The sequence below is a fragment of the Glycine soja genome, chromosome 11 (genome assembly GCF_004193775.1).
Source record: "Glycine soja cultivar W05 chromosome 11, ASM419377v2, whole genome shotgun sequence".
Lineage (NCBI taxonomy): Eukaryota > Viridiplantae > Streptophyta > Magnoliopsida > Fabales > Fabaceae > Glycine > Glycine soja.
The window spans coordinates 20,559,965-20,632,053 of record NC_041012.1 but is presented as its reverse complement, the minus strand read 5'-3'; the positions used below and the strand labels follow the sequence as shown (position 1 = coordinate 20,632,053).

General features: G+C 32.7%; 1 protein-coding gene and 1 pseudogene across 1 annotated transcript; both read left to right on the top strand.

Moving 5' to 3' along the window:
* The first annotated feature begins 25,921 nt into the window (after positions 1-25,921).
* On the top strand, positions 25,922-29,045 carry LOC114375518. Its single transcript, XM_028333313.1, has 4 exons — positions 25,922-26,091; positions 26,697-26,828; positions 28,387-28,560; positions 28,787-29,045. The coding sequence occupies exons 1-4, from the start codon at positions 26,014-26,016 to the stop codon at positions 28,880-28,882; spliced, it is 480 nt and encodes a 159-aa protein (XP_028189114.1). The 5' UTR covers positions 25,922-26,013; the 3' UTR covers positions 28,883-29,045.
* Positions 29,046-37,218: 8,173 nt separating this feature from the next.
* Positions 37,219-46,030, top strand: LOC114373040 (annotated as a pseudogene).
* The last annotated feature ends 26,059 nt before the right edge of the window (positions 46,031-72,089 follow it).

Below are 72,089 nucleotides of genomic sequence, written 5' to 3'. Positions count from 1 at the left end.
AATAAAGAGGAATCATCTATGAACATAATAAAATACATTTATTCATTCCATGAATCCATAAGGAAGAGAACACAAATATATGTATGTATTAGTTCTAAGACATCCTTAGTTCTTTCAGCACTTTAATTCCTTTTTGTTTGTTTATTTTCTCTTTATATACTCAATATAAAGAATCTGGAATTTCCTACCAATATAAAGAATCCAAATTTCCTATAACCTAAGCATCCAAATTCTCTATTAAGAGATATGACTTAAGCGCTTATGTTATAAAGTAACGAAATTCTCATTTAATTTTAAGTTTTGCACTCGCCAAAATTGTTTGCAATAAGAACACTCAAATATCCATAAAAGAACTCATAACTTGCAACATTTGAATCACACGAGAGACTAACTTTATTATTTCTAATTGAACAAAAATAAATGAATTTGTCCAAATTAGAAATAAAATTTGGTTTAATAAATAGCTCAATATATGTCTCAACCAAATTCAAATGAAATTGAGTCTTTTAAAACAACGTAAAAGTTTTCATATCTTCAACTGCAACTTTATGTCATTGCCCACATTGAAGAATTTTTCATTATTACTTGGAGGATGACTCCATAGGTAGCATCATATAGATATGCTTTTGTGAGTAGTAGAAACAAAATCTACCCACTAATGTCCTTTGATACAAAACTAAATTAACTTTAAAACAAACAAAAAAATTAGAAGTTTACCATTCTTCACATACTAAATAGTGTAATTGGGACTCTTTTTTTTATAAGTCTCATCCTACAAAAGCGACAAGAAAATTTCTTATCTTGTTTTCTTGTATCTTTTCTAAAAATAAAAAATAAAAAATTATGCAATATCATCAACTTTGAACTGACTCCCTTTTGAAATTCTAAATTTTATACATGCAAGTTTGGGATTCAAGTAATATAAGTAATTTAAACCATAGTAGTAACAACAACAACAATTAAAGAAGAGAACAATAAACATACAATACACAAATAATCTTTATGGTAAATTTCAAGACCCAAACAAGATACCTAGTGCACCATTAATCCTCAATCTTTGGATTAAAAAAGACTAACAACAAGTGTTACTCTCAACGCATTGATCAAACATTGGTGATACATCTTGTCAAACAAAGGTTGTTTTTTGACACTCCATTGCTCACATGGAAAACTTATATGATGATTACTCGAGTCAAATAATGACTGTCTTTGAACATTTCATTATTCACATGTAAAATCACACTATTTATAATCACCACATGTTTACCATCACAAGCATGTAATCATTCTGCTAAATTGTGTCTTCTTTTGGATCGAGCATAATTCACATGAATATGTTATCAAATCAACTTACGCAACAGAGGTTACTTTGGTAATATGTTGTTTCAATCAATTTAAGCAAAAATACAAGACAATTTAATATAATAAATGAGAGGTCTTAAAATCACACAACTTTCACATATAATTTAGTTATATAAAAATATATATAACAAAACGTGTAAATATTTTGCAGAACAAACCCATCACAAGATACCGAACACAACATTAATTCCTAGTTTTTGGACAGAGAAATTAATTTATAATTGGTACTCTCAACGTAATGATCAAATATTGATAGTAAATTCTGTCAAATAATAGTCTTTCTTTGAACCGATTATTATTCACATGAAAACACTTTATAATTGTCACACATTTATCATCACAGGTGCAAAATATTATTTGGCCAAATTGTGTTTTCCTTTGGACCGAAAACAATTCACATAAATAATTTCATACTGATATCTATATAATTTTAATCAAATCAATTTTCACAATAGGGATTACTTTGCCAATATATCGTGTCAATCAATTTAATTAAAAAATCACTAGATATGCAAATAAATGGAAATGATCTTTTAGTGCTAAATTAACTTCAAAACAAATAAGAGCAAGAGATTTACCTTTCTTTACACCATGTAGTGTACCTTGGACACTCTTTCTTCATGTATTCCAGACTTTTTATAGAAGTAGCAATAAATTCTTCATCTTTCTTTTGTTTCTTTTGCTGAGAGCACCCTTAGTTTTTTTGTCTGAGAGGTCAAGTTTAAATGAACACTTCCATATTTGTCTTTCTGCATCCTCTCTTCCTCTTGCACATAATGAGATATAAGCTCATTAATGGACTATCTATAGTGTTATGTTATAGCTCACTTTGAATTGCACAAAGTGTGCAGGAAGTGAGGTCAAAACTAAATGCACGAGCAGGTCTTCACCTCTAGCTTAAGTGCTTTTAGTTTTGATGCCAAGTTAAACATTTTAATTATGTACTCCCTTATATAATTTTTCCCCTTTTTTCAACAAAAATAAAATAAAATAAAGAAGAACTGCATGCGCAAAAAACTTCCTTATATATATTATGATATATATTATGAACAGTAATCATGAAGAGAAGTCGTTCACAAAACCAAATAACAATGCCAAAAAACAAAATACACTCAAATTTAAATCAAATATCCAATATGGTAATATCTAAATTTACCAATAACTGATATGTGTTGTTCCAAAAAAAAATGGGTTCATATAACCAAAACAATCCAAGTATAATTAGAATCAAATAACTTTAAATCCCAATAATCTAACAGTAATGGAGACTCTGATACCACTTGTTGGAATTTTAGGGGATTCTTATAAAATATCAATATAACCACCAGGAATACATTACGTTAGATTATCAAGAATAGTTTTAGAAATACCTGAATCCATAATGATTGATCAAACAAACGCAGGGGAATCTGAATCAGTAATTAACCGGTAGCTTCATGGTTCTTCCTCAACCAGAACCTCTTTATTGCTCAATAGGACCTTCGCAACTATTCAGATGGGGAGAAGAAAAACTATGTGTGACAACTCGGTATATTGGAGATCATAGCTTTTTTATAGCGTGTTAACCTAATAAGGTTTCCAATATTCCCTAATAGGCCTACACTGACATATGTTCATTTAAGTCTATATCATTTAATTTAGTTGTTTAACGGACTCCCTTAATTTGATCACATAAAATAAAATCCACTAATAAATAATTAATATAATTATCTTATAATATTAGTACACATTAATTATTGAAATAGAAAAATCCAATGAAAAAAAAATTTACTCAACCCATGCACACAATTTCTCATACCCCCTTTAACTCTATTAATACATTTTTGGTTTGTTTAAAAAAATGAAATCTCCCAACACTAAGGTCTTTTGATGCTTGACACGATATGTTTATGAAGACAACATATGACAAAAAGTAAATGACAAAACTCACCAAATTAATTCCAATTAATATTTAATTTGTAGTACATATCTTTAATCTTTAATTAGTTACATCCCAAAGACTATGAAGATGATTAGCTTCAACTTGCACCAAATAGAGAGAGCTCCTTTAGAATTGATTATTCTTCAATAACTTGCATCAATATTCCAACCTCTTTCATAGCGTGAATTACGATATATATGAGGAATCAGGAATGGCCCTAGTCCTATACCTTAACATAGAAGCCAGTGTCAGCTTAAATAAGTATATTGGTTACAATTTCTTGTAAGTTATTAATTAATTGTGCTAAGTACTGTGGGACTTATAATTTCATTTGGCTAAATACATGTGTACCACTAGCTAGTGACAACTTCTTTTGCCTACTTGCATCAAGTAAAATCCAATTGTGTGAGCCACGTGAACCAACAGCAATCATGCATGACAAATATATATGACTATAATTATTGTTCTATTGTTTTCATTTTCTTTTTGTAACTAGCAATTCCATGAACCCATCACTAGCTAGTTTCTTTTGTCATTACTAATTAGCTTTTTTCGGTTGCGGCCTTGATATGCAAGTGTACACTTTCATTTACTTTTCCCTTTTTGGCTTTTGAGCAAAAACATGGAATGGTATCCTCACATTCATGCTTCCATTACAGTTTTGATTTTGAGTTTTAATTTCAAAGTGCAGCCCAAAAAGGAAAACAAGAAACGTAATAAGAAGAACGAAGCTTTCCATGATTGGCCAAACTCATAAAAGAAAGATATACTACATGTACATAGAGTTTTAAGGACATGAGATGAAGCTTTTGAACCTATGATATGATGCAATTATACCGTGCCTAGCTATGTAACGGTATATGTTTCCGTATATGTCAATTTGTTTGATGAATTTATGGTGTCCTAAAATGTAAAGAAAATAATATACTTGTACACTTCCTCCAATATGTATACCTAGAGCTTTTTTATTAGATAAAGCAAAAGCATATATTAATTAGAAGGTAGAGTATAAACGCTTTTTCATTTATAGAAAAAGAAAATATGTAAGTAAAATGCATATTAAGCTTTTTCATGAACTAAAATAAAGTTAAATTTTGATCTTGGAGAAGTTACAAGAAAACGATTTTAATATAAGTTAGATGCATGAGGTGACTTATGTAAGAAATTATTTTGATCTTGGAGAGGGTTGTGTTAGGCTTTCGACAGCCAACGTAAAACTTTATCGAATCTCTATGACATGGATCAATTACGTAATAATGTGAATGCTAGGTCGTTGCCCGGAAGCAACGCGCTGTATGGCTCGAGTACAGTGTCAAAAGAGCAAGGGCCGCTGCATCGCCGCCCGGATGTAGTGAAAAGTAAGCAAGGGTTCCCACATTTTCGTGAACGGGTGTGGGTAAAGAAACTAGTTCATGACAGGAGGATTCGCTTTGGTACATGGAATATAGGCACACTTACTAGAAAATCTATGGAAATAGTGGATGTTATGGTGAGGAGAAAGATCAATTTTATGTGCCTACAAGAAACTAAGTGGACAGGTGAAAAAGCGAAAGAATTAGACAACTCGGGATTTAAGCTGTGGTATACGGGAAAAATCAGATCAAGAAATGGGGTAGGGATTATTGTGGACAAGGAGTGGAAGAAGGATGTCGTAGATGTAAGAAGAGTAGGAGATCGTATCATAGCCTTAAAATTGGTAGTGGGACAGGACACCTTTAATGTTATTAGTGTGTACGCACCTCAAGTTGGGTTAGCAGAACACTTTAAGGTAAAATTTTGGGAGGATCTAGAAGGGGTACTTCAGGATATACCCCAAGGAGAGAAAGTTTTCCTAGGAGGGGATCTCAATGGACATGTAGGTAGCGTGGATAGAGGTTTTGAGGGGGTGCATGGGGGTTTTGGCCTAGGGGAGATGAATGGGGAGGGTAAATCCATCTTGGAGTTTTCGGAGGCTTTGGATCTTTCTATAGCCAATACATGGTTTAAGAAAAGAGAGGAACATCTTATCACTTACAAAAGTGGAGGGACATGTTCTCAGATAGATTTCTTCCTTATCAGGAAGTCTGATAGGAAGTATTGCTTGAACTGTAAAGTTATCCCGGGAGAGAGCTTGACTACCCAACATAGAGTTTTGGTTATGGATGTAAGAATTAGAGATAGGGCAAAGAGAAGAAGTCCTATGGTAGCACCAAGGATCAAATGGTGGCAGTTGAAGGGTGAGAAACAAGGAATCTTCCAACAAAAGATATGGGAGGGATGGTGTGGACAATCACAAGGAAGTGAAAATGATATGTGGAACAAGACATCCCAAGAGATTATTAAAGTGGCTAAAGAGACGTTGGGTGAATCTAGAGGTTTTGGACCTAGGGGTAAAGAATCGTGGTGGTGGAATGAAAGTGTTCAGAGCAAAGTTAGAGTAAAAAAGGAGTGTTTCAAGGCTAGGTGTAGAAATTCTGAAACTTGGGATAAGTATAAGATAGCTAGAAATGAAACCAAAAAGGCGGTGAGTGAGGCAAGAGCCCAAGCTTTTGACGGACTATACCAAGCTCTAGGAACCAGGGACGGAGAAAGATCTATATATAGGCTTGCTAAGGGTAGAGAGAGGAAGACTAGAGATTTGGATCACGTAAAGTGTGTTAAGGATGAAGAAGGCAAAGTCTTAGTGCATGAAAAAGATATCAAGGAAAGGTGGAAGGTGTATTTCCACAACTTATTTAATGATGGATATGGATATGACTCTAGTAGTCTAGACACAAGAGAAGAGGACCGGAACTATAAGTATTATCGTCAGATTCAGAAACAGGAACTAAAGAAAGCGTTGAAAAGAATGAGTAACGGTAAGGCGGTGGGGCCAGACAACATACCTATTGAAGTGTGCAAAACTCTTGGAGATAGAGGTCTTGAGTGGCTCACCAAACTCTTTAATGAAATTATGAGGTCAAAACGCATGCCGGAGGAATGGAGGAGAAGCACATTAGTGCCAATCTATAAGAACAAGGGGGATATACAAAATTGTGCAAATTATAGGGGAATCAAGCTCATGAGTCATACCATGAAATTATGGGAAAGAGTGATCGAACGGAGATTAAGAAAGGAGAGTCAAGTTACTGAGAATCAATTTGGTTTCATGCCGGGAAGGTCGACCATGGAAGCGATTTATTTATTACGGCGGGTGATGGAGCAATATCGCATGGACCAACAAGACTTGCACTTGATTTTTATTGACTTGGAGAAAGCATATGATAGAGTGCCTAGAGAGATTTTGTGGAAAGCTCTAGAGAATAAAGGGGTTAGGGTTGCATATATTCGAGCTATCCAAGATATGTATGATAGGGTATCGACTAGTGTTAGGACACAGGGTGGAGAGTCAGACGATTTTCCCATCACAATTGGTTTGCATCAAGGGTCAACCCTTAGCCCCTACCTTTTTACCTTAATTCTGGATGTCCTCACGGAACAAATCCAAGAGATAGCGCCGAGATGCATGCTTTTTGCAGATGACATAGTCCTCCTTGGAGAGTCGAGGGAGGAGTTGAATGAGAGGTTGGAAACTTGGAGACGAGCTCTAGAAACACATGGTTTTCGCCTAAGCAGAAGCAAATCGGAGTATATGGAATGTAAGTTCAACAAAAGTAGGAGGGTATCTAACTCAGAGGTGAAAATAGGAGACCATATTATCCCTCAAGTCACACAGTTTAAATATCTTGGGTCTGTAATACAGGATGATGGAGAAATTGAAGGGGATGTGAATCATCGCATTCAAGCAGGATGGATGAAATGGAGAAAAGCATCGGGGGTGTTATGTGATGCAAAGGTACCGATCAAGCTAAAGGGAAAGTTTTATCGGACTACGGTAAGACCGGCGATTTTGTACGGAACAGAATGTTGGGCGGTCAAGAGCCAACATGAGACTAAAGTAGGTGTAGCGGAGATGAGGATGTTGCGGTGGATGTGTGGTAAGACTCGACAAGATAAAATTAGAAACGGAGCTATTAGAAAGAGGGTTGGAGTAGCGCCTATTGTAGAGAAGATGGTGGAAAATAGACTTAGGTGGTTTGGGCATGTAGAGAGAAGACCGGTAGACTCTGTAGTGAGGAGAGTAGACCAGATGGAGAGAAGGCAAACAATTCGAGGCAGAGGAAGACCCAAAAAGACTATAAGAGAGGTTATCAAGAAGGATCTCGAACTTAATGATTTGGATAGAAGTATGGTACTTGATAGAACATTATGGCGAAAGTTGATCCATGTAGCCGACTCTACCTAGTGGAATAAGGCGTTGTTGTTGTTGTATATATATAGGATTCAAACTCAAGATTATGAAAAAAGTGAAATAATCTTTTATCCGTTAATTCACTCGATTCGGTAGTATAAATTAAACTTATAAAACAGACACTACACGGTGATAAAAGAAAATCATTAGAAATAGCTGAGTATGAATTACTGATAATATAATTGTCCTATATTTGGCCTGCTGTCAAAACAATCCAATTACAGAAAAGATATATGTAAGAAATTGTGAAAATTAAAGTTAATCAATTTTCTGGCTCGTCTGTGACTCACAGATGCCTAAAATTGAATCAGACTTGCTGGAGCAACAAAAGGGCAAAGGACAACATATAACAGGAAGCAGCAGTAAAGTGGGAATATATATAATTCTCTAATTTATTAGAAGAAAATATCTTAATTAATTTAAAATTCAATTAAGAGATATGTAAAATTTAATCATAAATTATTTTTATCAAAGATCGAATTTAAATAATATCCAAACAATTTAATTTTAATTTTAATATATTAATTATTTATATTTAATCACTTCATTATTAAAAATATATAATTTAATCTTAATTTTAATATATTAATTACTTATATTTAATAGAAAAGGTATCTGACTGTTTGGTCACGATCATTAACAGGAAAGACTCGTGTGAATTGAATGAATGATGGTTATTATTGTTGGTACATTTTTTTCTTTTTTCGCGTCAAAGGTAACTGCTTAGAGTTATCCTAGTTGAATGCAGACATATCGGGAGCCAAACCCCAATGGTAATTTGACGCACGAACCACCAATCTCATCATTCCAATAAATAATAATTCTCCTAAAGTTGAAGATATTATTTGGAATGCCTGTTGTACATTCTGTCATTCTCTGAAATAAAGTTGGTGGTGAATGCGTTGTTTAATTGGTTTAACTGATTCATTCGGCCAGCGTATGAAATTAGAAAAGAGAAGAGATTAAAAGAAATGATTTTTTTTAATAAAGTTACATGAGACTTTTGATTTTACATCTAATTAATTTTTTCCTCACCTGTTCAATTCATTTTATAATAAAGTGATACCTCAAGTTGTTATTTCGTATTTAAACTATGGATCAAAACCGATTAACAAATTTAAATGTCAAACTACTTGTATCACCGACTACTTAGAAATAGTTACTTTGATTTCATGCAATCCACCCAAAAATGAAAATAAATGGGGAAAAAAATCCGTGACAATTAATTAAGATTATTTTATAAACTTACAATGCCTTGCTTACTAAAAATAAGTAAAAGTTGGAAAAGAGAGAAATGAAAAATCCTAAATATACATAAAACATAATAATGAGATGACATAGAAAAATGAAATAAAGAGTAAAGGACTCTAGACACATAATGCTATATATCTTTAATGTATCATATGACTCAAATTTAATTTGCACTAGTAAATCTCTCACTCTCACTCATCTTTGGTGCTCTTGTTCTCGCTCTCTCACTTACCTCTCGCACTATCCTTCTCACTCTCATTGTCACACACTCTCTGCAGTGGTGCAACCACACCGTTCTCGTTCTCGCTATCATTCCCTTCTCACACTTGTGGTCACGTTCTTGCAATCACTCTCGAGTTGTCGTTCTCGTTCTCTCACTCTCGTGCTCTCACTCACTCATGAAAAGTTAGTCTTCTATAAATGCTTGTTTTTGTGTTTGGTTTTAATGGTGATGGTAAGCGAGAAGCTAGGGCTCGTTCTTGGTTTTGATGGTGATGGCAATGCATGTTTCTGTGTTTATGTGTGTATTGCTTCTTGGTAATGTGCGTATTACTAACATGAAAATGTTTCTTTCTATGTATGTTGCTCAAAACATGTGTTATCTTCTGGATATATAAATACTGATATTGGTACTTTGTACGTATTACTAACATGAAAACGTTTGTTAATGAGACTTTGTACTGATGTAAGAATTCTGCCACAATCTTAGGCCCCTAAAATAGGAATATCATTGTTGGTTTTCAAAATAGGAATATCATTCCACCACAACCTTATTTTGGCTTTATTCATAATTAAAGTACATTATTACTCTACTATTATCAATTTGTAAATTTTTGTTTTTAAGTCTTTGTGATATTTTGTGATAAATATTGGAACATGTTGAACACATTTATGATATATTTTATTTATAAATGTTTGTAATTGCTCTTGGTGCATGATATACTTTCTTTATAACTTTTGGTGCATGACTTATTTTATGTGTTTTTTTTTACAACTTTGAATGATAAGTTGTGATATGAATTAATTACAGGTTGATAACTAAAAAACAAATAGGATACTAGAAAAACCAAAAAACAACATTGGTTTTTAGAAAAATCAATGTTGTTGTTTACTAATCAGTTTTTAAAGAACCGATGTTAACGTTGATACTTTAATGTTGTTAGTTTCAACATCGGTTAAAAATTGATGTTAAAAGTCCTTAATAACCAATGTAAAAAGTCTATTTTCTAGTAGTGTTGAATCTTTTAAATAAAAACTCATTTGATTATTGTGAGGAAACAAAAATAATTAACAGGAAAAACTTGTATCAAACATGATCAATTAAACTTCTCACTCAATAAAGATTAATTTTCAAAAATCAGTCATATTTAATGAAGTTATTTTTCAATTGAAAGGAAAAGAAAGAAAAAAGAGTTGTCTACAACACAACAATATTGTTTTCTTTTGTTCCCAAATTTCTAGATATATAAAAGGATAACTCTTATTCTCAACTGCTTAATTGGCACTAATAAAAGCAATCAACCTTGATTTAGATGCTAATTAGCTCTTATTTTTTATGAAACTTTTTTTTACCTTAAAAGTATTAATAACAAATATTTTTTTCTTCTGGTGGGCCTAATGTAAGCTTTAGTTGTTTTATGATTGGACTAACCCATAGAACTATCAAAATGGCCCTAGGCCCTAGGGCTAGCTCACTTGGCCCTCTATACTAACCCTAATTGGCCTTAGCCCCCAAATGAGGGACCATATAAGGCCCTAACCCATACAATTCCACTTAATATGGGGCCAAGGCTAGCCCACGAGCCATGCTATTTTAAAAATTGATTTTTTCCAATTGTCTAAAAAATATATTTTTAAATCAGTTGGATAAGGTTGATTTTGGCCGACCTTCTCTAGGGTTAATTTTAATCAACCTCGACCAAGGCTATTTTTGGACGACTTCTATAGAAATTATTTTGACCTACCTCCACTAGGGTTAATTTTGGTTGACTTCAACTATGACATTTTCGATCAACCTTACCTAAGGCACTTTTCGACTGACCTCAACATAATTGTTTTGGCCAACTTAAGCTAGGGTTATGTTCGACGAATCTCTACCTAGGATATTTTTTTTCCCCGACCAAGGCCAGGGGTGTTTTATGTCCACTGAGGCCAAGGCTGTTTTCGATCGATCTCAGTCAAGGCGATTTATAGCCAACCTCGAGACCTCGACTAGGGTTTTTTTGGTTGTCCTCAGTTAGGGTTGATTTCGGTCGACCTCAGCAAAGCTCTTTTTGGGTGACCTCAGTTAGGGTTAATTTCGATTGACTTTGGCTAAACTTATTTAGGTTGACTTGGGAAGGGCTAATTTTCAATTGACCTCAGTTAGGGTATATTTTAGACCAACCTCGACTAGAGTTGCTTTTTGGCCAACCTTGACCAGAATTATTTTTTGTTGTCCTTGACTAGAGTTATTTTTTACTCACCTCAACCAAGGCTATTTTTGCATGGCATCGATTAGGGTTGTTTTCAATTGACCTCGGGTAAGGCTACTTTCGGTTGATCTAGACCACAAATATTTTTGGTTGAGCTCAATCGAGGTTGTTTTTGGCCAACCATGACCAAACTATTTTCACTCAACCTCAACTAGGGTTAGTTTTTGGCTGACCTCAACTAGGATTAATTTTAGTTAGCCTCTAGTAGGGTTAATTTTTGGTCGGCCTTGGGTAGGATTTATTTTTGGTCAACATCGGCCAGGGTTATTTTCGGTTGTCCTTGGCCAAGGTTGTTTGTGCCCTACTTTAGTTAGGGTTAATTTCAACCAACCTCGACAAAGGTTGTGTTCGGTCGACCTCGGCTAGGGTTGTGTTCGGCCGATCTTAGTCAGGACTGTATTCAATCAACCTCCATTGAAGCTATTTTCGACCAACATTGTCTACTATTAATTTTGGCCAACCTTAGTTAGGGTTATCTTTTGCTGACCTCAACTATGGTTATTTTTGGCCGATCTTATTCGATATTTATTTCACTGACTTTGACTTGAGTATTAAAAAAATATGTCATAATATTAAACTTAAGGGCCATGGGCCGACCCTAACTGTCACAACCTACCCTTGGGCAGGAGGGCGAGGCAAAAAGCCAAAGGTGGGTCTTCTCATGAAGAAAACGCATGGGAGTCACCATCAACATTTATTCAAGGAAAACGTTAGAAAAACCAAAAGGGGTCTGCGAATTTTGAACATAAGGGTTCGGGAAATGTTTATGCATGCGGCAGGTATTAGCAACCCACGCGCCTGTCACAAGGGACGATAGCCTTTAATCGAGTGTGCAAAATATGATTTTAAAATTGTGTATTTTCCCTATTTATATTTTTTTATTATTTTGGAGTCGACAAGGGTGTTGCCCTTGCTCCTACGTATCCTCAAGTGCGATGAGAAATTCAGACCTACGTAGTTCTTTAAGTTTGAAACTTTGTGTGTTACATTGATTTTATGTTTTTTGAAAGATTGATTTTAATTGCGAACAAAAGTTATTTAAGGTGTTGGACCTTGAAACCATGTTTTAAACTTTGAAAAACGAAGAGAACCGTTATGGCGTTGGACCTTGAAACGTTCTTTTAAATTTGAAAAGAGAAGAGAGTTATTAAGGCGTTGGACCTTGAAACGATCTCAAGTGAATTTAATGAAGTGGAATTCAGTTATATGTTGATTTCATCTTGGTTTTATTCATTAACTTTCAATCTCTTTAAAAGGGTGATTTACGTCATTAATGATTGGTTGAAACTTACTTTATAAGAAGAAAAGTGATTATTGATGGTAGAAGAATGAAATAAAGATGCGCAAAGCAACAAAGAACACCCCTAAGGGTGCATAGACCATATCCAAATCCTTAAAACAAATACTAACTGGATGACGAACGAAGAATGATGTAGAAGTCGATTACGATCACAATTCGGCAGTGCCTCGGCCTCGTTTTTCTCTTCTTTCTTCTTATTCTCTCTGATTTCTCTCAAAATACTCTTGGAGCTCGCCCAAGCGAGCTAATGCTTCCCTCTGAAGTAACCTTGGTCGCCTAGGCAAGCTGGTTACTTCACCCCTAAGCTATATGGGGACCCAGGCGAGCCAGAGGCTAGCCAGGGCCTAGAAAAATGCTTGAAATGACCTTTTTGCCCCTCCCTTGGGTATTTTCTACATCCTTAATCAAAACATCGAATGATCTTTTGTTTTGCGTGATAACTGGTGTTGAACAACTCAATTCAGCTAACGAGAATCAAAATATTCATGAATGATAGTTCTCAGACGAAATTAGGGTATGACACTAACCATGCAGGCTTTTAGGGCTTTTTAATGAGGGTCTTTTTGGCCCCGCGGGCCTTTTGGCACTTAGCCCACGTGGGCCAGGGTCAGGCTAGGCCAGTCGGGCCATTTTGATGGCTCTACCAACCTGATTAATTTGTATATTGTATAGAAAATATAACTGTTACAACGTTCACAAGAACAAACTAAATTAAAACATGTTTAAGTTGTGGAATTGGAATTAACAACCTCATAATAGTTCTCCAAATTTGAATTTCAAATGGAGTTCATTATCTATTCTTATTTATCTTTGGTCAGCTACCAATTATACCAGTAGTTAATTACTTAATGTTATTTTTGGTACATTAAGTTTCATTTTAATTTTGTTATGCTACATTAGGTTTTAAAAAAATCATTTTAATTTTTTATATTTTTCAAATGTATCATTTTTGTACTTTTTTTCAATTTTTCATCTAAAACATTTAACTCTGTTAGTACATTAAATTTTAAAATAATGAATTATATTAAATTAAAAATAATTAATTTAAAATAATGACGACTAAATTGTCACTATTTTTTAAAAAAAATAAAACAACCTAATCTCTAACTCTTCTCCATCCCCAAACAACAGCAACCACCATCTCCTTCAATCTAAACAACCAAAACCTACGCCTTGATCCTTCCCCACAAAACCAAATCATTAATTATCGCACCCTCTGTCTCCCTTAATAGTCGAAGAAGACTTCCCCACAAAACCAATGAATCTTAGAATCCAATCACTCCCCTTTTGGTGATGGTGCATGGGTTTGATCACATGACCATAAGGAGGGTGTTGATTGTGGTGTGTGTCGGCAACAAGGTTGGATGGAGGTCACATGGAGCATATATGGTGGGGCTTGCTCGTGGATCTGGTGGCGACCTATGGTGCGATGACGTTAGTGGTCGCGGATATGATCTATGAGAAGATTTTATGCACAGTGCTGTTCAAGGATCACTCTTGTAGGTGATGGGTGACGACGACGCGCGACAATGGTGTTAGCATGACGCATGTGGAGGAGAGAGAGATAAGAGCCAATCAATTGGGTTTGTTGTGCTAAGGAGAGAGAGGCGCAATGTAACAAATGCAACATCAAGAGGCAATGAAAGAGGAATAAGTGGGGCCCAAACAAGGGGACACGTGGCAGAATTAGGAGGAGAGAGGCGTAGCACGAGGCTCAAAATAACCAACTCCAAGCTAGCCAAGTATGTGTGGTCCCGGAAGTAGAATATATAGCAAAACCTGGGAGTGAGTGAGGCATGGAATTTGCGTGATGTCATTTCCCTTCTCCTTTGGGAATCTGTCCTTCCTTTTTCTATTATCCATTTCTGTCATTGTTGTCTATGTAATTGCAGGATTCCATTGGGATCCTTGCTTTTCAATAATAAAATTCTATGTTCCTCCCTTTACTTACATTTTTGGTACGACTGTTACATTGGTGCTTTCATTCTACAATGGTCGATAATACACGTTTGAAAAAGCTTTCTATAAACATGTCTAGGGTTTTGGAAATGTTGGAGGCTGATCGAAAAGACAACAAAGCTCGATTTGAGTCCTTGGAAGTTACGGTAGAGTCATTATTGAAACAGAATTTTGGTTTCGGTAAGAACCACAATCTGCCACATCCACCATTCCAGGTGAGTAATGTGAAGCTCAATTTTCATTGTTTCAATGGATTTGGAGTGCTCCAGTGGATCTTCAAGGCAGAGCAGTTCTTTGACTATTACAATACTCCACACCCTCAACGTCTTAAGATTGCTACAATTCACATGGAGAAAGAGTTAGTTCCCTAGTTTCAAATGACTAATAGAGCTTCACTTTTTCAATCTTGGATTGAATTTACTCGTGCCTTAGAACTGGAATTTGGTCCATCCCCTTATGAATGTACTAGATCTCAGTTGTTTAAGCTGTCACAATTAGGGTTTGTGCATGATTATTATACACAATTCACTGCTCTTGCAAATCGAGTACAGGGTGTTACTAGTGAGGCTCTGATTGATTGTTTTGTTGGAGGACTCAAACCTGATATTCAACGTGATGTAATAGCCCAATCTTCTGCCACCTTACTTCATTGTGTCTCATTGGCCAAGTTATTTAAAGAGAAATATTTACCTAAACACAAGCCATTCCAAAATTCATACCCAAACCGTGCCCAAAACACAAGCCTAAACACAAACTTAAACACAAACCTACCCTCTTCCTAGTCCATCAAATCCACAAGCCTACCTCCCATACTTCCTACTCCTATAAATTACAATTCAAATGCCCAAAAATTAGGAAATATAAAAAGAATGTCACCAGCTGAGATGCAGATTCGTAGAGAGAAAGGACTATGTTACACTTGTAATGAGAAGTTCACTTCTTCCCATAGGTGTCCTAACAGGGAATACTTACTGTTACAAATGGATGATGATGACAATGATGAGTTGCACCTAGATCCTTCTCTTGTGAATGAAGAAGCATTGGGAAACTTGAGCTTGGACCAACATTTACCTTACAATGCATTGAAAGGTTCCTGAGGTATAAGAATTATGAAGTTTAGTGGTACAATTAATGGCATGGCAGTGCAGATATTACTTGATAGTGGTAGCTCAAATAATTTTTTACAGCCTCGAATTGCTAAGTGTTTGAAACTTCCAATTGAACCTGCTCCAAATTTCCAAGTCTTAGTTGGAAATAGGCATTCATTGGTTGTTGAAGGTTTGGTGAAGCAGCCAGAAGTCATGGTTTAGGGTTATCCCTTCCAATTGCCAGTGTATCTCCTTCCCATCTCTGGTGCTAATTTGGTCCTTGGAGCCACATGGCTTGCCACATTGGGTCCCCACATTTTGGATTATAGCAAACTTACCTTGAAATTTTACAAGGACAACTAGTTTGTAACATTACATGGCGATTAACCACAATTACCTAGCCCTGCTCAATTTCATCATCTAAGGAGAATGCACAATACTCATGCTATATCTGAAGTCTTTACATTGCAGTACAAACATGAGGATGTGCCTCAGGATAAATGGCTCGATTCACCTGAGAACATGGAGCCAGAATTGGTAATGTTACTGCACAATTACAGAAGTATCTTTAAGGTCCCTACTGAACTACCTCTTTCAAGAACTCATAATCATGCCATTCCACTTATCAAAGATGCTAAGCCAATGAAAGTGAGGCCTTATAGATATCCTCATAGTAAAAAACAACAGATTGAAACTATGGTCCAAGAAATGCTTGCTACAGGCATTACCACTCCTAGCACGAGTCCATTTTCTTCACCTATTATTTTGGTCTAGAAAAAGGATGAAACATGGAGGTTTTGTATAGATTATAGAGCCCTAAATGTCGTCACTATTAAGGACAGCTTTCCAATTCCCACTGTGGATGAACTCATTGATGAGTTATATGGCTCTAACTATTTTTCCAAACTTGACCTGAGATCAGGTTGTCATCAAATACTTGTTGTTGAGGAGGACAAACACAAAACTGCTTTTAGAACTCACCAGGGGCACTATGAATGTCTGGTCATGCCATTTGGGCTTATTAATGCCCCATCCGCTTTCCAAAGCCTTATGAATGATGTTTTCAAAGATTATCTTAGAAAATTTGTTTTTGGTTTTCTTTGAAGACATATTGGTATATAACACTACTTGGAAAGAGCATTTATCACACTTGTAGCTAGTTCTTCAATTGCTGCAACAAAATCAGTTGTACGCCAAATTATCCAAATGTTCATTTGGATTATAGTAGGTGGATTACCTGGGACATACAGTTTCAAGTCAAGGATTGGCAATGGATAAAGATAAGGTATAAGCAGTGTTACAATGGCCAACTCCTATTACTATCAAACAATTGAGAGGGTTCCTTGGACTCGTTGTATATTACAGGAAATTTATTAAATCTTATGTAGTGATAGCTGCACCCTTGACAAAGCTACTTAAGAAAGATAACTTTATATGGGGAGTTGAAGCAGAGGAAGCTTTCACCAAGCTTAAAAAGGCCATCACACAGGCTCCAGTTTTGGCTTGACCAGATTTTTCATAGCCATTCACCTTAGAAACAAATGCTTCTAGAATTGGTGTAGGTGTTGTTTTGAGTCAAATGCACCATCCTATTGCTTATTTTTTAAAAAAATTGACTGCGAGAATGCAAAAACAATCAGCATATGCAAGGGAATTATTTGCTATTACGACAGCCATAGCTAAATTCAGACACTACCTACTTGGTCACAAATTTATCATTAGGACTGATCAAAAGAGCCTCAAATCACTAACTGATCAAGTTGTGCACACTCCTGAGCAACAAAACTAGATACATAAGTTGATGGGTTATGATTTCACAATTGAGTATAAGTCAGGAAAAGAGAATGTAGCTACTGACTCTCTTTCCAGATCAATTATGATGGCTATATCTCAACCAAAATGGCAATTGATTCCAGAATTGAAGGAAGCTTTGGCACAAGACACACAACTCAACATAATTATGCAACTTTGTTTGCAGAATAGTCCTCCTAATCCCAATTATTCAGTGTTTGATCAATTTTTGTATTGGAAGGGTCACTTGATTTTACCAAAAGAGCATGACTTAGTGCAGAAGATTCAGTATGAGTTCCATAGTACATTGTTGAGTGGACACTCAGGCTTCACTAGAACCTTCCATAGGATTGCATCCCAATGCTACTGGTGTGGTATGTAGAAAGACATTAAGGAATTTGTCCAAAAATGTATCATCTACCAACAAGCCAAGCATGATACAACATTACCTTCTGGGTTGTTAGAGCCCTTACCCATCCCTGACAAAATCTGGGACAATGTGGCCATGGACTTCATCACTGGCCTTCCTCCTTCCAATGGACATACTGTCATTATGGTTGTCATTGATAGACTTTCTAAATATGCTCATCTATATAGTTTGAAATCTGACTTTAATAGCAAACAAGTTGTTGACTTGTTCATGAAAACTATTGTGAAGTTGCATGGGTTTCCCAAGACAATTGTTTCCGACTGGGATAAGGTGTTTACTAGTCAGTTTTGGCAACAATTGTTTAAGTTGAGTGGTACAACCTTGAAATTAAGCACTGCTTACCATCTTCAAACAGATGGACAGTCTAAGGCTTTGAACAAATGTGTTGAAATATATCTAAGGTGTTTTACCTTTGAAAATCCTAAGGAATGGTATAAGTTGTTGCCTTGGGCAGAATTTTGGTACGATTCCTCTTTTCATCACAGCACTGGCATAACTCCTTTCAAGGTAGTTTATGGTAAAGAGCCACCTCCATTAATCAAATATTTAATCAGTTTATGGTAGAGAGATGCTATCCTCCATAAGTTGAAGATGAACTTGCAGAGAGCACATCAACACATGAAGAAATATGAAAATGAAAGAAAAAATCCTTTTCAGTTAGCAATTGGTGATATGGTGTTGGTGAAACTACAGCCTTATAGGCAACATTCAGTGTCTCTCAGAAAGAATCAAAAACTCAGTCTTAGGTACTTTGGACAATTTCTTGTGATTGAGAAAATTGGTGAGGTAGCTTATAAGCTCCTTTTACGTCCATTTGCTCGAATTCATCCAGTCTTTCATTGCTCCCAATTGAAGTTGTGTAAAGGGGATCATCCACAGCCTTATGTACCACTACCTATCACAAATTCTGAATTTGGACCATTTTTACAACCAAAACCTGTCCTAAAGACAAGAGTTCTTCTCAGAAATCAACAACAAGTGCAACGATATCTCATTAAGTGGGATGGGTTAGATGAGGATCAAGCTACATGGGAGGATATTGCAGCCATTCAACGAGTTTTTCCTGAATTCAACCTTGAGGACAAGGTTTCTCTTAAAGGAGAAGGTAATGTAACAAATACAACAGCAAGAGACAATGAAGGAGGAATAAGTGGGGCTCAAACAAGGGGACACGTGGCAGAATTTGGAGAAGAGAGGTGTAGCACAAGGCTCAAAATAACCAACTCCAAGCTAGCCAAGTATGTGTGGTCCCGGAAGTAGAGTATATAGCAAAACGTAGGAGTGAGTGAGGCATGAAATTTGCGTGATGCCATTTCTCTTCTCCTTTGGGAATTTGTTCTTCCTTTTTTCTATCATCCATTTCAGTCATTATTGTCTCTGTAATTGTAGGATTTTGTTGAGATCCTTGCTTTTCAATATTAAAATTCTTTGTTTCTCCCTTTACTTGCATTTTTGGTACGAGTGTTACATGCAACTTGACATATAAGAGATTTTTTTACCCAAATCTAAGAAAATGAAATCCAAATCTATTAGAGAATGAAGACGGTTGAAGGCAGAAGTTGAGGATTAGGGTGATTTATTTTTAAAAAAATAAAAATAGTAACTATTTTTAACAGTTATTATTTTAAAATTAAAAACATTATGGGAGTTAAACGTTTTAGATGAAAAACTAAAAAAATTGTCAAAATAATACATTTAAAAAATATAAAAGATTAAAATATTTTTTTTTAAATATCACCATATTAAAATAAAATTTAATAGAACAAGAGACATATTAAGCCTATTATATATCTTTAAGATTATTGTTATATCCCATCTTTAGTGTATTAATTAGTTTCATACGTGTACAAATACAAGCTTTGTAATATCGTTCTGCATCGATCAACAGTAACATGCGCAATTCCCCTTTACATAAGTTATTAGGATCTAAATATTATAACATATTTCTTTCAAAATAAATATTATAACATATTTAAGATAATGTTTACAAGGTTGACAACCATATATCTTCATCGTGCATGCTACGAGCCAAATTGGCAACAACTTTTCAAGTACATACAATAATGTAGGATCATAACACCTCAGGTCACCAGATCGACTCAATCATATCCGTGGTAGTTAACCTCAGAGAAGTATATATTCCAATTATTTGGAGCATATTTTGGTCATAATATTCGCTTTGGTTGGATCTTATTGAGTGGGTCATGGTTCATTCTATATTAATCCTATAAGCTTCAATTCTGTAATAGCAGCAGTGCGCAGCACGTATACCCCCATGGAAGTATTCTTGGGTGGTAGTAGTGGTACTACTTCACGAAAAAATTCATCGAAACTTAGGGTGTTTGAATTTCCTTCCAAAATGTATGATCGAGAGTAAAATAAGTTTTTAAGTCGGTCATTGTTTGGATGCCTCTCAAAAATATGTTTGAGATCAAATTTTGCCTGAAAAAAATTCAGTTTGGGAGAATAAGATTTAAGATATTTTCTTAAAACTCAGTTTGCAAATTTAAATTTAATCCAAACTTTCATTCGAATTTGGAAAACAAAATGAGATAAACTTTAATGTTGTATTCCTACATTCTCTAATTATAAGATTATGTGATGAAAGTCTCACATGACGAATGAGTTATGAGGAAAAAATGAGACAAGTTGAAGTTCCACATCGAATGAAGATGATGTCGAGATAGACTATATATATAAGTAGAAAGTATCCTTACCTTATAAACTGATCTTGTAGGGTTGAGCTAAACTCATGAAAAAATCCATTTTAACCTTATATCGTCGGACATATTGAAGTCCCACATCAAAATAAAGATAGTGCAAATTATTTTCAAAATTTTTTTTATTCTTTTTTAATTTTTAGATTTATTAATGATTTTTTCCTTACATATTCTTATTTAATTATTTTCTCTTTAAATATTAATTAGAAATAATTGAATAAATAAAAAATAATAATTTTAAAATGGTAATATAAATAATTAATATATTTAATATAATTAATTAAATCAATTATTTTTCTTTCTTAAGTCTAAAAGGCCTACTATGCTGCCTTTCTTGGCTTGCTGCCTTAGCTAGCTCCCTTTCGTACCGCGCCGGTTCCCCAAGGTCTGATGAATTAATTGAAAGAATTTTAAAATTAGAAAATCAGACGTAAGAATACTAACTTTCCAAAAAAAAATAAGAATATATACTAACAAGGCCTTTCATTTTCAGAGTTAAAGGCAGGATTTCGCATTCACGTGCTGCAAGTTTCGAGGCATCCAAAGCCACAGGATCTTGTTCTAACAAATATAAGTTTGATCCGATTAAAAGGCGTTTAAAATTTTTAAACATAGTTTTGAAATTAATTGTGATATTATTATTCCTATCATTATTAAATGGGATACTTATATTGTTATAAAATAAATTTGTGTTGCTTCAGCATGCTTTATGGTATTATATATTTAGCTAATTTATTTTCTGAATTTTATTTAGCTAATCTTTTTTTAAAAAAAATATTTTCTATTAAATGGCATGATAGAAAACTCTTGAGAATAAAAACAATAGCTGTATCTGCTAAATGATATTATGATATGATATTATGATAGCAGCTCGTACGTTATGTTTCTTTACTTTCAGGGGCGTTAGGTAACTGAGAATCTTATTTTGGAAAATTATGAATTATATATGTAATTAATAAAAAAATTCAGAAAATTATGATTTTTGGAATCAATTTTACTTCATTTTCTTGTAAAATCATTCTAAGGGGAGGGGGACGGGAATCCAAGTTTCTCAAGTGAAAAAAAAGAATTAATTAAAAAAATGATTACATTATTTTTTTTACAATTATAAATTAAAATCCATAAGAACTATTGTTTATCCAAAAGCTTTGGTCTTCATTATTGTTGCATTATGTTACTCCTCCTTGGTCCTGTGTTACCTTTGGTCTACTTTGAAGTAATGTTTATGGTATATTTTAATTTGTATATTTTTACACTTTTATATGTTTCTTATTATCCAAAGTTTTTATATTTAATATTATCTTTGTTAAACATTACATGATATAAAAATTATTTGTGTTTATTTTTCTATTATCATACCAATTTTGACGACAACAATTAATTATTGATTTCTATGATGTGATTTTATGAATACAACACAAAATAAAAAAAAATTATCAAAATTATTGAGGAGATTATTCAATCATCGAATGCGTTAATTTTTTAATAAATGATATATTTATAAAAAATTCTTATATACCTGAGAAACTTATAATATAACTAACATGAGAATCTTTATTTCTTAATAAATATATTAAAACTAATCAAACTTATTTTATATATTTTCAATAATAGAGTTTCCCAGGAATTATAATACTTCTCAAGCGTGTAAAAACTTTCTGGGTATACCAAACGCTCCTTAGAAACATAAATTCTCGCAACATAAAAATGTTGCAAAAATTATCATTACATGTCTAAATAACACATGCATGAAAGGGATAGAAATGTCAGAAAGAGAGAGAGATGAATTGGAATAAAGTCCATATCTCCTCAATTTTAGTCCAAATTAAAGGTAACGTGGAAAGCTCTTAGTTACCAAAGCTAGAGCTGTCCTTTGCATGACACAAAGCGATGTTTTCTTAAGATTTGATGATATCAACTGATCGACGTTATTTTACATCAAGGGTGTAACTAAGCCAAAATCTCTCAATCCATCGATTGACTTCATTTCAGTCGATCATAAAGTTAATAAGTTTAGTTTGATTTTCATTAGAATGTCAAATCTGATTCATCAAAATCAGGTAAGCAGATAATGAAATTAAATACCCTTCATTATTTGGGAGCGAAAGGGGTATTTTAGTGTACAAGTTGTAACTATGATCAATAATAAAAAATAAATAACAAAACATGAAATCAATTATAGCTCCGTCTTTAATTAGTAAAAAACAACAACACTCAATTAACAACCAAAAGTAATGTGGCCCAGAAGCTAAAACAAGTTTTATGCTCCAAACCAAACGCTAACAAGCTAAAACAAGTTACATATGTCTCACCTGTATAACTTATTCATCACTTTATTAATTAATTCATTGAAAGTAATTAATGTGACTTTATTTGTGTGATTATTTGCACGTGAAATTCAAACAACTACCCTTAATGATGATTTCATCTTTCTGATAAATATCTTAATTTGTCTTATTTAAGTATTCTCTCCCGAAGATCAAATAAATCGTTTGAAAATATCATACTAACACAGTCATATCTATATTGACTATGGTAATCAGCTATCATTGCTGCTTTTAATATTTGTATATCTACTACATATCTAGCTATTATTTTTATTAATATTCAAGCCATTTCGGCAATTATCACAATAGTTTACACGTCTCTTTCATATCTTTTTACGCCACGGTTTGTTTCGACAACTTTTTGCTTTGATAGCAAATAATGGAAAATTGATTTCTGGTGAGCTAAGCAATGCCATGTGTCTAAAGTATTTTATATATTATTTGCGTTGCACGAAAAATATTTGTGAGTCTCTCTCTAAAAGTAGTGGTACTTAACACTATTTTTTATCCACACACAAAAAATGTATAGTTGATATATTCCACAGTTAGAAATCTTCACTGCATAAGCAACCTAGTGAAAGATTTCCAAAATTATATATAATTCACTCAAAAACTAGTATCGACCAAACTGTGAGATTTTAATTAGTCGACAATTTTTGTTTTCTTCAGAAATCACAAAACGCCATCTCAAAATCTATATAATTATTGCCTTTATATCATTTTAAGTAGTGCTTGGTTAAGATAATTTGTGAAAAATAATCACCTATTTTTCAAAATTTTCCATAAACCCTAATAAAATAATGAACAATTATTTTCTTTCAAATAAATCAAACCATATATACACATACACTCAATTTATTCACAACCGGTAAATAAAAACGACAGCAAGACAAGCTCAAATCGTTCTTGCCTTTTGTTTTTGGAGGAAGGTGGAGAATAATAATTTACAAATTGCATGATTTATTATTTTTTTCTTTTTTCTGCAGTACTTTATAATAAGACCAAAATTTCTTTTAACGTGTGTGGGTACTAGAGATGATGCATAGGGAAAGAAGAGAGAGAATAGGTTTATTATCCCGTGAGAAAAGCTTGGAGGCATCCAAAGAAGACACCTAAAGCTATAACATGTTTTTGACACTTTTTGCTATGTAGCGTTAAGCAATTCTAAGATTCCTTCCTTTCAACATATATAAACCCTTACCCCACTATGCTGCAAAATGCCACCACCACCACCACCTCTTTTTATTTCATCAGCTTAACACGTTCCCATGCAGAAGAATGTTTCATTTCACTGTTTTCTCTCCCTTGCCCTATATGATCCCACACGCCTCTTCTTTCGTGAATGTGTATAATGAAATCGGTGGCTTATTTTACACAGGACAAACGTACACACCAGCTTGCACATGTTGTCCCTTTTCTCTGCTATCCACTTTGACTGCCTCTAGAATGTGCATGGCAAATCAAACTCCATTACTCCTAAATGATTAACTTCCTGCTGCTTTAATTATACTAGCAGTTCACTTCATTTCACTCATATCAATTGAGTTAAAGTATTTCAAGAAGTAACTGGTAACTGTACAGATAAATATAGGAGTAACTTTAATTTTCATATGTTCTATATGGTTTAAGAAATTGACCAAATAGGACCGAATACAATGGCAAGAAAGCTGATTCTTTAAGTTTACTAATGTTTTTCTTCTTTTTGTTTTTTTTTTCTGAAAAAAATGGTAGAAGGAGAAAAGTACTTCAAATACTATTAGATAAGACATCAATAACATATTAGAGCTGTCATTAAAGACTCATCTAAAAGATTATTATATATGTTCAAATCATAAATAGTTTCACCCGATTAAAACTACTTATCAACTAGTTCCTAACTAGGTGCCAAGGGATTTCTTTGAGGAGGATTACCTAGCAAGTAAGAAAAGTGACATTAAAGTGATTCCAACCTGCACCCGTCAACAGTTACCTATTTATTTTGGATAGATTGACAACTCTAGGTAGTGTAAAAAAGCAGAGACTTTAACTTGTGGATTTTGCTTCTTTCAGGAAGATATTGATCACTTTTTTCTATCCTCTCCAATAAGACAAACTAAATTTAGAATATACTCAATATATGGCTTGGTTATTTTGGAGTTTTGCCTAATTAGTGAAAGTTATGTGTTTTCCCCTCCTTACACGTTATGGTTTAATCTATTTTAATTATGTGTAACAATGTTGTGTTTCGAAAAGTTTCTTTCGACTTTAATCGTATGTTGGACTTGATAAAAGTCAGATTGTAAACATGATTAAAACCAGGATGGATATAGTATAATGTTTATTACAATTTTTCTATGTGTACTAATTTGTAGTCTCTCTTTTTATTCCTTTGAATTAGCCTAACTTTTGTATGTGTTAGAGTACTTCATATACTATGTTAAGAAAATTGTTTCATAAAAGAAATCTTTACCTATATATCGTAAGTGTGTACAAGTCCAAATTAAAAGAAAAATAAAATACAAATGGAAAAAATGTATGATTAAATTTTAATTTTCTTTTTTTTATATATTGATATAAAAATCATATTTAACAATTCTACAATATAAAATTAAAACTCTAGTGGGTTTTTTGCCCGCTTGTAAAGTTAACATTCATGGTTAATGATTTAATGCAATAGTTTGGGCCATATTCTGAATCAAGGCATGGCAAAAGGTAGGTGGACTGGTAAAAAATATCTTCGTTATTTTCCTACTTTTTCTGGTCAATTTTGTTCAGATATTAGATTCTTTGTTAATTAACTTTCCATTTCTATTTTTTTTTTTAAAAATCCCAATACTTTATTATTTGTACTGTCCCCGTAAAACATAAGGTGTCAAACTAGGTCTTAATAATTAGCTTTAGAGAAGAACAAAATTGGTTCAGTGACAATGTGAATATCTCACGAGGAAAAAAACAAAGACCCTTGATCGAAGTTAAAACAATGTTTCATACATTTTGTAATTCCAAAACTGCATCACATGTGATCCACAAGATTCTGTGTCCTCGCCCTCTTTATAAACCATCAAATAATGTTTAGATTTCTTTGCACAAAGTTCTCCTTGTGAGAGAGAGAGTGTGATAAATTTAAGAGAGAGAGAGAATATGGTTTCCAGAGTTCACAAGAGAATAGCCATGTACAGGAACCTACAACTGCTTCGTTCAATCAGATACTCACATTCGGTGATTACTCTGAAGCATCTCTTTCTTCCCTGTTTGAATGCCATTTTCTACTCATTCAGTTTCTTGAATAACTTTATTACATGCAGAATCCACTTTATAAAGGGGGATTACCCCATTTGATTTCTTCACAGTTATCACTTTCATTAATTATCTTTCTCTTATCCAATTCATATATTTCATCTCATTGATCAAAAACTTCTTGGGGGACTTCTCCACTCAATATTAACATTCATGTACTCACTTTCATCATTTATTTTTTACTTGTGGGTATGTGTATCATAGTTTTAAATTGCAGATGCGGTCGCAGTTGCGGTAAATTAGAAAACCTTTACATTACGGAAAAAATGTGAGTGGTGCAGTCGCAATTATGAATGTGATACGATTGCGAAGTGTCAAAATACCTGGTGGATCGCTATTTAAAACCATGATGTGTATATTCAATAACAGTTGGATATATAAATTCTACTATCTCTCATCTCTTGCATTTATATATATATATATATATATATATATATATATATATTTGCCTCTAAATGCATATTTTGTTCAACAATTGAAGATCACTTTGAGATATGATGGAATGTATTCTGTGTTTAATTGTGCAGCGCCTTAAAGCCTCAGTGTTACTCGAGCTGTCAGATTACATACAAGGTTTAAAGCAAAAACTGGAAGAATTGAACCAGCTGTTAACGGTGGCAACGGCACGAAAAATCGCTGACTATGATCCAATGCCTAAGGTATGAGAACTTGATCATATATATATTTAATATTTAATACTCTGTCGTACATAGTGATTTTATCCGATGCCTAATTAAATAAAATCACTATGTACGACAGAGTATTCTTAAAATATGTCATGACTTGAATTTAAGACTAATGGCTAAACTGAAATAATAGAATAATCTAGTGACTATTGATCCGTTGTTGTATAAAGCATTAATTATATTGAAAATATTGAAATTATTTTCATTTTTTTAAATAATTAAAAAAATTATGTAAAAAAGATATATAAATATTTAATGCCCCATTAGGCTATTTAGTTAATTCATATTAGGAACAATTCTGTGACAATTTTAGTAATTAGGGGTAAAAATATTTCTAATTTTCCAATCGGGATATACTTTAAAAAATTAATAGGATAAGTCCTAACAGGTATTATGACTTTTAACTCAAAAATTATAATATTAGTTACGACTTGTTATTTTTTTTTAATTTTTTTAACTGAAGTCGTAAAATTATTTATGATTTCAGTTCAAATATTATTTTTTTACGTAAATATTTTTATTTATTTTTTAAACCAAAATTATAAAATTATTTGATTTTTTTTTTGTTTTACAACTTTTGTAAAACTTTTTTTTAAAGGTTTACGACTTCATTTGCTTTTTTATTTTAAAAAACCTCCTTTTTTTCTATTCGTACCACTATTTTTGTTTTGTTAACATTTTTTCTGTTTGTAAATCTATTTTTTCTTTTAATTTATAATTATTTATGATTTTATTTTTATTTTAAATAAAATAATTTAAAAAATATTAGTATTAATTATTTTTTTTAATTTTTATTGATATATTATTTAAACTTTAGATAAAAAACATTTAAAGTAAACTATATTAAAAATATATATAATATGTTTTAAATAATAACACATTAAAATAAAATAATAACATATCAAATAAATTCATAAAAAATATACTACTAAGTAAGTCAACTTAATATTATTTATTATATATTTTTAAATTTTTTTATTTAAAATAAAAAATAAAACCATAAATAATTGTAAATTAAAGAAGAAATAGATTTACAAACAGAAAAATAAAAAGGTTAACAAAACAAATATAGGGGTACAAATAGAAAAAAAAGTAATTTTTTACAACTTATCATAAAAAAATAAAAATATTTATGATTTGTTTTATAAATTTCTTTTTACGACTTTAAAGTCGTAAAATAAAAAAAAAGTCATAAATAATTTTATGACTTCGATTTACAAAAAATAAAAATATTTATGATTTTGAAGTTGTATAAAAAATAATTTGAATTGAAGTCGTAAATAATTTTACGACTTCAATTAAAAAAATTAAAAAAAAATAACAAGTCGTAACATGTGTTACGACTTTTGAATTAGAAGTCATAACACCTATTATGATTTATCTTGTTTTGGGTAATTTTTTAAAATATACCCCCGATTGAAAAATTGGAAATTTTTTACCCTTAATTGGTAAAAAAAACCCAATTCTACTGCTTTAACCCTATCTGCAGATGTTGGCTATAATTAATTTGTGGTTGTTAATGAATTTGTAGCTTGAAGTTGAAACACAAGAAGAGGCTTTTGTGATCAAGGTGCTGAGTGAAAGCAGTTGCCAGGGGTTGCTGGTGTTTATATTGGAAGCCTTTGAAGAGATGGGTCTTGATGTGCTCCAAGCTAGGGTTTCTTGTGCGGACAGCTTCAGTTTAGAAGCCATCGGAAATAATAAAGTAATAATGTGACACCCACATACATAGTTATCTAAATCCTAAAAGCAATACTTAATATTGTACTGTGAGTGCAATGTTTGTAGGCACAATCAATAAAAAAATTAATCAGTATCAATTTTGCTTTAAACTTTATTTTTAATATCTTTTCGAGTTTTTGATTAGTTGTATTTCCAGGCATTGTGATCCACTGATGGAATTGATTATTAATTTGTTATGGATGTTCCAGGAGAACAATGAAGATACTCACACTTTGGATGCACAACTAGTTGAACAAGTAGTGTCTCAAGCTATTCAAAACTGGTGGGAAGTTTCGCAAATATAATTAATGATCAAGCACCTATTGTCATAATTAGAAATTCATACTATGCTTGAGTTAATTTCTTGTAACAATGTTTACTAGTACTCCTTTAAATAGGTCGAGAAGTTGGCCTTTATGATGAATATTTTGAATACTATAAGATAATGCCACCTCAACTTTCTCGACATAAACACCCGATATATATGTAGAAGCTTCTTTTCTCTCTACTTAAATTTTTAGTGATTGAATATATATATATATATATATATATATATATATATATATATATATATATATATATATATATATATATATATATATATATTCCTAAACTATCTCCTGACCAGTGTAAAAAAAATGTTAAAATTTTCTATTCTAATAATTAATGTGGGTTATTATTATAAGATAATTATATTAGTTATTTATTATTAGTGAATTTTATTTTATGTTATCAAATTAAGTGACAACTAAATCAAATGATATGGACTTAAATGAGTAAATGTCACTGTTGATCCATTAGGGGATAATGAGAACCTTATTAGGTTAACACGTTATAAAAAGGTTATGGTTCTCAATATACTGAGCCGTTACACATGATTTCTCTTCTCTCCATCTGAAAGTTATGAAGGTTTTATTGAGAAATAAAAATGTTCTGATTGAGGAAGAGTCATGAAGCCACCGGTTACACTATTAGGTGGCTATCTGTTGTCTCTACAACATTCCGTAATAAATTCTAAGAAGATTACATAGATCAAAAATCACCCATTGATTCAAATTCCGCTACGCTTGTTTGATCAATAATTATGGATCCAAATATTCCTAAAACTCTTTTTGATAATATAACGTAATATGTTTCTGGTAGTTATATAGGTATTTTATAAAGATCTCCTAAGATTCCAACAAGTGGTATCAGAGCCACTATTCCTGTTAGATTATTGGGATTTAAAGTTATTTGATTCTTATTATACCTTAATTGTTTTGTTTATATGAACCTTTTTATTAACAACATATATTAATTGTCGATAAATTCAAATATTACCATATTGGATATTTGGTTTGGATTCGAGGTATTTTTTTCCAGCATCGTGTTAGGGTTTATACAATGCTTATGTTTTTTTTCTTTAAGATTTTTGAAAGAAATCTCATTGCGGTGGATAGAAACACAATTGTACCTTTACACTTTTATCTTTTTCCTTTCCGGTATACAATTGTATCGCAATTACTTGAATTGTTGGCTACATTGCAATTATGTAAATTATTTTTTTATTATTGTAAAGTGTGGGAATTACTGTAACATGAAAGTATACGTAAATATGTTGTACACTTCTTTTGGATTTTCACATTTTTTTTGGCATTATTGGTTAATTGATCTACATGATTAGTGATGCTAGAATAAATTTGTAATAGCGTTATATATGGATGTGATATTTACTTATTGTATTTTAAGTATAAATCAATGATAGCGTTATATATAATTTAAGGATACAATATTTACTTATCATAATTAATTTTTTGTCTGCTATCATGATTGGGTGTTGAAAAGAATGAGTAACGGTGGGTGATGGAGCAATATCGCATGGACCAACAAGACTTGCACTTGATTTTTATTGACTTGGAGAAAGCGTATGATAGAGTGCCTAGAGAGATTTTGTGGAAAGCTCTAGAGAAGAAAGGGGTTAGGGTTGCATATATTCGAGCTATCCAAGATATGTATGATAGGGTATCGACTAGTGTTAGGACACAGGGTGGAGAGTCAGACGATTTTCCCATCACAATTGGTTTGCATCAAGGGTCAACCCTTAGCCCCTACCTTTTTACCTTAATTCTGGATGTCCTCACAGAACAAATCCAAGAGATAGCGCCGAGATGCATGCTTTTTGCAGATGACATAGTCCTCCTTGGAGAGTCGAGGGAGGAGTTGAATGAGAGGTTGGAAACTTGGAGACGAGCTCTGAACACATGGCTTTCGCCTAAGCAGAAGCAAATCCGAGTATATGGAATGTAAGTTCAACAAAAGTAGGAGGGTATCTAACTCAGAGGTGAAAATAGGAGACCATATTATCCCTCAAGTCACACGGTTTAAATATCTTGGGTCTGTAATACAGGATGATGGAGAAATTGAAGGGGATGTGAATCATCGCATTCAAGCAGGATGGATGAAATGGAGAAAAGCATCGGGGGTGTTATGTGATGCAAAGGTACCGATCAAGCTAAAGGGAAAGTTTTATCGGACTGCGGTAAGACCGACGATTTTGTACGGAACAGAATGTTGGGCGGTCAAGAGCCAACATGAGACTAAAGTAGGTGTAGCGGAGATGAGGATGTTGCGGTGGATGTGTGGTAAGACTCGACAGGATAAAATTAGAAACGCAGCTATTAGAGAGAGGGTTGGAGTAGCGCCTATTGTAGAGAAGATGGTGGAAAATAGACTTAGGTGGTTTGGGCATGTAGAGAGAAGACCGGTAGACTCTGTAGTGAGGAGAGTAGACCAGATGGAGAGAAGGCAAACAATTCGAGGCAGAGGAAGACCCAAAAAGACTATAAGAGAGGTTATCAAGAAGGATCTCGAACTTAATGATTTGGATAGAAGTATGGTACTTGATAGAACATTATGGCGGAAGTTGATCCATGTAGCCGACCCCACCTAGTGGGATAAGGCGTTGTTGTTGTTGTATCATGATTGGGCGTAAATCTAGTAGTAACATATCCTTCCCATTTATTTGCATGTCTAGTAATTTTTTTTAATTAAATTGATTGACACAATATATTGTCAAAGTGATCCCTATTGTGAAAATTGATTTGACTAAAAGTACATATATTTTGTATGAAATTATTTATGTGAATTGTGTTCGGCCCAAAGGAAGATGTAATTTGGACCAATAATATTGTACATGTGATGATAAATGTGTGACAAGTATAAGGTGTTTTCATGTTAATAATAGTCAGTCCAAAGAAAGGCTATTATTTGACAGAATTTATTGTCAATATTTGATCATTATTTTGGGAGTACCAATTACAAATTAATTTCTCTGTCCAAAGACTAGGAATTAATATTGTGTTAGGTATCTTGTGATGGGTCTGTTATGCAAAATATTTGCATGTTCTGTTATGTATTTTTATATAACTTAATTACATGTGAAAGTTGTGTAATTTTAAGACTTCTCATTTATTATATTAAATTGTCTTGTATTTTTTGGTTAAATTGATTGAAATAACATGTTGTCAAAGTAACTTCTGTTGTGTAAGTTGATTTGATTGAATTTACATAGATGTTACATGGAATTATTCATGTGAATTGTGCTCGGCCCAAAGGAAGACACAATTTGACAGAATAATTACATGTTTGTGATGGTAAACATGTGGCGAATAAATAATATGATTTTCCATGTGAATAACAAAATGTTTAAAAACAATCATTATTTGACCGGAGTAATCATCATATAAGTTTTTCATGTGAGCAATGAAGTGCCCAAAGATAACCTTTGTTTGATAGGACTTATCACCAATGTTTGATCAATGCATTGAGAGTATCACTTGTAGTTCATCTTTTTCAATCCAAAGATTGAGGATTAATGGTGCATTAGGTATCTTGTTTGGTCTTGAAATTTACCATAAAGATTATTTTTGCATTGTATGTTTATTTTCTCTTCTTTAATTGTTGTTGTTGCTACTACTACGATTTAAAATACTCATATTACCTGAATCCCAAAGTTGTATGTATAAAATTTAGGGTTTTAAAGGAGTCAACTAAGAGTTGAGGATATTGCATAAAAAAAAAATTATGGAGAAGAAACAAGAGAACAAGATAAGGGATTTCCTTATTGCTTTTGTAGGATAAGACATATATAAAAAAAAGGAAGTCACATTTACATTATTTAGTGTGTGAAGAATGATAAACTTCTCATTTTTTTTTGTTTTAAAGTTAATTTAATTTTCTACAGAAAGACATTAGTGGGTAAATTTTGGTTCTACTACTTACACAAACATGTATATACGATGCTACCTACGAAGTCATCTGTCAAGTGATAATGAAAGATTCATCTATGTGGGCGGTGACATAAAGTTGCAGTTGAAGGTATAAGAACTTTTATGTTACTTTAAAAGACTCAATTTCATTCTTATTTTGGTTGAGACATATATTGAGTTGTTTATTAAACCAAATTTTATTTCTAATTTGGACAAATTCAATTATTCTTGTTTCAATTAGAAATAATAAAATTAGTCTCTCTTGTGATTCAAATGTTGCAAGTTATGAGTTCTTTTATGGATGTTTGAGTATTACTATTGTAAATAATTTTGGGTGTACAAAACTTAAAATTAAATGAGAATTTCATCTCCTTATAATATAAGCTCTTAAGTTATATCTCTTAATAGAGAATTTGAATGCTTGTGTTATAGGAAATTTTGGATCATTTATATTGGTTGGACCTTATAGTCTACATTGAGTATATAAAGGGAAATTAAACAAACAAAAAGGAATTCAAGTGCTAAAAGAACTAAGGATGTCTTAGAACTAATACATACATATATTTGTATTCTATTCCTTATGGATTCATGGAATGAAAAAATGTATTTTATTATGTTCATAGATGATTTCTCTTTATTTAAATTATGAGAAGTTTTGGCCTCGAGACATTTAGTCTTTCAAAGCTGAAGTTAAACTCCAACTAAGAAAAAAAAAGAAAATTAAGGTTGTCAAATATGACTGTAGGGAATACAATGATAGATATGACATAAGGTACGACGCTTGGAGTCTCCCATGTATTTTTCTTCAATGATTGTGACATTGTTTTACAACATGTAATGTTAAACAAACCTAACATGAACAAAGTTACAGAATGATGAAACTAGACTTGTACAAATATGATAAGAAGTTTAATTCTTCTATACCAAAGTCGCTTTGGGGAAAGACATTAAACAATTCAATTTATATCCTTTTTAGTTACCAATTAAAGTGGTCACTAAGAACCCCAATTAAGTGTGAGCCAGGGAAATCCCAACATTGGCATTTGCACATTTGGGGATGTCCAATCGAAGCAATGCCTTATAGGCTGCATAAAGGTAAGTTGGACTTAAAGATAATTAGTTACAATTCTTTTTTGTTACATTTAAACCTCTCACATGTATAAGTTTTACAATCTCACTTTAAGATCATGTTTGAGACGAGAATGCAAGAATCCTCGAGGAAATTGAGTTTGAAGAGGAAGGAGATATAAAGAGTATTGTCTTTAAAGAATAACTTGCTATTAACAATAAATAAGCCTTTGTACTTGCCATTATTCAAGAAACGAATATGGAAATACTAAAATTTCCTCTCAAGCACCGCCTAAAGTTTAAACTCAATATCCTTAAGAAGTGTCATTAAGAAGATTGTTAACAGATAGACAAGTATACCAATTTTATGACAAGTAGTAAAGATTAAATAGAAGTTCAAGTGTCAAATCTACAAGAACTTTAGTTGTACTTAAGTGATGTAAACCCAATTATTAAGCAATGAAAAGAAAGCAAAGAAGACAGAGACAAAGAATTGTAAGCGTGAAATTTGGAGTAAAGCAAAGAAAGAAGATAATAGGAAAAAACAAATAACAATTTAAAAAGATGGAATCATAATGCAATGATGTTGGGGCCTCACATGCCTTATTTTCCTAAGATGTATGGTTTTAGATTTTTCTTTATCAATTTGGTAAATTTTTTCTACTCATATCTATTAGAATACTTACCCCTGATTCCTCACGATGACAAGTCTATCTTACATATATATTTCCCAAATGTCTTTGCAAAAATTCAATAGATAAAATGCATGAAGTTCTAATTTTAGATGGTTTCTTTGATGCATGGGCATAATGCAATTACTCTATGTTTAGCAATGATTTTATTAAGATACCCCTTCCTTTGAGTTCTATTAAAAATTATCCTCTCCCGAGCAATTAATCCCTAAAACTAATGCATGTAAGACCTTCCTTGTATTTCTATTAAGGATTACCCTCTCTCGAGCGGCTAACCCCTAAAGATGATGCACGAATTAATGATACATGAAATTAAAATAAGAAAGAATAATAGGAAAGAAAACACATGCATTGATAGATATGAAGCATTACAATACATCTATTGGCTTTTTAGGCTTGCCAGATCCTAACTAAGGGAGATTTAGCCTCTAATTGTCATGGAAGACTTTTACACTTTAGGGGGTTGATCTAGATGAAAGTAGATGATGGATGACTAATAACAAGAAAAAGGGGAATGCCTAAAGAGAAATGGTTTCTCCTAAAGGATAGACCCAGTGTGTGGGTTGTGTCTTTCCTTTCTACTTCCTACTTCTTTTAGAGGTCTAAGGTAGCTCAATTTTCATGCGACTTCGCGCTTAGCGCGGGCTTTTCGCGCTAAGCACGACTTTTGGCCTCTTCATGGGCCTTTTTCACGCTAAGCGTGTGTTGCATGCTGAGCGAAAGTGCATGTTGAGTCTGTCTTATGCGCTAAGCGGGTTTCCCAATTCTTCCAATTTTTCTTCAAGGTTTTTTCTTCCAATTTTTACATCAATTTTCCTCCCAAGCACTTGAAATCTTATTCTTTTAACTTCTGCTAATAAAAAAATGTAAAGATATTAATTTCTTTATTATTTCATTAAAAAAATAGTAAAGTAAAGAAATGACACCCATTTATTTGCCAAAATTGACTATTAAATTAACTCATATTTCACAATTATCAAAGATCCACTAGAGAAAGGAAAAATATAATTTGATATATATGAATATGTCATATTTCTTTAAGAACATGAATATGACATTAGGTTGACAGAGAAGGTCTAATTAACTTTAGTCAAGTCATGTTGTCCTCTAACTCTCAAGTTGATTGATGCCATAAATAATGTAATAAAACCAATGGTTGAACATGACATTTGGGATATCGTCAAATTGCTTGAAAGTGTTAAACCCATAAGTTATAGATAAATATTTATAGTCAAAAGGGATTCAATGGGTAATATTAAGATATATAAAGTTTGTCTTGTCACTAAAAGTTTTACAAGAAGGAAGACATTGATCACAAAGATATTTTCTCTCTAATTTCTTAGAAAGACTTTCTTAGGACTATAATGACACGGTAAATCATTTTGATAATTGTTTTTCATAGATGAATGTAAAAATTACATTTCTAAATGAAAACTTTGATGAAACAATTCATACAGTGCAATCAGAAAACCTTGTTTAAGATTATCTAAAGTCTATGTTATGCAAACTAAAGACAGTTATATAAGCTCAACATCTAAACCTTGCCGACTGGCAACTAAAAGTTACTTGTATGTGATCACATGTACCTAATGCAATATCCCGCCAGAGACAGTTATATAAGCTCTGCGTCTCCAAGACTTGAATTAATTTCTTCATTATGAACCTATACTTGATTCAAAGTCTCCTTGATCACCACCATCCACACATATTCAGTCCTTGACAATTAATTAGGGTTCAAATCCTTCGCAGCAGAGCCTAAATCCACCGTTTGTATCGAACAATGTAATATTAATATGCACTAAATAAATAAATGTGTAAAATAAACTTCTACTATTATATATTTTTGGGTTAATGTCACTTTTGATCTATTAAGTTTCCCAATTGTTTCATTTTGATATATTAAGTTTTAAAAGTTTTATTCTGATTCTTTATGTTTTCAAAATATATCATTTTGGTCATTTTTTCAATATTTTGTTGGAAACAGGTTAATGTTTTGTTAACTTTCAAATTTTAAAAAGGAACCAAAATGATACATTTTAAAAATATAAATGACTAAAATGAAACTTTTAAAATTTAATGTACCAAAGCGAAATAATTACAAAACATAATGTATCAAAATTGACATTAAGTCTTTTAAAATAATTAACTTTACTTAGTGGCAGCTAAAAACCGTGCTATCTTTATTTTATTTTATTTTATTTTTAAAAAAGTAGACAACTAAAAAAATCATCATCTTATCCAACTTCTTCTAGATCTGAAAAGGCAAGAAATACAGTACCACACAAATCAAATGACGTCAACACATAATCTTGTTGCAACCACAAAAATTATTATATTCCTCATCGAAAAACCATAACTTTTTAAATATCTATGCTACTAGAAACAAAAGCAAGGGAGATCAAAGTAGGAGTTATCTTTGAGGGAAGACAAAAATATGATGCTAAGTCGCCAATTACCCAGATATGAATAAGGAAGTCACAATGTGACTCTTTGTGACAAGTAGAATATTTTTCATCCGACATCTACAACCGGCCTCGGCAAAGACAAACAATGCAAAAAGGGGTCGATCGGTGCGTTTCATTGGAAGATGATTTTGACTGACCCAACCGGTCAAACCTCATCCACAATTGGGCGATGTCGGTCTTCTTCTTCGACTTTGTCAATGCCCTACTATCGACGATGATGATGAGACAGTTATTGTCGTTAGGTGAGACAACAATTCCAGCCGCATAGGGTGGATGTGGTGGAGAGGAAAGCGGGGACAGGGCAACGATATTATCGTTATTCAGAATAATTGGTGAATCAAAATTATTATTGTTATTAAATGATTAAATTGAATAATAATAATAATAATAATAATAATAATAATAATAATAATAATAATAATAATAATAATAATAATATAAGAGTGAAGGTTGTTGTTGTTGGTTTCAAATCTATCTTTTCTTCATTTGCCTCCTTTTGAGGTATTCTGCTGAAACGTTAGATTTTATTCTAAATATTTTTTCCTCTAAAGTTGTTATAAAAAAACAAATTCATTCGGTAGCAACTACAAGTAGTTAACTATATGATTTTGCTTCCTTAACAATAGTCAATAATTTTTTGTCGGATATTGATGCAAAACAATTCGTCACACTTAGAGAAGCACAACACTTGTATTGCCTTTCTGATCTGGTGCATTTTCTTTATTGCTTCTCTTGTGTAATAAACCTTTCATTATCAAAGATTTCCTTGAGGAATAACATACTGTTTATTAACTAAGATGAAATTTCCTTTGAAGCTTGTTGAAAACTTGTTTAAAGAGCACAGAAGGAAATTGGTTGATGGAAGTATTTCAGTAGGACATGGTACACTTAAATCCCGTACAAATATTTGTAAGTTTTCTTGTTCTAAAAAAATGTGTATCATGTGTTCTTTTGCACCCAATGTGGGTGGATTTTCTTGGCTTCAACTATTGTTTTGGTTCAGGGATTTGTGTGATTGGGTGAATAAATTATAGGCGTATTGAATAAGAACTTATTATGTACAGACTTATGTGTAAATTGGTTTCATAATTGAAGAGAAAATAAGATTAAATTGTTTTTTTAAGTAGTTAGTTTTCATAGGCTATCTTGAAGAGCTTATCGTAATAAGCTGAAGACTGTTATGAATTTTATAATTCCTAATTAATTAATATGAGCTACATATTATATTATTTATTTACATTTAGACGGGTTCAATATAAAGTGATCTAATTCAATGAGTCCATTAGTCTACCAACAGAAAGTTGATATGAGCTTAATGAGCGGAAACCAGTTTGGCCTATTAGGGGATAATGGGAACCCTAATAAGTTTAAAACCTAAGGTATGGTTATGGTCCCTAATACACCAAATCAAGAAACAGTTTCTCCTCTCCCTATCTTAAGAGAAAACAAAGGTCTCATAAGGAAGAAGGTGATTTGGTTGAGGAAGGTCATTAAACCAATTGTTCGTGACCGTTGTAAGATTCCGCTGTGTGTTGATCAAGCTCTATGGATCCAGATATTTCTTAAAACCTCTTAATAATCTAATGTAATGTGTTTTGGTGCTCATTTGATATTATATAAGGTTTATTGAAAAAATTCTCAACAAGTGATATCAGAGCCACCATTACTGTTAGATTATTCGGATTTAAAGTTGTTTGATATGTATTATATCTGGATCATTTTAGTTGTATGAACTCTAATTTTATGTTGGGGAGAAACTATTTCGATCAATAAAATTGTAAAACCCGTAAACTCTTGTGTTATGGTCGTAAAGTTTTTTTTTTAATTGAATAAAAGACCTCTGCATTTGATTTACATGTTTATACACATATTGTTTGTGTCACGTGTGCTTGCATATTATTCTATTTGGGATAAAGGTTATACGTATCCGGCGTTGGCATTTTGTATGTGACACAATTTCATATATATATTATCTTGTTTATATAAATCAGTAATAAGACAATTCTAATATGAATAATTTATTGTTTATTTGCCAACTATTTTTCCTTAATGAATCGGTGATAGGCAAATAGTTTATGATATTTTTGTGGTTAGTATAAATTTGTGATAGTACTGTGGTATGTTCATTTTGAATGTGTAATTAGTTTACCATGATGTTGTTTTCAAATATTTACTATTATCACAATTGGGTGCAAATTTAACCATTACGAATCTTTTCTATTTATTTGTGTGTCCGGTAATTTTAATTAAATTGATTGAACCATTATGTTGTCAAAGTAACCTCTATTGTATAAATTGATTTAATTAAATTGCATGAATGCTAGTATGAAATTATTTATGCAAATTGTGCTCAACATAAAGGAAGACACAATTTGGCCAAATAATAACATACCTGCAATGATAAATATGTGACAATTATAAAGGTTTTTTTTTCATGAGAATAATAGTCGATCCTAACAAAGGCTATTATTTGTCAGAACTAATTGTCAATATTTGATCATTGCATGGAGAGTACCAATTACAAATTAATTTTTTTGTCCAAAGACTAGAATTAATATTGTGTTGGGTATCTTGTGATGGATGGGAAATATTTGCATGTCTTCTTATATATATATATATATATATATATATATATATATATATATATATATATATATAACTAAATTATATGTGAAAGTTATGTAATTTTGAGACCTCTCATTTATTATATTAAATTGTCTTATATTTTTTTGGTTAAATTGATTGAAACAACATGTTGCTAAAGTAACCTTTGTTGCCTAAGTTAATTTGATTGAATTTACATGGATGTGCATGGAATTATTCATGTGAAGTGTGCTTAGCCCAAAGGAAGACACAATTTGATAGAATAATTACATGTTTGCAATGGTAAACATGTGGTGATTATAAATAGTGTAATTTTCCATGTGAATAATGAAATGTTCAAAGATAATCATTATTTGATCGGAATAATCATCATATAAGTTTTTCATGTGAGCAATGAAGTGTCCAAAGACAACTTTGTTTGACATGACTTATCACCAATGTTTGATCAATGCGTTGAGAGTACCAATTGCAGTTAGTCTTTTTCAATCCAAAGATTAAGGATTAATGGTGCACTAGGTATCTTGTTTGGGTCTTGAAATTTACCATAAAGATTATTTGTGCATTGCATGTTTGTTGTTCTCTTCTTTAATTGTTATTGTTGTTACTACTATGGTTTAAATTACTCATATTATGTGAATCACAAATCTGCATGTATAAAATTTAGAGTTTGAGAAGGGAGTCCTAAGGTGATATATGAGTAATCTTGGTATGCAACGCTAAAAGTAGTAAAGTGCATTATGCGTTAATTGAAGAGAACAAGAAACTACGTGTTTTCATATCGAAAGTCTAGAAGTTTAGAGATCACTGGGTATTCTGACTTCGATTTTCTAAAATGTCTTAATAGAAATCACTCCACATAAGGATCCACATTTAACCATGTTGGTGGAGTTAATATTTTGCTATGAGACTTCATACTAGAATTTATGATTGCTAAATTATTGTAACCGGCTTGCCTGTTGTCGCCAACATTAAGTAGCCATTGGGCGTTTATTGGGACAATATCTTAACGGTATTATTACGGATTCAACCAAGTAAAAGTTTGTTGATATAAAGTATTTGGTTATTAAATAAAGAATTTAGAAAAATACAGATTTGTATAGAACATATAGGAACTCATTCCATGCTAGCTGATCCACTTACTAAAGGTATGACACTAAAGTTTTTCACGGGCACACTGCTCATATGAGTGTAATTCTTGATAGTACCTAAGTTTAGTGGGAGTCTTACTCATGCTCTATATCTTACGGTTTACAAACATTTTGTTATTTGGATTTTCTGCAGAAATAAAGTTGATGTTTATCATTCTATTCTGAGTTTGTTTTGTGTGCAATATTTGTATTACATTTTGGATTGATCTCTATAAAGAATAAAGTTTGGACTAGTTGGAAATAAACATGATTAAGATCACATTGTATGTAATTTCTATACCGCTCATCCATATTTGATCTGTCATCGAATATGAGTAACAGTGGTGATCATTGTGACTTAGTCATGCTAAATTGTGATGAAAACTACAGTGGTTTCCTATTGCTATATGAGATGGACCAGATTGTATAAAAGGAGTCTAAAAGTAAATAACATATGGTTGCGCGCCTAAAAATTTTTGTGATACAAATGTCTAAGGTTAATATGAAGCCCAAGTGGGAGATGCTCTGATACCACTTGTTGGGAAATTTTTTCAATAAACCTTATAAAACACCAAATGGGCACCAAAACATATTACATCAGATTATCAAGAGGTTTTAAGGAATACCTGGATCCATAGAGCTTGATCAACACACAGTAGTCACGAACAATTAGTTTAATGACCTTCCTCAACCAAATCACTTTCTTCCTTGTGGGATCTTCGTTTTCTCTTAAGATAGGGAGAGGAGAAACTGTTTCTTGATTTGGTGTATTGGGGACCATAACCATGCCTTAGGTTTTAAACCTATTAGGGTTCCCATTATCACCTAATGGGCTAAACTGGTTTCCGCTCATTAATCCTATATCAATTTTCTGTTGGCAGTCTAATGGACTCATTGAATTAGATCATTTTATATTGAACCCATCTAAATGTAAATAAATAATATAAATATTATAATATAATATGTAGCTCATATTAATTAATTAGGAATTATAAAATTGATAATAAAAACATCTTATGGACATATCATGTTATTTTCATAAGCTTTCCCAAACACTTACACAAGTGCTTATGTTATAGAATAAGTCCTTTAAAATGAACCCTTGGTATCAACTACTTTTTAATAGTTGTGCTTGATTAACTCGATGAACCAACAATGCTTCCAAGTGAAATATTTAATTCTGGAGATGCTTTTATTTGCAATCCGTTATGAAGGGTTTCTTGGGTTTTTAATTTTTATCACTGCAAGCAATTTGCTAATGAGGAATTTCCCATTTCTAATCAATTTCAAACTTTAGGTAGCGAAGCTCTAGAGGACCTCCCAGATGTGAACCACTTTGCTCGAGGTATTTGCCCAGTTTCTTTAATGAGCAAACTTCCTGACTGATTTTGTTCTGTTCAACTTCAAGTATTGAATACAAAATCTTTATGTCAAGTCTAGTTCATCTTTGGTTGGAACAGGTGGTGAGTATGATGGTGACAGAAAGATAGAGGACTTGAAGCTCCTTTATAGAGCATATGTTGTAAATGCTTTGTCTAGTGGTCGCATGGAAATTAATAAGGTAAATAGCCATTTCATTTAAATATATGGAGTGTTTAACATATTGTTTTTTTCTGGAAACTATGATAATTATTTGAAGCTGAGTTTGGATGATTTTTTCTCAGAGGTAGAACATTCCAATTTTTTCTATTGAACATGGGAACATTTAGATACTTGATGAATATTTGTACAAGATAGATGAAATAAGCTAGCTGTTAGTGCTCTATATGATTTCTTATATACTGATTTTGATTCCCATAGCATATAGTGAGTGCAACTACAACTCTGGATTTGATAACCATTAATATAAAATGAAGCTATCCCTATAATGAGCCTTCCTGATCCTTCTTTGTTCTCTTTTCTCTGCCTTATCTTTTTCACTTGTACATGGTGCCAAAGCTGATTGAACGGGTTGTTTGGTGTTCAATCCTTGTTACCATCATTCTCATTATAAACATTTCAATTTAAAGTAGGATTTGTTTTCAGCATCACTGTAAGTGTTAGTTGTTCGCCATGTTTCACTGCTAGTTTGGTTTCATTTGTTTGATTTTTATATAATTCTTGGGTCCTTGATAAACAACTTTAGCTTTAAACTTTGAAATCTGGTGTTTTGTTTTTTACATTTAAAATGCACAATCATAAGATCCCGCCTCACATGCCTTGTTTGTTCATTCTCTAATTTTTTTTTATGATTGAGCATTCTTCCAAGCAAAGACACATGACCTTTTGCGCTAAAACCATCATAAGCATAACTAGAACAAGTTGTTATAGTTATATGTTCTGAATTGACTTTTAGATGGGTTTGTTTTTCTTTAGCTCAACACTCCTTTGTTAAAAGAAAGATGATTTTCTAATTATACTATCATATATTTCAGATAGCTGCACTAAATCAGTTGGGGAATATTTTTGGGTTGGTTAAACGTGAAGCTGAAGCCATTACACTTGATGTTACATCAAGAGTATATCCCAAAAAACTTGTACAGGCTGTCTCAAATGGTTATTTAGAAAGGGCAGATAGCAAAGCAACATTCCTTCAAAACCTTTGTGAAGAATTACACTGATCCACAAAAGGCCTGTGAAATTCATGAAAGTAACTTGTTCTCCATTATCCTTGTCATGTTTACACACGTGTAGTCCCAGAAATTTGAATGTGCTGTTATAAGGTTATCTATGATTCTAAATCTGAAGATTAACATATCTTTCAATTTTTTTACCAACTTTCTTAGTTGTTGTAAATTTGTGATGGTTGGCTTTTAGCATTACATGACTGCTATCTTCCTTCTGTGTCATATTTATTTTAGGGTAAAATGTGTCATATTCACTTTAGTTATTGTAAACTTTATTATATTAAAATCTAACAATAGTTTCTTACATAAGAAATTTACCGCGAAAACCTTCAGCATTTGGGGGATGATGGGGAGCTCAGTGATAAAGATGCTGCTGCTTTGTTGAGGTTGCGTATAATGCTCTGTGTACCTCAACAGACCATTGATGCAGCTCACTCCGATATCTGTGGCAGTTGGTTTGAAAAGGTACCATGTTTCTTTCTTCCTCTATTGTTTATCAGTTTATCATATCATATGTACTGAAATCCATGCATCCATTTTGTGCAAAACATGATAGTGTGCCTTCATGTCATTTATTGTTTGATATACCAACCTTGTCCTTCATGACCAATAGTTCAAGGTTAGTCGGTGATTGACAATGGAACAGAGGATGTTTCTCCTAGGCATTGTTGTTTCTTTCTAATTGCTACTTATTTTTTGAGGACAGTATTTTTTTCACCCTTTGGGGCATTGTTTATTCTATAGCTAGCTATTTGGATTACTAAAATGGGAAGGGACTTTTTTATGTGGTGATGCTGCAGTCATTTAACTGTATGCACTCTGTTGACTTGTGTCTAAATACTATGAATCTGGATAGGTTTTGATTCTCTTAATTTATAGTTGATTGATGATATAGATATGCAAAGAAATCAGTGTATTCTTCTGAGTTCTGATTCTTCTGTGTTGTTTTTAATAGGTTGTCAAGGATACGATTGCATCAGGGGTTGATGGATATGGTGCGGATATCTGGAAATCAGTAAGAAAAGCAGCACATGGCTTGCGACTAACCAGGGATACTGCTATGTCTATTGCAAGCAAGACCGTGAGTATCCATTTATGAGGATTTGAAATGAGTTTAACTCTTGCTCTGCTGTTTTTATCACACTACAGATAAGGAAAATATTTATTAATTTCATACAACGTGCACGAGCAGCTGGGAATCATACAGAATCTGCAAAAGAACTAAAGAAAATGATAGCTTTCAACACCTTGGTTGTGACTGAGTTGGTGAATGGCATTAAAGAGGAGTCAGATGATGAGTCAACTGAAGAACCTGGAAAGGAGGGTGATACAAACTGAAGATGAAGAATGGGATTCTCTTCAGACACTTAAGAAAATAAGACCAGACAAAGATATACCTCCTATTCTGTCTAACTGGTGAAGAGACAAGGGTTCCATTTGGTGCCCAAATCATTACAAAGAAGGATGATTCAGAATATGTTCTGCTAAATCAGCTTGGCGGGATTCTTGGTCTGAGTAGTAAAGAAATAGTGAAAGTACATAAAAATCTGGCAGAGCAGGCTTTTAGGCAACAAGCTGAGGTAATTTTAGCAGATGGACAGTTGACAAAGGCCAGGGTGGAGCAGCTTAATAACCTGCAGAACCAAGTTGGCTTACCTGAAGAATATTCTTAGAAGATAATCAATAGTATAACTACTACCAAAATGGAAGCAGCCATTGAAACTGCAATAATCCAAGGGAGGCTGAGTATTAAGCGGATAAGAGAACTCAAGGAAGCAAGTGATGACATAGACAACATGGTATGGTATCTGAAAACTTGAGAGAGACCCTCTTCAGAAAAACTGTTGGTGTTATTTTCTCACCAGGCGCTCGAGAGTTCGATGAAGAGGAAGTATGTGAAAGGATCCCGTTGGATCTCAACATTAATAAAGAGAAAGCAAGAGGCATTGTTCTAGAGCTTGCGCAAACTGCGTTATCTAACTTGCTCATTCAAGCCGTGGCACTGTTAAGACAGAAATCATGAAGGAGTGGTAAGTGGTCTTCTGAAGTTTCATGTTCAGAAAATTATAATATATATATATATATATATATATATATATATATATATTTCAAGATTTTTTGTTGCGTATAGCCCAATTGTGATTGCTTCTCACTTTGTGTTGTACAGGTTTCTCCACTCAATAACATGCTGGCTTGTGAGAAAGCAGTGCCCTATCAGCCACAATCGTGGGGAGTGCAAGAGGAGCTTGCTGATCTTTATACTACATACATCAAGAGTAACGAAACTCCTGAAAAATTGTCTAGTTTGCAGTATCTGTTGGGCATAAATGATTCCACTTCAGCTTCTCTTCGAGAGATGGGAGAAAGATTGCCTAATAATACTGCAGAAGTAGAGGAGTTTGTATTCTGAGTATAATAAGAAAAAGTTGTCAATAAATCCATTTTTTTTATTGACATATAGGTTAAAGGTGAAAGAAAATATCATATAGAATCTTGGGAAAGAAATGAGTAGATGACGCAGAGTTAGGCGTAGAAGGTGGGAGGATTTCAGATAAATCATATTTTGATTGTGCAGTTTAGTCAGCTTATGTTTTGGATACACGAAAATCATATTGAGCTTTATCAAAATAAAATTTCATGTTAAGCTATATGTTTGATAGAAAGGCAGGCTGCACTGTCTGCAGATATATTTCGACTATTGTGTGGCAAAATGTGGGCTATTTTTCTCGTGAAAATTCAACGCCAGAAGAACAATAGACTATTTTATTTAAGGTAAAGATCATGATTTCATTAATCAACAAGCAAAACCGAAATGGATAGCTTTGCAATCCTTGATAATATTTGACAGATATGTGCACTGTTAGTCACCAGTTTTTTTCCAAGCTGTTATGAGGTCCTAGCAGTCACTTTCAAAGGTGAGATAACATTAGAAAGTAGATGGGATAGTAATAGGTAATTTATATGAAAAATGTTTGATAGACACCAATATCTAATCTAACTCTTAAAGAGAGTAAAAAAATAGAAAAAAAATATAAATATGATAAGATTTATAAAGTAATATAATAGAATTTATGATATAATGAAAAAAAATATAAAAAATGAAAAATATTAGTAGAATATTTAAAATAAAATAAGGTATATATATTATTATTTTATTTATATACATGCCGGTCTAAATGAGGTAACAATTTGCACGAAATCCTCTATAGTGACATGAATTCTCATTTTTCAGTAAATTTTAATAAAATATATTTTTATGTAAATATTTTTATCCAGTACGTGAAAATAAATTTTAAGAGAAAGTGAATAAAAATAAAGAAAAGGAAAAGAGAAAAAATAAATAATGATGATAATAATAAATTCAAATAACAAAAAATCCCTTGTTTTCATTTAATTAAAAATAAAAAATTAAGTTTTTATTTATTTATGATTCAATTGGTGAGAGGCAAAATAATACATAATTTTGGGATAATTATAATTCGACACCTTAAATGCCATTGTACACCTAGCCCATAGGAAAAAAGAAATACAAATATATAAGAAATATTGATGAGTTGTAAAAATGAGAGTTAAAATGACGTGGTGGGTAGTATCATTGTTCTAGTTTTGAAAGTCAAATCGGACCGGTCAGGTTGATTGATCTAATCAGAAACCGATTGGGTGACTGGTTTGTGTTAACTCTAAAAAACAGTATCATTTTAGAATATGCTGATATTAAATCTTAAACATTGATACAGTGCTTCAAGATCCTTCATAAAAAAACTTTAACCTTTTCCCTCTCACTCGAAGGCACTAACTTTTCACCATGCTCATTCATTGGAAATTCTCACAATCACAAAAAAATAAAAATAAATTATGTTTCTTTCTTTACAAAATAAATTCCCTTTCTCTCTCGAGTAACACTGAGTAACCCGACACCATTTGATTTTTTCTCTCTCAGCACATCGTCCACACTCACAATAATAAACTTTCTCTTTAACTCTCACGCAATCAATCACAGACACTCTTTCACTAACGCAACACACTCACCTTTTTTTTTTTCAGTGCTAATACTCACTCATAGGCACTCTCACGTAGCACACACATTCCACTCATGTACATATCACACAAGGAATCACTCTCATCTAACTCGCCTACAACACAACTCACACAAATATTACCTCACATTCTTCTCACCCCAGCACTCATTTTTTTGCACATATACATTCTTCACTCAAAATCACCTTTTAAAAGAACACCTCATACCCATCGTAGAAAACACAATCCAATTCTTGTTAGATAATATTAAATATATTTAACTAATGATAGTTTAGTCATTCCGTCATTTATACCAATTATTCTTTTGTGTCTTATATCGTACAAACTTTATAATTACTTATGTTAGAGAACCCTAGTCCCCCTTTTTTTTTCTTTTCCATCATGTTTCTACTCTTCTCTATGTTAACAATTCTCACATACACTCACTTATAACAAACGCACGGAGTCCTCCCCCAAGTTTTCTTTCACCCGTTGCTAGAAAATGGCAACACCATGCTACTACAAGGCTCATCAATTACTAAGCCTTGCAGACTTCATTCGTATGCAAGTAACATTATAGGGCATCACACTCCGTCACCTTTATGGTCCAAAGAAGTGCATTTCAAATGTTTTTTTCTAAGCTTCTTCACCATCCCTTCTGCTTCTCATCAATGGCAATACTTTATGGGCATTATTTGGCTCGAAGCTACTAATGGAACAAACATCAATTTCCCTGCTTACTTTTGCCAGCTGAAATAACTTCTTTCCATATCCCAAGCATAGCTAAAATAACATCAAACAACAAAAGAAAACGTAAGTTTATTTGCATTGCACTTGGGATATGGAAAGAAGCTATTTCAGCTGGCAAGAGTAAGCAGGAAAATTGATGTTTGTTCCATTAATAGCTTCGAGCCAAATAATGCCCATGAAGTCTTGCCACTGATGAGGGGATGGTGAAGAAGCTTAGAAAAAAAACATTTGAGTTACACTTCTTTGGTTCACAAAGGTGATGTTAGTAATACAACCCATAAGGAAGACAGGCCCACAAGGATACACAAAGCACCTGCGTACCTTCGTGACTACGAGTAGTGTCCCGACAAGCAAACACCTTGCTTCACCCTGTCTAGCCATCTAGGATATTCCACAATATTCAGTTAGGAGATATTTTGTATTCTGTTATGAGTTGTTCCCCCTCATCATGGCCAATAGTGCCTGCACCCATGGTAATCGCAATTATAAATACCACATAAGTAAATAACAGAAGCAAGGAACAATTTACTCAATACAATTACTTAGTTTAATTAGTAGTAGAATATAGAGTCCTTTTGACGTTCTAAAAGATTTGGTCTGACCTGCTGCCATGCTGAAACACAATACTCAACAAGCCACCAGTGACCGCCTTGAGGAAGCCGTCAACCGTCTTACACAAGGCCAGACCACCCTCGCCCAAAATCATTCTTCCCTGTCCCATGCTCACTCCGTCATCAACAGCAAAATCGACACAATTATGGAGCAACTGCCAGCCTTGGCCATTACTCCGTCCCCCAAATCACCCCCCTCACCACCACCACCACCTTCTTCCATTCACTGCCCAAACATGAAATTAGACATACCTTGATTTGATGGTCAAGATTCCTTGGGATGGATTTTCAAAATCTCTCAATTCTTTGATTTCCACTATGTTCCCAACACTAAACGCCTCACCGTTGCTTCATTCTACATGGAGGGTCCAACAATGTACTGGTACCAATGGATGTCACGCAACGACTTCTTATCTTCATGGCTAGCAATGTTGCAAACACTCGAATCCCGTTTTGCACCCTCTTACTATGACGACCTTCATGGAGCTCTTTTCAAACTCCAAAAAAGGGTTCTGTCAATGATTATTTGACGGATTTTGGGAAGTTAGCAAACCGCATCATGGACCATGCTCCTACATTCATCCTTAGCTACTTCATCTCAGGCCTCACTACAACCCATGTCATTGCCGCAAGTCGTGGCACTTGCAAAGTTACAAGAAGACAAATTCATAGATTTTCGTCGTTCTAGTCGGCCCCAATTCACCCCACCTGTGCCCTCAGTACCACCTATACTGTCACCCTCACCAATACCCACACAACCACGTGTTGCGGTAAAATGCCTTTCCTCCGAGGAGTTAGCAGTCCTCCATGACAAGGGCCTCTGCTACCATTGCAAAGACAAGTGGATTCCAGGTCACATCAATGCAAGCCACGTCTCCATCTTGTAATCGCTGATGACGATGTCAACACCTCCTTTTCCATCGAGGTTGACATAGACGCCACTACCTCCTTCCGTCATCTCCACCTGGTGACCCTCCACTACTAAGCCTCAATGAGATGGCCAGAATGCTAGCCCCAGAGACTTTTCACATTTTTGGCACCATCATTAACCACAAAGTCACAATATTGGTGGACGGTGGTATCACTCTTAATTTCATGTAGTCTCGTGTTGTCGGTTTCCTCGACATACTGTCTTCACCTATTACTCCTCTCCAGGTCATGATTGGAAACAGTGGAGTACTATAATGTCGTTGCATCCACACCCAGGTACCTCTGCTTATTTAGGGTTTATCTTTACGCCTTGGACATTTGCGATGCTGATATTGTAATAAGGGTCCAATGGTTGAAGCAATTCGACCCACTACTTACTGATTACACCTCTTTAACAATAGTGTTTTCCTACTTGGGCCACCAAATCCATTTAAAGGTCGACGTGCCATTTCACCCCACCAGTGTCTCAGCCCAGCAACTCAGACGAATGGCATAGACTCAAAGCATATCGGCAATGTTCCAATTAACCCAGCTCGTGGAACCAACCCCACCTCCTACACCCAACTACTCCCTGGATCATCATCAACCCCCGGAACTTTCCAGCCTTCTTCTCTATTTAACCCACTTATTTCAGGAACACACCACTCTACCACCCCACGCTTAATAGCCCATCACATCCACCTATTACCCCAATCAAACCAGTATATGTCAAACGATATCGCTATCCCCACTTCCAAAAGATGGAATTAGAGAAATAGGTGGCCAAATTACTTGACGTGGGATTCATGCAACTTAGCCATAGTTCATTCTCATCCCTAGTCTTGTTGGTAAAGAAGAAGGACGGAAGCTGGAGACTACATGTAGATTATCGCGCTTTAAACGTACTCACAATTCAAGATAGATTTCCCATGCCCATAATCGATGAACTTCTAGATGAACTGGGTAGCGCTTCTTGGTTTTCAAAGCTTGACCTTAGTCAAGGCTTCCACCAAATCCGGATGGCTGAAGATGATATTCCTAAAATTGCTTTTAGGACTCACCAGGGTCACTACGAATATAAGGTGATGCCATTTGGCCTTTCCAATGCACTAGCAACGTTCCAATCCACCATGAAAGAATTGCTAAAGCCTTTCTTACGCCAATTCGTAGTTGTTTTCTTTGATGATATATTGGTGTATAGCCCATCATTGGCAGAGCACCTTTCACATTTGGAGGAAATTTTTGTTGTTTTGGGCCAAAACCAATTCTACTTGCGGTGCAATAAGTGCTTATTTGCCAGACAATCACTTCAATATCTGGGTCACATTGTCTCAGCCCATGGTGTGGGTCCAGATCCTAGCAAACTCAATGCAATTAATGAGTGGCCAACTCCTTTGTCCACCTCATATCTTCAAAGATTCTTTGGATTAGCAGGGTTCTACCGGCGTTTTATACACAATTATGCATCCATCACGAGTCCCTTAATCTCACTGCTTCGGAAAGACCAATTCCATTGGTCCAAGGAAGCCTAAGTCGCTTTTGACCAGTTGAAGTGCACTTTAACAGAAGCTCTGGTGTTAGCACCACCCAATTTCATTCTCCCTTTCACACTTGAGACTGGTGCCTTAGTTACTGCCATGGGAGTTGTCCTCCAGCAACAATCTCATCCAATAGCCTTCTTCAGCAAGGTATTTTGCCCCAAAATGCAGAGAGCTTCTACTTACGTCAGAGAATTACACGCCATCACTGCCGCAGTGCGTAAATGGCACCATTATCTTCTTGGCCAACATTTCATCATCCTTACAGACCATAAGAGTCTTAAGGATCTTATGTCCCAAGTGATCCAAGCCCCAGAGCAACAACAATATCTCTCAAAATTATTGGGTTATGATTATTCAAATCAATATAGACCAAGCTCCGGCAACACCGCCGCCGATGCTCTGTACTGCCTCTTTCTTCCAACCCCACATTCTCTCACTTTGACCATTCCTTATTTCACCTTCCTGGACCAACTTCGACGCTCACTCCAGGATATACAGGAATTCTAGGAACTCATGACTCAGATTCATGAAAATCCAGCATATCACCCAGAATGTGAGAGAATGTGGGGTTGGAAGAAAGAGGCAGTACAGAGCATCGGCGGCGGTGTTGCCGGAGCTTGGTCTATATTGATTTGAATAATCATAACCCAATAATTTTGAGAGATATTGTTGTTGCTCTGGGGCTTGGATCACTTGGGACATAAGATCCTTAAGACTCTTATGGTCTGCCTGGAGCCAAATGATGCCTACAAGGCTTAGCCATTGATGAGCAGCAGAAGGGATGGTGAAGAAGCTTGGAAGAGACATTTGAATTATTACACTTCTTTAGCTCATAAAGGTGAGGGAGTCCAAGGGATTAACGAAGTAGTGTAAGGTCTCGTTTTATGAGTAAGAAGGATTTTTAGTAAAAGAATAGTGTTCGATTTTTACAAAGAAAAATAATTAGTGTTACATGTTTACAGGAGTTGAAATTCACCAAAAAAAATGTTTACAAGATTTGAAATTTACCAAAAAAAAATGTTTACAAGAGTTGAAAGAGCTGGGAGCATAAGCTAGAAGGAAAAAGATGTGTGTGTACGTATTTTGATCGGAATAATATTATTTCTGGGTAATTAGTTTTGAATGTCTTATTGAAATTAATCTGAAAAGGGTGTAATTTCTAAATTACTGTTTTTAACTTGGAATATTTCCGTTTTTAATGACACTAATTCAATTCAATTAATTAGTGTTATTACCCGTTTTAAGTTGTACTATTAAAGTTTGTTTTAATTGTTTTTGTTATCTCTTTTAAATGTGTAATTAATTGACATTTTTTTAGTTAATTAATTATTATATCAACTGTACTTATAACTTATTGGTATAATCTAACATTTTCCGTGCCACCAAAAAAAATAATTCTAACATTTTCCTTTTGTTTTTTCACAAAAATTTCTTCCCTCTTTTTTTTTTATAGGTTTTTCTACTCTCTTTTTTCTTTCTAGTTTTGATGTTCCAATCAAATGCAGGATGTGTCTGATAGATCTTGAGAGACTTACATATCACCTGGATAAGTTTTTGAGGATAGGGGTGACTATCACGCATCTCGGACTACTTATATATCACATTGAGTTGTATGAGTTAAAGAATGGATTCTGTTTTGTGATTTTTCAAGTTCGTGAATTCGTGTTGATTGTGGTTCTTGATTTGGTCAACCTAGGATAACAAAAGATACACCTTATTCTAGTTTTATAGGTGAAAGAGAGTTAATTTTTTTGATCGGTTAAAAGAAAAAATAACAAAGAAAAAGAAAAAAAATAACAAATTTAATAAATGATTTGATGGAAAGGAAACAAAAAGCGATATATAAGAAAAAAAATAGAGTGAAAAAATACATAAAAATTACAATTCGTCTTAGGAATTTCCTGCCACTTAAATTTTACAGAGAAATTGTATTTGTAAATAAATTTTGTACAAATATAGTTATAGATACATAAAAAAGGATAAAAAAAAAATTAAAATTTACAAGATAAACGATTAATCATTGATGCGACGAAACGAGATAAAAAGAAAAATAGACTTACATAAATTGTTATAAATATCTAACACTTTAATTTCCACCATTGGCATATCTATATGGAGAATAATAAGGGCAATTGCCCCCACAAGTAAAGTTTTTTACTTAAATACGTTGAATAAATATTCTTTTGCCCCCATTAAAAAAAAAAGAAAATAGATGTTGCCTTTACAAGATAATTTAAAAAAAAAGATTAATATAAATAGTTGTAAAAGATAAAAGAGAGAATAAGAGAATGTATTGGATTAGGATTTTAAATGATTTTAGAATATTTTTTTTATAAAAAAGTTGTGTGGTATTCAATTGGGATTTTTAAATAGTATAAATAAGTCATTTGGTATTTAATTAAGACTTTTAAGATTAAAAAAAAAACAAAAAAAAAAAATCGATGGTATTCAATTAGGATTTTTTTATAAATTATAAAAATCTGTATTAAAAAATATACAAATTTCGATGGATTATTTTTTAAGGAGGATTTCGATAGATTTCATTAGATTTTTTAGTATAAAATATCTATCAAACAATCTTACTTAATCCTTTGTGATTTTGGTAAAAAAATTTCTTTCTTTTTCTATTGGTTATCATACTTTCATTTCTTTCATCACACATATCATCTTCTCTCTTTGATATTCTTCAAAATGCATGTGTTATATATATTTCTCCTATTTTTTTGAAATAAAAAAATATCAAATATATTCCTTGCCTTTGTGCTTTTTCCTTTGTTTTCTAAATTAAATTAATGTTTCCCTTATATTTTAAGACTAATCATATTTTTCTCATACCTTATATTCATCACCTGCTCGATTCAATTTTTTCATAAGTGTCACTCTTAATTTCGTCATCTATATAATTTATTAACCATCTTACCAATTTTTCACCTTCACTACTCCCTTATAGTATACGATTACTATTACAACTCATCTAACATGCCATTAGATTTATCATAAAATAATTATAGTAATTTAAAAAAAATTAGAAAATCAATGTATAATTTTAAATTTATTGTCCAAATCTAAAAATGTTATTGCAAGCAAGGTTGGTATAGGAGAACATAAAATTAGAATCAATATAATTATTAAAAGATTAAAAAATTATATTGATTTTACTTTTTTATCCAAACCTCATCATTTTTATTGTTTTTTCTATTAACTCTTGTAATTTTTGAATGCATTTTTAAAAATTTACATAATCTTTTCAAATTTTATAAATCTATAAATCCTTTCAAATCTTTTAAATTCCTATAATATAAACTCATTAAAATTCAAACTATCATAAAAGTCTTATAAAAAAATCTAAAAAGTCATAATATTCTTACACAATCTTTAAAATCTACAAAAAAAATTTATATTAAAATAATCTTTTAAAATCCTAATTCAATACACCTCATAAATTGATATTAATTTTATCCACTTTATCCTTTTAAATTTTATTTTTTTAATTTTTTATTACCATTTTTAATAAAGTTTATATAATTTTTTATTTGAGAAAAATATTAAATTATTTTTTGTTCCAACCAAAAAAAATTTCTGAATCCGCCGTTGATTCCCAAGGATAGAAACAATTGAAATAATGCGAGTACTAATGTGATTTTTTTCTGTCATGGGCCACACTTCGAAAATTAAAAGTTTCCTTTTCTAACCATTCTCCTTTATTAAAAAATGAGTTTAATTTATTTATGTGTATAATATATATATATATATATATATATATATATATATATATATATATATATATATATATAGTTACTGTAAAAAATAGTTATAAATTTGAGAATCCACATTTATAATTAATTAATATGAATATTATGTTACATAAATGAGTATTAAATAGTAAAATTTGATTTTTAATTCACGTATTCCTTCTTTAATTAACCTGTTCAACCAATTTGATTTTTGAACCAATTGGTATTCAATTCAATGATCCCTTCTCTCTATTAAAAATCGTAATATGTTTTTAAAAACTTATAATTAAATTCAACATATATTAAAATTATACTAAGGACTTTGTAAAAAAAAATATTTGTAAAGACGGAAGACATGAAAAGGTACACCTAAGAGTCAGCTCTCATATCTTTTGTTTATCGTTCAATCAGAACGTGACATCTCACAATATTTTTTTAAAAGGAATCTGATTTTGGGGATCACATTTATATGATTCGACATAATTGGGGACTAAATTCGTAATTAAATTTAAAGGAAGACTAAAATCGAAATTAAAGATAATTAAAAAAATCAAAAATACAATTTTACCTTTTAGAAAAGATATTTATTCGGCAGATAAGTTTCAGGCTAAAATTAAGGACCATGGTTTAACTTTAGCATCTAATTAGAAATTGAATTGCATTAATTTCTAATCTTGATATGTAATTTTCTATTTAATTATTTTGAGTAGAAAAGGAAATAAACAGAATTTAATGCTAAATGTCAGTGAAAAAATTAATTAGTAAAAAATATTATATTTACAAATATTTGTTAATATATATAAAATATGAAAAATCTATGTTTTAAAACTATTTAAAAGACTGGTAAAAAAACAAGAAATTAAAATCTATATTTTTTTTTTACTTGGTTAAAAAGTATGTGTGTTTCTCAACTTATTGAGTCATATACTTCATGATATATGATTATGGCTGGCCGAAGAGAGCATTTTATATATGTAAAAATCAAACACAATTCTTTTTCACTAAATAAATTATTCTTTTACATTTACATGTGATAAAATAAGACTTTACATGACTACATCAACATATTAGTTATTCTCTTCCTTTGTGAATTGTGACAAGTTTTTTTTCAAAAAAGTAAACTATTAATTATAAAATGATATTTAAAATATTTTTATTATTAATATTTATTATTAAAATTATATGTGTGTTTTATAAAAAAAAAGTGAGTATATTTATAATGATACTGGAGATGTGTGCGTGTAAATATGTGTAAAATTATATATTGTAAACCTAATACATGTGCAAAATAAAATAATTTTTTTGTTAGTTCTCCCCCTTCATCCTTACTCATACGAAACTGATTTTTAGATTTCTTTTCTTTTGCCTTTTAATGTTGTGAATGTAATGTTGAATAATCAATCAATAATTAAAATAAAATTTTATCCTAACTATAAAAATGATATTTTCAACAAGTTGATGATTAAATACAATTTATTAGTACATGTGTTCAAAATGTATTTGTCAAAGTACTAATACCCATCCAAAATCACAAACATAGAAACAATTAATCACCCTTTTTCTTCTTCCTTTGTTTCAAATTTGTAATGTTGTGTTATTTCATTATTGGTTATGTCCAATAGTGATATATTAATATGTTTCTACCAATTAAGTTTAACTTTTCATGTATATGATAAAAAAAAAATAGATCATAACCAACATGCTAGAAACATCTAATTATTTTCTATACATATGTGGATGCAAATATTACTATCGAATTGGAACTATAAATAATCTAAAGCAGCATGAAATTATTAGAAAAAAAATTATGAATTTCACAGGTGTTATCAGTTGAAGCAAAATTATTATACAAGAATCATCTTATATTTGTTTCATCATTATTTTTTTAATTTGAATAAACTACACTAATTACTCTGAAGGTTTTGTGAAATTACACTTTGCTAAAAATTCTCCCTTATATGTAATATTTTTTAAACAATTAAGAGAAGTTAGTGTAATATATAAGGGGTAATATTTTTAAACAATTTACAGGGAATATTATTCAAATAATAGGAAAAATAGGAAAAAAATTACATAATTTTACAAAACTTCATGGATGATCAATTTGATTTACTCTTTTTTTTCCCTGCGATTTATAGCTTCAAATATTAACAAATCTATTTTTTAAAATTAATGTTAGTAATTTATTTCCTGTGAAAGAAAAGAGTAATAATAAATTATAAAATATAATTTTTCATTATTAATATCTCTTATATATATATATATATATATATATATATATATATAAGTTACAGAAGCCTGAATATTTTATTTCTATAAAGACAATTTTTTTTATTAAAAACAACATTTATTTAAATTAAAATGATTTAACGTGTGAAAGTAAAATTATTCGAAAAAATATCAATATTAATAATTTTTATGTGTTATTTAAATATTATATACATTTACTAACATATATTTACATAAAATTAAATAATTATTAAGAATTACATTAATAATCATAATATTAAAATTTTATAATTATAATCTTAATCCCATACAATTCATTAATGGTCATTCAATCATAAATTATTATTCAAATTATTTTAAAATAATTATTTTAAAAATTAATAACTTTAATAGGATATGATTAAATAACTTTGTAAAAAAATTGCAATATTACTTTTTTTCTAATAAGATTATATTACTTTACCATATCATTTCATATTTCCATTCATTAATATAATATTTTATGGAAGTATCTGATGTGAGATTTTTTCTTATTTTCTCAAGCGAAAATCTATATCATCAAAATCTCAGCTTTTTTTTTTATTTAAATCTTCTATTTATCTTTTTAAGATTTTGTTTTTAGTGGGTTAATGTAGTTTGTTACGTTTGTTTTGTTCTGCAAGTTGGTTTTCTAACGGTATGTAGTTTTACTTTGAGATTTTTTGTTGATGCACAAGGGGTTTATGCCTAGATATCTCTCTCCTCCTCTAACAAAAAAACCAATTTGTTTTATTTTTCCTCTAAATTTCTTCTTTTCCTTTTCTTATAAAAAAATTATCTTTTTGAGAGCATGAACATCATTAGTGTTCAAAAGGTTCAGGGATCCTTTTGCTACATATTATCGAAACCAACAGGTTGTCGAATCTTGGGAGAGGAGCGCAATCACAATTTTCTACTTGTGAGAGCGTTTTCTCTCTAAGGACAGTGTTTGCATGCTTCAACCCAGGCTAATTAAAAATATCTCCCATAAATTATTTTCCTTTGTGCTTATTATGTGTTATATTGCATTATTGATTCATGTTCTGTCATATTCTGAAGTTACTTTGCTAGTGTTGTTTTGCTATTTAGTTTAAGGTTTTGCATCTTCTTCTCATTTATTTATTTTATTTTAATTTTCTAATAGTCTTAGAGAGAAAAGTTTTACTTTCCTCTTGCATAGTCTTTTCTTCAGTAGCATTTTCTTTTATCAAAATGTCCGCCATGTATATGATTAAGTCCCTTTCTAGTAAGCCAGAAAAATTTATGGGTTAAAACGCAATGTATTATGCTCCATTAAAAATGTTTTTATTATATTATTTCATTTCTTTAAATTTTAAATTAGTGGGAGATTGTTGGAAAATATTTTCTTATAATTTGAAATTTAAAATTAAAATATATTTTCTTTATCAATTATGTTTTTTAAAGATAAAATGTTTTTAGAATTAGTCTATGTGAAAAACTAAAAACATCTCATTACTTCTATTCATATATTTTAGAAAGTTATCTTTTACTTGGTCAAATTCCTTTGTAAACGTTAAAAGTCTTTAAAATTAGGAAGTTTGTTGTTTGGTTTTTATTTTCTATTGTTTAACATTATTGCTGCAAGTATTTTATAGCTACACGTTGGTGACTGATTGTCTCTATATATGTATCTCCTTGTTAAAAAATAAATAAATAAACATGTGAAAATACAACACACAAAGCAATAAAATGAACACTTAGTGATGAGGACATAACCAAGGGCAAGGACCATGAAGCACTTGAAGGGCCCATGACCAGAGGCAGACTTAAACAAACCCAACACGTCATAGAGACAAGGCTAGTCATTTGTATAGCTGCCATTGATGATGATTAAAGGCCCAAGTGGAGAAAGATGAAGGCCTAGAGGCAGAGGCACTACCAAGACTACTAATTGTTGCTGAAGGCCTAGAGGCAGAGGCACTACCAAGACTACTAATTGTTGCTGAAGGCCCAAACTAACTTGAAGGCCCAAGTTAAATAAGTTTTTAGTTATAATTTATTTTTATTGTAATTTTGGCCAAAACTGTTTAGAAGGCCCATGTCTATTTTTATCTTTTTGTTTAGATACACTATAAGTATTTGTTTTTGTTTTCAATAAAGGAACTTTTGACATTTGATAAAATTTGGTGAGAGTTTCTCTCTGAGTTTCTTGTTGAACCAATCTCAGACTTATCAAGGTAATCCTTGTGGCGTCTACCCTGACTTATCTTCCTTCACCGGAAGTGGCGTCATCCAAACCTCCATAGCCTGTATCAAACGATCCGCTCCTACTCAGGTTCACATCATCTGGTATCAGAGCTTCGGCTCTTGATACAGGTTCTATCCTATCCTATCCTTTTTTTTTCTGTTTTTGGTAATTTGTCCTTGTTTCGCTCTTGTTTGCGTCTTGTTGCGTTCTTGTTTGTGTCTTTGTTTCGTTCTTGTTCTTGTTTGTTCTTATCATGTTTCTTTTTGTTCTTGTTCTTGTTTCTTGTGTCTCATGTCTTTCAGACTTTGTGTAAAAAAAAAAAAAGAATATGTTTGAGTTCTTGTTTCTTGTTTCTTGTTCTTGTGCCTGTCATATTGTATTTTGTCTTCTGTTCATAACTTTTGTTTCAGCCTATTCGAATTCTGTTTGGGGTAAAAATTGCCTAATTACCAAATTGCTAAATGGTCAAGTTTGCCTAATGATGATTGCCTATTGAACGAATTCTAATAGTTGGACGTGTGAAAAAAAAAGAACGAAAAAAACAAAAAAAAAAGAAAGAGAGAAAGAAAGAAAGAAAGAAAGAAAAAAGGAAGAAAAAAAAGGAAACAGTTGCCAAAAAAAAAGTTTGGAAGAGATTTGGGTGTTTGATCTTTGAACACAAATTTAAGGCAGTTAGAGGCGTTTTTTTGGGAAAACTGCGGGGCCAAATCCCCTTCGAAATTTGCCTAAGGATTCTTCTATGAGTTCTGAGCGTTTTGACATATAGTGGGCCTCAAACGGACAACCGTAGCAAAAGTTATGAGCATTTGAAGTTTACTTGTCCTATCTGTTGTCATATCTGTTGTCCTATCTAATATCTTATCTGTTATCCTACCTAATATCTTATCTGTTATCCTATCTAATATCTTATATGTTATCCTACCTAATATCTTATCTGTTATCCTATCTAATATCTTATCTGTTATCCTACCTAATATCTTATTTGTTATTTTATCTAATATCTTATTTGTTATCATATCTGTTACCCAAATTAAAGTTCATATGTTATCCAAATATAATATAATATATTATTATCCAAATCAAGTCCAAGTTGTTATCCCAAATCAAATCTGTTTGTGATCATTATATTGTCTTTCCTTTTATTTTATATTACCTTGTGTGTCTAATTTGGTCCATCCAAGAACTTAAGAGGAAACACGAGTGGTAAAAGGCAAGAGGGAATACATTACACAAAAGCCTATTGAGAGCATCAAACACGAGTGTACTACCATCTAAGACTTAAACACGTGAGTAGAGTGTTGTGAGGTCCTGAAACCTTAATAATTTTTATTGCACACTTTTTTTTTCCTGTTGAATTATGGCTGGAGTAGGTGGTGGTGGTGACGAGTATCATCAGTTGGACGGAGCTCAACGTCTGTTACTGGATGCGATGAATGCACAGATGCAACATTTGCTGGACCGTACCAATGAGGAGGTCTATGGACGACTAGAAGCTTTGGAGAACCAAGCCAATCAGAATGCTAGACGAAATATAAATGAGAATAGAGGTAACAATGGCGATAATAGCGGACCGAGGCAGAACCGGGTTGAGGGAGTAAAGCTCAATGTTCCTCCCTTCAAAGGCAGAAGTGATCCAGATGCCTACTTGGACTGGGAAATGAAGACTGAGCACGTATTTGCCTGCAATGACTACACTGATGCGTAGAAAGTCAAGCTAGCAGCAGCTGAATTCTCCAACTATGCCCTTGTTTGGTGGCATAAATACCAGAGAGAAATGTTGAGAGAGGAACGGCGAGAGGTAGATACATGGACTGAGATGAAAAGGGTGATGAGAAAAAGGTATGTGCCCACTAGCTATAACAGAACCATGCGACAGAAACTCCAAGGGTTGTCCCAAGGGAATTTAACCGTGGAAGAATATTATAAAGAGATGAAAATGGCGTTAGTGAGGGCCAACATCGAAGAGGACTCCGAAGACACAATGGCTCGTTTCCTGAATGGTCTAAACCCTGAAATCAGAGATGTTGTTGAATTACAAGAGTATGTGACATTGGATGACTTGTTACATAGGGCGCTCCGGGTTGAACAACAAATTAAAAGAAAAAGTGCAACAAGGAGGAACTCACCCAATACTTACAACCAAAACTGGGCCAACAAATCCAAGAATGAGGGAGGTAATTCGTTCCGACCTGCAGCCACATCCCCGCATGGAAAGTCAGCAGCGTCTAGTGTAGGTGGAAGCAAACATAACACCTCCACTTCCTCATCCAATACTGGAACCAGAAACATAAAATGTTTCAAGTGCTTAGGCAGAGGACATATTGTTTCTGAATGTCCAACCAGGAGGACCATGATCATGAAGGCTGATGGAGAAATCACTAGTGAGTCTGAAATCAGTGAAGAAGAAGTGGAAGAAGAAGAGTATGAGGAGGAAGCTATGCAGGGTGATATGTTGATGGTGAGAAGGCTGTTGGGAAATCAAATGCAGCCACTGGATGACAATCAAAGAGAAAATATTTTCCACACCAGGTGTGTAATTAATGGTAAGCTATGCTCTTTAATTGTTGATGGAGGAAGTTGTACCAATGTTGCAAGTTCCACATTAGTGACCAAACTGAATTTGGAAACTAAGCCCCATCCTATACCATACAAACTTCAGTGGCTTAGTGAAGATGAAGAGGTAAAAGTGACTCAACAGGTTGAGGTGTGTCTCACCATTGGGAGATATAATGACAAGGTGCTATGTGATGTGGTCCCAATGGAAGCGACCCATGTGTTGTTAGGAAGACCGTGGCAGTATGATACCAAGGCAGTGCATGATGGCTTCACCAACAAAATCTCTTTCAAGCAAACTGACAAGAAGATTGTTCTCAAACCGTTATCTCCTCAAGAGGTTTGTGAGGATCAGATAAAAATGAGAGAAAAGAAAAAGAGTGAGACACTTGAGAGGAAAAAGAGTGAGACACTTGAGAAGGAAAAAAGAGGAAAGAAAAAGAGTGAAACACTTGAGAGGGAAAAGAGAGAAAACAAAAAGAGTGAAACACTTGAGGGCAAACAACTTTATTTAGCAACAAAAAGGGAGATAAGGAGGGTGCTTTGTGTGAGACAACCCCTCTATTTATTGTTTTCTCAATGTCAGATGTTGCATGCTAACCCAATTGATGAATTTAAATTGCCTTATAGTATTCAGTCTCTTCTGCAGGATTTTGATGATGTGTTTCCAGCAAGTGTACCGGATGGTTTGCCACCATTGAGGGGAATTGAGCATCACATTGATCTCATTCCAGGAGCGTCCTTGCCCAATCGGCCAGCTTATAGGAGAAACCCACAAGAAACTAAGGAGATCGAAAGGCAAGTGTCCAAACTCCTGAGCAAAGGTTGGGTGAGAGATAGTATGAGTTCGTGCGTTGTACCTGTCATTCTAGTACCCAAGAAGGACGGCTCATGGAGGATGTGTTCTGATTGTAGAGCAATAAACAACATCACCATAAAGTATAGGCACCCAATCCCTAGGTTAGATGATCTTCTTGATGAATTGTATGGTGCATGTGTGTTTTCTAAAATTGATTTGAAAAGTGGCTATAATCAGATTAGAATCAGAGATGGAGATGAATGGAAAACTGCCTTTAAAACAAAATATGGTTTGTATGAGTGGATGGTTATGCCATTTGGTTTGACTAATGCACCTAGTACTTTCATGAGATTGATGAACCATGTTTTAAGGGAATTTATTGGGAAATTTGTGGTGGTGTACTTTGATGATATTCTTATCTATAACACTAGTCTTGATTTGCATGTTCAACATTTGCAATCTGTTTTAAGTGTGCTTAGGAAAGAAAAATTGTATGCCAACCTAGAAAAGTGCTCCTTTTGTACTGATCATGTGGTGTTTCTGGGTTTTGTTGTTAGTGCTGAGGGAGTACGGGTGGATGTGGAAAAGGTTAAGGCCATCCAAGAATGGCCAACACCTAAGACCCTGAGTGAGGTGAGGGGATTTCATGGTTTAGCAAGTTTCTATATGAGATTTGTTAAGGATTTTAGTACATTGGCTGCACCTCTAACTGAAGTTGTTAAGAAGAATGTGGGTTTCAAATGGGGTAAGAAACAAGAAGAGGCCTTTGTTGCCCTCAAACATAGGTTAACTAATGCACCCATTCTTGCTATGCCTAATTTTGCAAAATCATTTGAAATTGATTGTGATGCGTCAAATGTAGGTATTGGGGCTGTTTTGTTGCAAGAGGGACATTCGATAGCTTATTTTAGTGAAAAGTTAGGAGCCGCTGCCCTTAACTATTCAACTTATGATAAGGAATTGTATGCTTTGGTTAGGGCTTTACAAACTTGGCAGCATTACCTATTACCCAAAGAGTTTGTCATCCATAGTGATCACGAGTCCTTAAAATACTTAAAAGGCCAAGGAAAGCTTAATAAGAGGCATGCTAAGTGGGTAGAGTTTTTAGAGCAATTTCCATATGTCATCAAACATAAAAAGGGAAAAGGGAATGTAGTGGCTGATGCACTATCTAGGAGACATGCTTTACTTGCTATGCTTGAAACTAAGCTGTTTGGTCTCGAGTCTTTGAAAGACATGTATGTGCATGATGTGGACTTTGCTGAAATTTTTGCTGCATGTGAAAAGTTTTCTGAAAATGGTTACTATAGGCATAATGGATTCTTGTTTAAAGCAAATAAATTGTGTGTGCCTAAGTGTTCCATTAGAGAGTTGCTTGTGAGTGAATCACATGAGGGGGGGTTGATGGGACAATTTGGGGTTCAAAAGACCCTGGAAATTCTGCAAGAGCATTTCTTTTGGCCTCATATGAGGCGTGATGTGCATAAGTTTTGTGGTCATTGCATTGTGTGTAAACAAGCTAAATCTAAGGTTAAACCTCATGGATTGTATACTCCTTTGCCTGTTCCTGAATATCCTTGGACTGACATATCTATGGACTTTGTTTTGGGGCAGCCCAAAGCCAAGAATGGAAAGGATTTTGTGTTTGTTGTTGTTGACAGATTTTCTAAGATGGCACACTTCATCTCTTGCAAGAAAGTGGATGACGCTTGTCATGTGGCTGATTTGTTTTTCAAAGAAATAGTGCGGCTTCATGGATTACCGAGGAGCATTGTCAGTGATAGGGATGCAAAATTCCTTAGTCACTTTTGGAGGACCTTGTGGGGTAAGATTGGTACTAAATTGTTGTTTTCTACTACTTGTCACCCACAAATTGATGGTCAAACTGAGGTAGTCAATAGGACTTTAGTCACACTGCTTAGGACTGTTTTAAAGAAAAATCTTAAATCTTGGGAAGCCTGTTTGCCTCATGTTGAGTTTGCTTATAATCGGGCTATCCATAGCACAACTAATTGTTCACCATTTGAGATAGTGTATGGATTTAATCCTTTGACTCCTCTTGATTTGTTGCCTATGCCTAACATTGCTATGCTTAAGCATAAGGATGCACAGACTAAAGCTGAGTATGTGAAGAAGTTGCATGAGCAAGTGAAGGCTCAAATTGAAAAGAAAAATGCGAGCTATGCAAGGCAAGCCAACAAAAGCAGAAAGTCGTGCTTGAACCAGGTGATTGAGTTTGGGTACACCTGAGGAAGGAGAGGTTCCCTGAACACAGGAAGTCCAAGCTTCAACCTAAGGAGACAGACCATTCCAAGTGTTGGAGAAGATCAACGAAAATGCCTACAAGATTGACTTGCCTAGTGAGTATAATGTAAGTGCCACTTTCAATGTGTCTTATCTATCTCTTTTTGATGCAGATGGAGGGGCCTTGGATTTGAGGACAAATCCTTTTCAAGAAGGAGGGAGTGATGAGGACATAACCAAGGGCAAGGACCATGAAGCACTTGAAGGGCCCATGACCAGAGGCAGACTTAAACAAGCCCAACACGTCATAGAGACAAGGCTGGTCATTTGTATAGCTGCCATTGATGATGATTGAAGGTCCAAGTGGAGAAAGATGAAGGCCCAGAGGCAGAGGCACTACCAAGACTACTAATTGTTGCTGAAGGCCCAAACTAACTTGAAGGCCCAAGTTAAATAAGTTTTTAGTTATAATTTATTTTTATTGTAATTTTGGCCCAAACTGTTTAGAAGGCCCATGTCTATTTTTATCTTTTTATTCAAATACACTATAAGTATTTGTTTTTGTTTTCAATAAAGGAACTTTTGACATTTGATAAAATTTGGTGAGAGTTTCTCTCTGAGTTCCTTGTTGAACCAATCTCAGACTTATCAAGGTAATCCTTGTGGCGTCTACCCTGACTTATTTTCCTTCACCGGAAGTGGCGTCATCCAAACCTCCGTAGCCTGCATCAAACGATCCGCTCCTACTCAGGTTCACATCACTTAGGGTACCTTATATTTTTTTTTTTTTGAAAACCCATTTATGAGTTATGGAGAAAAAGAGAATCACATCTGAAATATCTTAAATTGTGGGGGTGTCTTGCAAATTTTAACATTCCTATTAATAAGAAAAGAAAAATTGGATCAAAAACTGTTGATTGTGTTTGTTGGATATTCTTTGCATGATACTACTTATAGTTGCAACAATGGACACCCGTTTCCATGTGATTGGTGATCCCATAAATAGAGTTCAACGGGTAACAACGAAAATGCTTGTTGACTAAAGTACACCAAAATAAAATTTTGCGGAGTGGTTCTGTTTCTCATTCCTATAATGAGGTGTATTATAAATTGTGACAAGATTAAGGTTGAGGTATTTATATATGTGCATTTTTTTTGAAAAAAAAAACCTCAATGAATCCGATGACAATTATTGTAGGGGTAGGGTCACAAACCACTCTTTGAGGATTCACTTAGTGAGTGTGGTGGTGGGACCGTCACTGTGAGATATGGGTTAATATCTATGTGACACTCACGAAATAAGATACATGCGCAAGACCGTGTAACGCGTAACCACTAATTAGAACCTAAATGAACGTCAATATTGTAGGAGTTGAGTACTAAAGTCTAGTTAAAGAAGGTGTAGTTCAAGACAATTAAGTCACTACATTTTTCTCGGGTGAAAGTTCGTAAACACTAGGTATAAGGTTCAAACCCAGAAGGTTCTTTATACTGAAATACAATATCATATGCTCTTTCTTTTACGTTTCTATACAAATTATATTTTTTTTAAAAAAAATATTTTAAAATTTTAAATTATGTGGGGGAATGTTAGTAAATATTTGTTTTATAATTTAAAATTTATAAAAATATATTACTTACATTAATTATGTTTTTATAAAATAAAATATTTGTTTTAGAATTTGTTATGTAAAATTAGAATTCCTATCTTTTTAAGATTTTGCTTTTAATGGGGTTTTTTTGAGATTTTTTGTTGTTGTAAAAGGGGGTCTATGTCCATATATATTTCTCTCCTCTTCTAGCAAAAAGACACAATCAAAAAAATTAATTTGTTTTCTTTTTCCTCTAAATTTCTTCTTTTTCTTTTCTTATAAAAAATATCTTTTTGAGAGCAAAAACATTCATGTTCAAAAGGTTCGGGGATCCTTTCGTTGCACACGATCAGAACCAACGGGTTATCGTATCTTGAGAGAGGAGTGCAATCAAAATTTTCTACCAGTGTTGTGGGGGTGTTTTCTCTTTAAGGATAACGTTTGCGCCCTTCAACTTAGGCTAATTAAAAATTTCTCGATCCCTTAACTTATTTTCCTTTGTGCTTATTGTATGTTATATTACATTGTCGATTCATGTTTTGTCATATTCTGGAGTTACTTTGCCACTGTTATCTTATTATTTAGTTGAAAGTTTTGCATTTTCTTCTCATTTATTTTATTTTATTTTATTTTAATTTTCTAACAAAATCAATAAGGGAGGAAAACAAAATTCAGGGACAAGTATCATGAATGAAATTAAAACAAGGTTATTTCATTAGCAACATCTAGAAAACAAGGCTGGACAAGATTACCATTTGAAGATATATGTATGTAATATATACTTAAAACTTGTTTTCTAAAATGATATTGAGATGAGTCACTGGAACATATTTTCTAACATATTCTTTTAAAAATATTATTTTTAATAGGTTAAAATTTATTGAAAATTATAAAATTAATCAAGATAAAAAATCATTAAATATGATATAGGATTTATAATTTTTTTCCACTTTCAATAAATTTTATGTAATAAAAGAATGTGTTAAAAAATTGTGTTCCTAACATGTCTCTGATATTTATTTCATTTTACATCACTTTCTTTTACACTACTTTACACTTTTTGTAAAGAGGATTACTAAATGTAGTATGAAAGATTACTAAATGCATGATTTGGTTAGAAAAACATGATTGCATGCATGTCATGGATCTACGTACATATCATGGATCTGCATATCATAGATCTACATGTGTTACTTACATTGACAAAACAGTCATGGAAGTGCAAACGAAGTAAAGATGCTCCAATGCGCCATTAATTCACGGAATATTGCTCGTCGAACAACTGACTTAATGATAGGAAGTGCTTCAGGGCAAACATTATTGTAAAAATCAGGAGTGAGTTGCGCATATGTTGTTAGAAGTGTGGCTAGGGTAATCACATGGAAATATTCACTACATGAAATAATCAAATTTGTAGTGATTATTTTGCAGCAACAATTAAATTGTTGGTAAAGATTTGACAATGACATTTGATTGTCATTAGAATAAAAATTAACTTTTGTCAACAAGACTAATCTCATGGGAAAAACTATATTTATCCCAAGACAAAAATTGTCGTTGTCAATGTTGCTGAAAAAAGTGTGTTTTTATGTCTGTATGTTTGTTGCCACTGAAAAAGGTACTACTTAATGCAAACAATATTCATAGTCACTACAAAAACATTTTTTTTTTTTGCCAACACATTTGTTGTCGCTCGGAAAAAGTGATTTTTTATGTCAACGAGTTTGTTGTCGCTAAGAAAATTACTACTTGATACCAACAATATTCATAGTTTAAAGTTATTTTCTATGCCAATACACTTATCGTCGTTGGAAAATGTGTTTTCTATTTCAACATGTCTAATGTCATTGAAAAAAAGGTGATTTTCTATGCCAATGACATTTAATGCCATTGAGAAATGCTATTTTTTTTCTTTGAACCAATTAAAATTAAAAATATATTCCAATAATAACCAAGTGTCGATTAATTGAGAAAAGGTTATTTTAGATTAACCAAAAGTCTCACAATCAAGTCCTACGTATATTGTTTATTCCCAAAAGAAAAACTATATTCTAATAACATTATTTGTGATATGAAAAGCTAAAATAAATTTATAGGAGAATCAACTTAATAAAGTGGTTTTTTTTTATCACATATATGTGAAAATTAATATTTCATCTATTAAATTAAGAAGTTTTGAATAAACTGCACAAGTATTTTTAAATTTAAATAAAACTTCTATATAAAAAAATAAAGAAGCATCTTTGAGTGGATGTTTTTAAATTAAAATAAAAGTGAGAATACAAATAAAGCAAAGAGATAAGATTTAATTAGAGTGTAATATGTATTAACCAAATAATTGGATACAAAGTGGTTAATGTATAATATGCATTTGATTATTGATATTAAGTATCCTCTTATATATTAACAAATGTAAAGAGATAAGATTTAATGGGTAGAATTATGGAAAAAATTATTAAAAAAATCAATTTGAATTTTTTAGATAAGATTAAATTATATAAAGATAAATAATATTTTTCTTTGTGAGTAAAAGATATATAATTAAGTGTTAAACTCACTTTACTCCTAGGCTAAATATCCTGTAACATCAATATACCAAATTCAAAACTAATTATCAAAAGAATCTTTAAAGGCTCTTAATTCCGTGTCTGTTTCGCTTTTGTATTTCATGCTAAAATTAATATATTTCTACAATTTAATAATGATATTAAGGATTTTCACGTAATTAATTTACAAAATCTCAAACACAACCGACCATTAATTCAAACAAAGAAAAATAATATATCAAACTTCATAAAATTCAAAAGAATATAATAATACCATGTGTCTAGTAACTTTACTTTAAGATGCGGTTATTTTTATTTGTATATTTTGTAAATGGCTTTCATGAATTTATAGTTACCTAATCTGTAAACCAAGGCAGAGAACAAAAATAGTTGTTTACTAAATGATTATCTTATAAAACTAAACAATACACTTATTATTACGTGTAAAAAATATTGAGTGGCATAAAGCATTATTCACCAGCCTTTTTTTGTCATATTATTGAGTGTAAACAATGGGCATCTGTATCTTCTACTCACAAAGAAATTTAAATATCATGAGGATTAATTGCACAGAAATTATCACTGTTAGTATGCATGAGTAGAGAAATCATTTTCCGTTTTCCTTTTCTCAAAACTTTGTAGCACAATTTGTTATTAATAAACACTGCAGGGCAGGGTGAGATGTGGCCAAGGGGAATCAAAATCAAGGGGAATACAGTTAGGGATTACCGTGGAGACTGGATATTTGTTTCAAAACTTTTTTTTTTCAGGAGGCTTTTATTTTGGGTTGTGAAAAAATCTCTCAATTTGTATTATATATCTATATTTTATTTTCAGTTATTTGCAATTTTTATCTGCCCAACACCTTCATGCAATTCAATTGCAAAGTGTAAACCAAAGAGATCTACACGGTTTCACTCCTGCAAGTTTTCACCATATATCTCCATCTTCTTCTATTCCTCCTATATATATTTGTGTATAGCTGATGACTAGGGAAGATATAGCCTTTGTAAACTTTCTTGCAAGTTTATCACTATACCGATTCTGAGTTTTTTCTCAACATCTTTTTTTGTTTCTTTCTTCCTTCTTGCTTTTTCATTCCAAGTTATTACAAAGCTAATAACTTCAATATGCTCAAGGGAATAAACCTATTAGTTGCAAATGGATTTTTAAGCTGAAACTGAATTCGGATGGGACACTAGCAAGAGATAAAGCTCAGTTAATTGCCAAAGGTTTTATACAGCAATATGGGTTAGATTTTCTAGAAACCTTTTTACCTGTGGCAAAAATAACTACCTTAAGATTGCTGATATCTCTGGCAGCATCCAACGGTTGGCATCTAGCTCAGCTAGACATCAATAATGTCTTTCTCAATGGGACTCTTTTAGAAGAGATATTCCACAAGGCTATCAACATAGTGTCACCAAGGGACCCAATCCACCATTAGTTTGCAAGCTGAATAGATCTATATATGGACTAAAGCAGGCTTCAAGATCTTGGTTCAATGCTTTCAGCAATGCTTTACTCAGAAGTGGATTCAAACAATCTAAGTATGATTACTCATTGTTCACTAAAGGAGAAGGAGATAATTTCATAGCAATTTTGGTTTATGTTAATGACATTATCTTGGCTAGCCCAAGTCAAGCCATGATATCCAAAACCAAGACCATTTTGAAAGAGCACTTCAAACTCAAAGATCCGGGAGACCTCAAATTTTTCCTAGGCCTAGAGCTATCTCGACCAAAGGAAGGCATTTTCATGTGTCAGAGACATTACACATTGTCTATCCTCGAAGATTGTTGAATGCTTGCCTGCAAACCTTCTTCGATTCCTATGGAAGGTCATAACAAATTGACAGCTAACTCAAGAACAAAGCTTGCTGATCCAGGATCTTATAGGCGGCTCGTTGGAAGGCTTTTGTACTTAACTATATCTAGGCCAAATATATGTTACTGTGTGCACAAGTTAAGTCAATTTGTCTCCAACCCCTATACAAACCACATGCATGTTGCTAACATGTTACTTCGGTACCTTAAACACACTGTTGGTCAAGGTATTCTTTTTAGAGCCAACTCTTAGACACAAAGTTACATGCATATGTGAATGCAGACTGGGGATCATGTCCTGAAAGTAGAAGATCCACTATTACTGGCTTCTGTATCTTCTTAGGGAATTCCTTGGTTTTTTGGAAAGCCGAAAGACAGTGAGTAGATCCTCAGCAGAAGCAGAATAGTCCTGCCATTCTGTTTTAACTACTTTCTGTTATTCAGTTAATTCTGTTAATTATAACTATTCTGTTTGTAGTTTCCTACTGTTCCTCCCATATATATTTGTGTATAGCTGATGACTTGGGGACTTGCAAGTTTACCAATATAATGATTCTGAGTTTTTTTTTTTTATCAACATCTTTTTTGTTTCTTTCTTCCTTCTTGCTTTTGCTTTTTCATTTCAAAGTTATTACAAAGCTAATAACTTCAATATCTTCTTTTTATTTTTATGTTTTCAGTTATCTTGGTCTTCTATCTTTAAATTTTAAACCTCCCATTTTAAAACTACTCACGTTCTAAAACTCCACAACCATCTTTAAAAAACCAAAATTTAAAACTGTACATTTTTTAAATGAAAAATCTATTTTTTTTTTTTACAAATTTTAAAGTTCACTTTGATTTTAGATATTGTTAATTTTAAAATTTATTTTTGTTTTAAAACTTCCCATTTTTAACATGTTTTAACATTAAAAAAATCAAAAGGTTGTTATATCTATACCACAATGAAAAGTTTTACAATAAAAAAACAAACAAACGAGATTAATAAAAAAAAATTTGTAAATAAGTATCACGAATCAAATAGATAATTCATAAATACATATCTGTCCCCCATTCAAGAAAATAGTCCACAATTACCTATTCACTAGCTGATGAACCCATGTGTCTAAAAAAACAACAACTAAT

Bases quoted from the DNA above. Each gene is read 5' to 3' on its own strand.
- LOC114375518 (XM_028333313.1), top strand. From the start codon at position 26,014: ATGGTTTCCAGAGTTCACAAGAGAATAGCCATGTACAGGAACCTACAA. The intron at 26,092-26,696 runs GTGATTACTCTG...TTAATTGTGCAG, and splicing joins CAATCAGATACTCACATTCG to CGCCTTAAAGCCTCAGTGTT. The intron at 26,829-28,386 runs GTATGAGAACTT...ATGAATTTGTAG, and splicing joins ACTATGATCCAATGCCTAAG to CTTGAAGTTGAAACACAAGA.